Here is a 67,088-nt window from a genome sequence, read left to right as displayed (position 1 = left end):
ACAGTTGTATTCCCTATATATGTTTCTAACGCCTACCTGGGTATGGGGAGTAAATTGTAGCGGTAAACAAGGAGGGTGCAGTTCAGCGTTGCAAGCCCCCTTTCGTCCTTCGAATTGTTCTTTTTCGGGTCTCTTTTTCCTCTGCAAAATACAGAAATACATCTAAGCAGTTATCATTTACAAACAAGGAGATGAGTAACCTTCATAAAGAAAAAAAAGAAGATACCGAACCTTTGAGACTATTCCAAATTTTGACCCAATTCTTTAACGCTCAAAACGACAGCTATAGAAACTCTTTACGGTTATCAATTTACATTATTGTCAATGATATATGCAAACAATCTTGTAATACCCCTCCCCCTTTTTCTCCCCTCTACCGACGCAACACCTCCCTTTTTTTAGAAATTCAATACTCTTAGCATATGAATACTTATATCCTTGGGTTTCACCCACGTGACCAATACCTTAGCAACGGTTACTATCCGCCATCTTGGTGTCCCTCGAGCGTAAACAAACCGTATCGAACGAAGAGTTTATGTGAGAAAGAAGGGATGGTTTTATGCATTATTGTTGGCTGTTCGAGCAAACGTGGAAAGCATAAAGACTAAGGATTTTTTCGTATAATAATTTGATAATTTTATTATTTCTATAGCGCAAAATTCATTATATATATGATCAAATGCGCTATACCTAAGATCATCACAAATCAAGGGGAAAAACAGGAGGAACTAGAAGTTGTTGTATTGTTCGAGGCTTGCGGCTGTTGTAGATCCTCGATATTTTGGTCGAGCTTTTCTTTGAGCTTCTTAGCCGATGAGAAATCGATGTCTTTAGCCCTCGCATACGGCACTTCATTGACCTATGTCGGCAAAATCCATGAGCATTTTACCTGAGTGCAAGTAAGCTTGGGGTGTCACGAAAACTCACACCCCGAAAACTCAGACCTCAGACCCCGAATCCCGAAAACTCAGACTCCTCGAAAATTCAAGAGATAAACTCGACTCATGATCACTCCTGGTAATCCCTCGTGTATTTTGACCTTTTGGGTCTTGATCCAACTGAAGCAGCAAAAGCAAGGCCGCAAGTTGCACGTTTCGCAAAATCGTCCGATGGTTGAGTATTAAAACATTTTAGAGTGACACAAGACTTCATTTAGCTTAGATTTCCTCCATTTTTCCCGTTAATTTTGAACTTTTCATTCACAGTTAACAGGATCAAATGCGCCCGCTCCAACACCAAAGTATTAAAATGTGGCGTGATTTTGACGAGCCGAAAGGGACGTTTGTTTACCTTTTTGTACTTCGTCGCACAGATCCTTGTTGTCGCTCTGTTAAAATTCTTAAATATTTCGCGATAATAATGGATACAAACAGAGACTCGGCCCACCAGTCCCAAAACGAAGACAATTTTGCGACCCTTGGGCTAGAGTTCTTAAATGAGGCAGAAAGAGAAAACCAACGCGAAAGAAGACTCGGCATCAGCGCCGTCACGATTCGCTTCACTGAAGAATCACTCTTGATATTGCTGTCCGTCTTTCGCGTCGGATTTGTTGCATTATTCCATCGGTTATATTATAAAAAAAATTGGTTCATGCTTTATGCTATGCACTATCGAATTATGGAGCACTTCGGAAGCTTGGAGAACACTTCGAGGGACCCGAGTTTTCGGTGTCTGAGTTTTCGTGACACCCAGCGAGCTTGCCATGAATTCTAGTTGCCTCTAACATAAATAAAACACTCGCGATATGTGAGCATGACTCAGCCAGTCCAGCTTTGCATCCCAAGCAATGGGCTGACAAAATAGTCCCATCGTTTTCGGAAATGACCCAAATGTTCACTAAAGGATCATTCATATGCTGTGAATGCCAAACTCGTGCTCTCACGGCATACCTGTCGGCGATTACTTTGCCTACAACTGAGGTTACAAATCCCGACACCATTTGATTAAACGCCTCTAGACTCTTGAACGCCTTGAACTGCTTCTTGGTGTAGAAGCTGGTCTCAAGAACGAGGTAACTCAGCAAGTCCGACGCTTCCACAGGAGGCAAGCATTTTGGACTGAACTTCTCGGCTGGTATGCTTGCAGGGTCAACCCCAATGACCGAGATCTTTTGCAAACATCTTTCCTTCCAACTCTCTAAGCTTTCGGCATACTCAGAGAGCACTGGGATACCTTAAGATGAATGCCAGATACTTTTATCGCTTTTTTCTTTCTGGATATTCATGTAGTTGGCGAGATAATACGGCGATAAGAGAGAGGGCTTCACTATAGAAATTGACTAATTATTCATAAATTTGACACCCGAGGGACACCAACATGGCGGACACTTACTTCAGCAAAGCTTGTGACGTCACCTGAAACCCAACCATAGGCAGGTTACCCAACTGCACTAGCATAAAAATAGTTCAAAGAGAGATGAAAAATGAATACGAAAAGAATCCTCGATGCCTTGTGCTTAAGACACAATTCACCCTTAACACCCAACTCGTAAGCAATGGTGATGTATTTTGCCTCTTTTTTTCCCTCTTCTTCGGTCTGATAGATTTTCCTAAGTTCACCCTAGCGTCAGAGAAGTGACGTACAGGGTTAATTCCACGAATAAATTGCAAGTGATGGTTATTTTCTCGCTACCTTGAATTTTTATCCAATATTTTATTTGTCAATATGTAATATTGTTGATGTTTCGATTACCATTAAATTTTTCATTTATTTTAATCATGATCACTATTTTACATTTAATATCTTTTTTCATAATACCACTTTTCCATAATGTGTTAAATCATGAAGGGACGCTTCTGTTTTGTGTGCTCCGTATTTATCCTAGTGAAAAGATAGATAGTTAAATTATTTACTAAGACCTGTAACACAATAGATTAATGATTATTTCAAAGGATATATTGCTTCGTTTGTATTAGTCATAAGTATCAGCGTTCATTACTAGGTATCGCGCGCGTGGGGTAGAGCCCCATACCCATGGGATATGATCAACCTCTTTTCGTTTGGTTGTCACGTGACTGACCGAGCGTAAGTACGAATACCTACATACGTACGTGCCTTCAGATTGCATGGGTAGGGTAGGGGAGACTATCAAAGCGAAGGGAGGGGTTTCTCAGGCGAGTCTTGGCAAAAGTACATCTTTTATGTTATCATTAATATTACGAACTTGGGAGGAGAGTTTGGATAACGGCGAATTTTGCAGCAAACGCAGTCTACAAACATAACAAAAACTTGGCCACAAACCAAGTCAGTATACATTATCAAACAAAGAATAAACTTATGATGCACGATCCTCGCAGTAGATAGCACTATTTAAGCAATAGCGAAAATCAGACCTGAAAAAAATCAGGCCTGTACGGGATTCGAACCACTGACCTCTGCGATACTAGTGCAGCGCTCTACCAATTGAGCTAACAAGCCAACTGGGAGCAAGCCGTTAAGTTGATTCGTAATAAACCCGTGAAAGTGATAAATCAGATACAATGAAATATATGAAGTTCATATATTTTGAACTGCGGTATTAGATACGTATGATGCACGATCCTCGCAGTAGATAGCACTATTTAAGCAATAGCGAAAATCAGACCTGAAAAAAAAAAAAAAAAAATCAGACCTGTACGGGATTCGAACCACTGACCTCTGCGATACTAATGCAGCGCTCTACCAATAGAGCTAACAAGCCAACTGGGAGCAAGCCGTTAAGTTGATTCGTAATAAACCCGTGAAAGTGATAAATCAGATACAATGAAATATATGAAGTTCATATATTTTGAACTGCGGTATTAGATACGTATGGTGCGCCATCCTCGCAGTAGATAGCACTATATTTCATTGTATCTGATTCATCACTTTCACGGGTTTATTAAGAATCAACTTAACGGCTTGCTCCCAGTTGGCTTGTTAGCTCTATTGGTAGAGCGCTGCACTAGTATCGCAGAGGTCAGTGGTTCGAATCCCGTAAAGGCCTGATTTTTTTCAGGTCTGATTTTCGCTATTGCTTAAATAATGCTATCTACTGCGAGGATCGTGCATCATACGTATCTAATACCGCAGTTCAAAATATATGAACTTCATATATTTCATTGTATCTGATTTATCACTTTCACGGGTTTATTAAGAATCAACTTAACGGCTTGCTCCCAGTTGGCTTGTTAGCTCAATTGGTAGAGCGCTGCACTAGTATCGCAGAGGTCAGTGGTTCGAATCCCGTACAGGCCTGATTTTTTTTTTTTTTTTTTTAGATCTGATTTTCGCTATTGCTTAAATAGTGCTATCTACTGCGAGGATCGTGCATCATACGTATCTAATACCGCAGTTCAAAATATATGAACTTCATATATTTCATTGTATCCAAAGAATAAACTTAGCCGTTAATTAACCGCTAAATTATGTCTTTGCAATAATCTCGCGACAAATTTAGCCAAGAATTAACAGCTAATTTTTACGTTTGGAATACATTTGGCACTCGATTTAGCCGTGAATGAACGGCGAATTTTTTGGTTTGAAATATATATGACACTTGATTTAGCCATGAATTAACGGCTAATTTCTGCGTTTGTAATAGGTATGACACTCGATTTAGCCGAAAATTAACGGTTAATTTTTGAGTTTAGAATATATGACACTCGATTAGCCGTGAATTAACGGCATATGGCATTGCGAGGACTGGACTGGACTGGACTGGACTAGTAAAAAACGGACTAGTGAGAGGTGGACTAGTAAAACGCGGACTAGTAAAACGCGGACTAGTAAAACGCGGACTAGTAAAACGCGGACTAGTAAAACGCGGACTAGTAAAACGCTGACTAGTAAAACGCGGACTTAACAACAACAACAACCAAAAAAAACAATTTCAAACGAAGGCGAACACAAGACTTAATGGCGAGCCAATTCAGTGAGTGACAATCCCTGTTTGACCTTTAAGCTGCAAATGGGTTTGACATGATACAAACGATTTTATAAGTTTAGACTAACAAAGAAAGAATTTTTTTCAGCAGCAGTTCAAAATCTTAAAATACACTGTCGTCGTAAATTTCACGGCAGAAACACAGGAATTCGTTGAATAAAAGTCGCATTAAATCTCCTTGTGTCTAGGTAGAAAGAGTCTCATTGACTTCAGCTTTTCGGTGGAAGAAAAACCGATTTACACACGCATTACAGATAACAAACAAGCAGACTGACAACTCCAAAACACATATTTGCATTCACTTACAATTTGACTTTCCGGGACATTTTAAAACGGAACAGAGGTTTAATCTTCGAAGATTAATCGTTGTTGGAAATAAAAAATACTTTCCGTAAGAACTGTTTTTCTCTTTACGAGAAAATCGTCGCATGATCAGTTAACTCGTGTGTGTTTGTTATGCCAGTACTGCTGTTTCTTCAAAAGCGTATGCTTCTTTCCTCTTCAATTGACAGGTGTCACATCGTGACTGTTTCTTTTCAAAAGAATGTTTGAAAATTTGTTAGGGAGCCTTTTAACTACCTTTACAAATAAAAATGTTTCGGCGAAAGCTTTCTCTTTAATTTGAAGAACCCGAATGATTTAGGGCTACGATTACGAGTTTAATTATGGGAAAATTACCTATGCGACATTCAATATATGCGACACTCGATTTAGCCGTGAATTAACGGCTAATTTTTGCGTTTGTAATATATGACACTCAATTTAGCCGAAAATTAACGGCTAATTTTAGTTTGCCGTTAATTAGGAGGGTAACCCTTGTGCTAGGGTTACCCTAGCAGGCGGGTCAAAGATAGCCCGGGTTTACAAGCAAAATTTCACAGGTAGGGTTACCCTACCACCCGGGACAACTTACCTATGCTTGGTAACCGCACGCATTGTTATCAATGTTCAAAGGGTCTGGAAACGAGTAAAAAGTTGTCCCGGGTAGGCGAGTTATCCCCACCAGAGCGTTTACAAGACAGCTAGGGTTACCCTAGTGCTACGGTAACCCTAGCTTCCTTGTAAACACGTCGATGAAAAAAAGAAGAAATGTGGGAGCGTTAGGGTAACCCTCCTGCCAGGGTAACCCAAGCACTAGGGTTACCCTACCTGCTTGTAAACAGGGAATTAACGGCGAACTTTTTGGTTGAAAATACCTATGACACTCTATTTAGGCCCTGTTTACAAGCAAGCAGGGTAACCCTTGTGCTAGGGTTACCCTAGCAGGCGGGTCAAAGATAGCCCGGGTTTTACAAGCAAAATTTCACAGGTAGGGTTACCCTACCACCCGGGACAACTTACCTATGCTTGGTAACCGCACACATTGTTATCAATGTTCAAAGGGTCTGGAAAGAAGTAAAAAGTTGTCCCGGGTAGGCGAGTTATCCCCACCAGAGCGTTTACAAGGAAGCTAGGGTTATCCTAGCACCAGGGTAACCTTAGGGTTACCTAGGGTAACCCTCAGTTTTGGTTGATTTTTCCTACGGTTCTTCGGTTTCTAATAGACTCCAATACCCTCCTCTTGTCTGAATTGCCTCAGGATACAGAAGACAGGAGATGTATTATTAAACGCATGCAGAACTCTAGAATGCATAAGATTTATTACAGCTGTATTCCCTTTATATGTTTCTAGCTCCTACCTGGGTATGGGGAGTAAATTGTAGCGAGTGCGAGAGCTCATTAGTGTTGCAATTCTGGTTTGTTCCTTCGAATTCCTCTCTTTTGAGCCTCTTTTTCTAGAGAAATGCATTTAAGAGGAAGTCATTTTAAAACATGAAACATAGAGAAGAGTATATCCTTCGTAAAAAAACAAATACCGAACGTAAGAGACAGTTTTAAAAATTTATCGCTATACTTAACTTAATTTAAACACTGCCTTATACATCTTAAATTTTTGAATGATATGTACAACAATTTTCAATTCTTTGCCTTGTGTGCTGCAAGGAGCCTTCAAATCAGTGATTCTTAGCTATGCTGAACAGCTGTCCATTCAGCTAATTTATTTGATGAAAATTTGTAAGTTCTCGGTAAAATCTCGGTAAAATCTCGGTAAGTTTTGATCAGCATAGAACACTAAAAATTTCAATTGATGGAATAAACCAAAAGAGGGAGACTGAGCTTACTGATGGTTTCCCGGTTCGCGAAAAACAGCCGATAGACCTTTGCACGTCCATAATAGAATTATCACGAAAACTTCAAGAGAAGTTCAAAAAATCTTTTACATAAGCTGTCAAAACTTGTTTACAAACTAGAGCGTTACTATGACAATTGTAAACCAATGACGTAAAGACCTCATGCAGCCTTCATGCCGGACTGCATCAGCAGTTTACAAACAATCGAAGGAAACTTATTTGAAGATGCCCCCTCCCCCCAATTCCCAGTAAACAGGCCACACCACATCACAGTAATCTCGTGAGTGGGTTCTTTAATGTCCCCTGCCTAACCAAATTCACTAATTACTAGATCCAGGAGACGGAATTACCAGATCCAGGATCCATATACCTATAATAGCAACTTTTTTTCGTTACATCCCCACTGTTTCTGTATCTGCAATACCAAAGTGAATACAAATGAACTCTTCGATAGTTAATGGCCGACCCACTTCACTTGAAAATATTTGAAGACGTCGTCATGCCTCTGTGCTTTGAAGCTTGGCACGCTTTTTAACGGAAATTAAAAAGTCACATACGACTTTCTCAATCGAACCGAATTTATTCTCCTCACAGCACTCCTCTTCCTCCTCTTCATTGTGAGGAGAAAGAGGACGAGAAAATTTTTTTCAAGTCTTTCAAGTGAAGTGAGCCGTCCATCAATTTTCAAAGACTTTATTTGTATTCTTTTTAGAAGAATGGATGGATTTCGTACTCCCCGCGTGTCCGCCACAGTAAAAGTGGCGACGTCTTCAAATTTGTTTAGAACGAGAATAAGCTTTAACTCGCATTTAGCAAGTACGTCGCACTGAATGATCCTTGAAATTCCTGTTCAAAACTCAAAGCGCAAGAAATGGCGACGTCTCGAATAAAGGCGGCACAGTAAAGGGATAAGAGTTGTAAATTGGTTCATTCAGTTTACTACATCTCAATAAAAGCATTCAGAGCAAAAGGACTCTGTGGTTAGCTTCAACCAAGAAAAAGTGTTTGCTTGACTGGTGCCAAAGCTGAAATAGAAAAAACATGGGTTTAGTGGTTCGTTTGTCTAAGTTAGGCAAGAGGCGTACCCAGAGTTAGAAAAAGCATGACAGAAGAGGTACGTCATCGTTACTATTCGCGAAGTCTGAATCTTACCAATCACCGCCAAGGAGCATGGACCGTTCCTGATCCCTAGGTTAATTGGGGTCACTGAGAGTTTCACAGTCAGAGCTTTCCACTGTTGCGAAACGGCATCTAGTGGGGAGATGTTTCTGTTAACTGGTAATGGCTCCTCTTTGTCGTTGGTCGTTCTACATCATCTCTTGTCATTTTGACGAAATAGCTTAATAAAATCATTTATAGAAGAAGACATTATTCGACCATCATGAGAATGAGGCAATTGTATATGGATATCCTGATATAAAGTATTTGATTCGATAACTTATTTAAAATCTTAAATTCTAGTTCAGCGACCTTGCGGAAAAACTAGGTGGTCTTGGTGATCCTGTCACAAGAGGGAGTAGAAGACATGCCGACGCTGTTTTCAAAATGGCAAGTGATTTTTTTAGTGGCCTTTCTAAAAAAAAACATGTTTAGACCAACCTGTTTGGCAAAGATTTCGCATAACGATAGGTCTTTCATTGGTGCGTCAATGGCAGTAGGTCACCTCTTACAGCCTATCTGTTTGTTCAATCGAATCATCAATCTTAAAGAGAGTCTCGGAGCAGCAATAATAAATTATCGTCCCATGAGTATTCCAGATGAATGGGAATTTGAAGCATTCACTAAACCCGATGGTGAAACGTGGTACTCTTCAAATAAGCTGCCTTGTCAAAATTGTAAAATGATGTTTCGTCGTGATCGTACCGGAAGGGGAGCATCCACAATACTTGGTCTATGCGCTGAGTATTGTGCTATTAACCAGCTTCTTCCGGAAGAGCAAACTTTGAAGCAGAGTGATATGCCCGGAGTTTTTAAACTAGTCAGAAATTATAACCAGTGTAGACTTCTTTTTGAAAACTACAGAGTTATAAGTAACGAATGTAGGGCTGTTGACACTAACGACAAAACAGAAACAGTCAGAAAGTACTGGGAAGTAATACACAAACTGCACATTTTTGGTCTAACGCCAGAGTGTAATCGTTATTTTTGAATTCCTATCAGATTTCTTCCCAAGTTGTTCGGCATTTATAGGGCACTAAGCTGATCAACTCTCAGCCATCGTTTGAAATTTAAGCCTCTGCTTTAAGGTTGTTGTTCTGTGGAGGGTAACTAATATCAAGCATTGCTTTTATACACCCTTTTTGCTGGGTAGGATTTTTGCTGAGTAGGATTTTTGCTGAATAGGATATTTGCTGAGTAGGATTTTTGCTGAGTAGGATTTTTGCTGAGTAGGATTTTTGCTGAGTAGGATTTTTGCTGAGTAGGATTTTTGCTGAGTAGGATTTTTGCTGAGTAGGATTTTCTGCTGAAGATAGGCAAATGCTCTAGTTGAGAATAAATTATTCCGCTTGGGGAGGTTTATTGCCTTGAGCATATGATTATTAAGAACTTTTCACTTTGATATTACTGTATAAACCTATAACTATAAGAGACTATCCACGGTGGCTCACCCATCCACTGCTGCTATGCCTGAGGGCTTCTTCTGAAATAAGTCTGTAAGAAACTCATAAAATTCATGTATTTGCCTCCAAATTATAGAAATAAAAAAATAACTAAAAAAGCTGAGTCAGAATGATCAATCTATCCTATTGCACTTGTTAACCTGCCTAAATTGAATCTCGTTATGATTATGTATTCATATCAGTGGCAAATCAATAAAATCACATTACAAAAGATTCCTCAATAACTTTTTATTTGAGTATTGATATCATGGATTGGAATAAGAGATTGAAGGCAAAGCCCGCTGTACGCAGGTACAATAACCCTCACAATAAGCCCATGCAGTTTGATAACCTTCCATTGTTGCTTGGGAAATCCGCAGATGCCGCAAAAATCTTCAGGCCCCAAACATAGGTTCCTATTTTCAGATTCAATTTTAACATTTTCAGCGCTAAACAGCTGGCTTAGCTCTTGTAGATTGTTCCACTTTTCTACATCACGATAATCTAGAATTGAATAAGTTAAAAAGAAGAGCTGAGTACTTAAAATGTAAAGATTCTACGATTAGTACGATTCCGATTTCCAGATTTTCTAACAGGGAAATAGTGGGCTCGTGCGAGCCTGTGCAATTTTAGCGGGAAAAACCCAATAAACATATCAAACTGTTTCCCCACTGCGATGGACATTTGTTTTTGTCGGTTCCAGCCTGGCGCGGCCGCTAACACAGATGCCCTCCTGAGCAAATTTTCAAAATGGCGGACAAGCCAAAGAGAGAGATAAAAGAACCAAAGCGATTCTGCAACGAATAATCAGCATACACCTCTGTTAAAAAGGTCATTTCACAGAGAAAGATACAAAATTGAATGATATTGAAGTCACGGAGGTTGACAAACCCAACAAGAGTCTGAAAATTCACTACATTGGCTACAGTGGTTCTGTCCTCGTGTACCGGTTCACAAGAGCCGATACAAAAGACCGAACAATACACAACAGCTAACCACTGACTCCTAAACAAAGAAAGAACAATGGTAATTCCCTTGTGAACCGGTACACCAGGACAGAACCCCTACAGTACACGCTTCGATGAGTGGAGACCCTTCGGGGTTCTGTCCGCGCGTACCGGTTCACAAGAGCCAATAGAAAAGACCAAACAATACACAATAGCTAACCGATAACTCCTAAACAAAGAAATAACAATGGTAATTCCCTTGTGAACCGGTACACCAGGACAGAACCCCCTTCGGGGACGGTGAAGCATCTGAATATTTTCTTTCGAAATTGTATAGATTAGTAGGCTGCAACAAAAATTTATTGGACGACGTTTAGGGTAAAAACAGCCATCTAACCTGAAAAAAATGTATTTATTCCGACTCTTTCGGAAAATAACTTTACAAATCTTACTTGTTTATCTCGTAAGTAAACGATGGTGAAGCGCTTTCCGAGCTACCCGATTCTTCTCCCATTGCTTTCACGCTTATAAAACAGGAAACGAGCAAAAGGAGGAAGGTGTGGCTGTTTTGAATAGCCATTTGACGACGTTCAATCTGCTCCTTGTTCGACAATTTACATATCAAAACAAAGGAAATTTGTTCCTCTCTTTGATTTTGGCGGTACATTTTCAATTTGCGCTTGCGTAAGAGAGAAATAGCCCAAGAGTCCTTGCTCGGTCTTGTTTTGACCACGAACGCCTTCTTAATTTTGACGGACCCGCTCAGGAAAAGGTGAAAATGACGAGGGAAAAACTTTACTTTGTAGTACGAAAATACACAAAATGGAAAGCCATGATATTATAGTTCGATATTTCGGTGGTACATTGTTAACTTTTTATACAGAGAGTCGGCAAGATGATATAACATCCAAAAATCGCACTCGATTTGAGTGGGCTGATGAAGTGGGCGTGGTCATGAAATTCAGTAAGAGACTATTTGTACCCCGTGAGTTTGATATGGAAAACTTTTGTGACGATTCTTCGCGAGTATAGCCTACAAGAAAAAGACTAACAATAAGTTCTTTAGTGTTCCGGATCAAGAAAGGCTTCCCTCCTTTGTTTCAAACCTATGGCAAAACCGTGCGCGGTCAAATTTAAAAAATTATCAATTTTCCCGGTGAATCGGACGAAACTCTCCTTTTTTGTTCTTAAGAACAGGTCTCTGTAAAAATCAAACATCTTGGGAAATGAAAATTTTCAATCCCCCTACAAATTTTGCATGTAGTTAGGCACTCAGGGGGGATGCACAAACATGCCCTTTTTAAAGGTTGCAACACTCTTGTTGTGATGGTAACAACGGCTACTTGTTGGAGGCCTGAGGCCTCACTTTCATAGAAAAACACGGCAAAAAAAGTGTAAAATGTTTATTTCTCTATCTCAAGCTCAATACAACATTACAGATTGGTATTTCTAGCATATATAGTGACATCATTTGTCTTTACTTTGATGTATTCTATTTTCCCTGGGAGTGAATGTGAACACAGCAATAGATTATTTATCTTGGTACAGTTTCGGTCATTTTTGCTGTAGGGTAAAACAGGGAAAATGTTTGTCTAAATATCTCCAAAAGTACACCGTTCCTGGAACTGAAACTACGCGCTTAGTTGGTCATAGTATTCTAGTTTTTAAATATGTGTAAATCTCTGCGGGCCGGCCTCTACTTTTCATAGTGGCAATTCGCGAACGAAGCTCAAAAATCAGATATTACATAAATCGGCAATGTTTACATTTAATGTTCTCAACAAAAAACGTTTCAGACAAATGAAAAGTGCAAGACTTTGAAAGAATGTTATCTTCTGAGCAATATCCCGAAGAGAAATCTTGCCTCTAGCTTAAATATTTTTAAAAAATGGATCAATTTTTATGGAGGACTACCCCACGTAACTACAAACATGTACCTTAAATCGTGTGCATATCATCCAAATTCCGAATACTGTACCTTCTCTCATGGGAACTTGAGCAATCCTAAATCCTCTGACAATACACTGTTATACTTGTCTCATTTGAAACATGTTAAAGTTGGCTGATCTACACGAAACTATCCAGTAACACCGGCCATTTGTCACAAATATGTACGTTATCACGATGGCGTGACGCTGGATTTCTTAATGAAGTTTCCATCAGGTCGCTACAAAGAAGACGAGTAACGGACATTTTTCGATGTTTCAGCAGATTTCCGCGCATTCTGAAGTAAAAACAACCAAAACAAAAAAGGGTGGTAAACCTTGATTAAATTTTCGTGAACACTGAGAGTAAGAGTATAAATCACAACTTGTCAGCAGTAGTACTACATGTAAAACCAAACCCACCACTCGCGCGAAAACTATCCCCTCATTGCAACAAATTGAACAGGGATTTTATCATAATCATTTTCCATAAATTTAGCTCTTTTCAGGGAATCTTTTACATGCTTCAACAATAGTTCGGCCTTGGGCCTTGAGATTTCTTTTTCTTGATAATAAATGCCATAGTAAGTGCCTACAAAATTACAAATCGGTGTCGCATGGACGAGGAGTACAGATTTGTCATTGATGAACCAACGAGCACAATCCTCTCAGTTATTAGCTTGATAATCTCCACAGACCAACGTTATTGGACCGAACTATCTCTTTCTTCTTTTTCCTGATGAGTCGGCCACCTCAGGCGGAAATTTAAGAGACCTTTGACTTCCTGTAGTGTAAATCACCGGAAGATTGCGTTATATTCATCTTTCTTTAAGCTTATAAACGATATCCAAGAGAAAAATTGTGGAAAATATTCGTGATGAAATCGCTGTTCTTTTTCCTGATGAACCTGAAGTAATCCAGATTACGTACTAACCATGGGGGGTTTCATTCCAGTCATAAGTTGAGCTTTGCATGTGGATAATTAGTAGTTTGAAAGGTGGAATTATGACATAATGATTTTATTGAATCTTTTATTTCGAACTTTGTTTTGATTTTTTCTTGATCAAGACATGGAAGGAAACATTGACTGACTTTACTGCAATGCGGCAGTGATAAGTCTTACATTTCATATCTTATGCAAATTTTCTGACATTTTTCTAACAGTTTTTAGATGATTCGAAATATCTCAATTCCTGTAACTCGGAAATGACAACTACCCGAACCTTCTCTTTGTAGGAATAGGTAATCTATCGTACAAATTGGCGACTGTGTTTTACATGTAGTACCATTGCTGACAAGTAGTGATTTATACTCTCACTCTCAATGTTTCCGAACGTTCAACCAAGGTTTTCCTCTCTCATTTTTGGTTGTTTTTGTCTCAGAATGCGCGGAAATCTGCTGAAATATCGAAAAATGTCCCAACAGAAGACACACGGGGCTTGCACTGTAAGTATCTTGGGGAGCTCCATACAATTCCTTATAGTAAAATTAGAAGGAATTGTATGGATCATTTTTAGCATTAGTCGAGGATCATGTGTTGTCACATATGATCCTCGCAAGGATCATACGTGACAACACCCGCCGCGCCACGACTAACGCTAAAAAAGCTCCATACAATTTCTTATAATAAAATCATCAGGAATTGTATGAAGCTCTCTGGGATACTTACAGTGCAAGCCCTGTGTGTCTTCTCATGAGCTTCTCGTCTTCTTTGGAGCGACCTGATGGAAACTTCATCGAGAAATCCAGCGTTATGCCAACGTGATAACGTACATGTTTATGAAAAATGACCGGTGTTACGATAGTTTAGTGTGGATCAGCCAACTTTAACATGTTTCAAATGACAGACAAGTATAACGGTGTATCGTCCGAGGATTTAGGATTGCTCAAGTTCCCATCCAAGGAGATACAGTATTCGGAATCTGGATGATAAGCATTCGATTTAAGGTACAGGTTTGTACTTACGTCGGGTAGTCCTACATGAAAGTTGATCAATTTTTTAAAAATATGAAAGCTAGAGGCAAGATTTCTCTTCGGGATATTTCTCAGAAGATAACATTCATTCAAAGTCTTGCACTTTTCATTTGTCTGAAACGTTTGTTGTTGAGAACATCAGATGTGAACATTGCCAATTTATGCAATATCTGATTTTTGAGCTTCGTTCGCGAATTGCCACTATGAAAAGTAGAGGCCCGTCCGCAGAGAAGTTAACGTATTTCAAAACTAGAATATTATAATCAGCTAAGTGCGTAGTTTCAGTTCCAGAATCGGTGTACTTTTGGAGAAATTTAGACAAACATTTTCCCTGTTTTACCCTACAGTAAAAATGACCGAGACTGTACCAAGATAAATTTTCTATTGGTGTGTTCACATTGCATCAAAGTAGAGACGAATGATGTCACTATGGATTCTCGAGGTACTAATCTGTAATGTTGTATTTAGCCTGAGATAGAGAAATAGATCTGAGTGCCTAACTGCATGCAAAATTTGAAGAGGGATTGAAAATTTTCATTTCCCAAGATGTTTGATTCTTAGAGACACGTTCTTAATAAGTTGATTTACGTACGAAGGATTGATCTTTTCGACCTGAATTATTATGAGCATAATAAAAAAAATGATGAGTTTCTGAAAAAGTTATGGTTTCAGGCAACTATAAAAAACCATATTTTCTTCGATAATATCTCATAACTTAAGGCAATCAATAAAAAACCATATTTTCTTCGATAATATCTCATAACTTAAGGCAATCAATAAAAAACCATATTTTCTTCGATAATATCTCATAACTTAAGGCAATCAATAAAAATCATGGGTTAGTTTCACTTTCTTTTAACTCTTTAACTATAAAGATGTGAGTAGGATGAAATAGAAGCACGCAAGTTCTCATGCTGTCTCCTAAGGGGTGTCTTGCAGTGCTTCCCTCAAACGGAAAGAGGGATATCTCATAACTTAAGGCAATCAATAAAAAACCATATTTTCTTCGATAATATCTCATAACTTAAGGCAATCAATAAAAATCATGGGTTAGTTTCACTTTCTTTTAACTCTTTAACTATAAAGATGTGAGTAGAATGAAATAGAAGCACGCAAGTTCTCATGCTGTCTCCTAAGGGGTGTCTTGCAGTGCTTCCCTCAAACGGAAAGAGGGAATATTGCGTGGCATCTGAAAGAATGATGGTGAAGGGGACAACATCCTCTAGGCAATGAAATACAAACAGAGAGGAAACGGACGAGCCATTGAGCAGTGTGGCTCACCCATGCAGCTATGCCTAAAGGCTTCTTCTAAAATAAGTCTTGTCAGAAACTCATAAAATTCATGTATTTGCCTCCAAATCATGATAGGCGAGTTTTTGCGAGTATGGCCTACAAGACAAAGACAAATAAGTAGTTATTTAGTGTTGCGAATCAGAAGAGGCTTCCCTCTTTTATTTCAAACCTATAGCAAAACCGTACGCGGTCAAGTTTAAAGAATTCTCAGGGTCAACCAAACATAACAGTAATCAAAACAATCTTAACACCGTAAAATCAACAAAATAACCAGAATAACTCTTCGCGGCAAGGGGTCTAACAAAATCTATATAATTTTTCCTCCGTGTTAAGAAAAAAGTAAGTTAGAGTGGAATAGAGACCAGCCCGCCTCGCGCAACTAATAGATTAAAGCCCATGTTAGAAAAGATAGCTTTTTTAAGGATAAAGTCACGGCTCTGGCAGTAAATTTTAATTTACTTAAAAGTATGCATAGCCCGACCTGTTATCTCAATTTTTAAACTCATAACAAGCTATGTATTTATGGCAAAACATTTCAATTATTGACAATCAAAATCAGAGATTTTTTTCAGAACAGCCTGAATGCGAGGAATCGGTTAATGAAAGAACCGCTCTCTCTGGCGAGCTTTTCACAATTAAAGAACTGGTAATTATTGCAAAACTTTGTCTTCTATCACATAATTTAAAAAAAAAAAAAAAAAAACTTTGCAACGTGCGTTTACATATATATATATAATTATTAACTTTGAGATTCTGAAATTAATTTTGCTAAATTCAGCCTTCCTTCATTTCAGTCGACAGGTGTGCCCTTGGTGAACGTGATGTATTTGAAAAATTGAACTGAAAACTGATAATATGATAGCACAAATGAATTGTTTCTCTTATTTTCATCATAATAAAGAGGAGATCTTGAAGCTTTTGTCTCATCTACCTAGGGAAACAAGGCAACAGGTAAAATATTGATACACACGAAACTCTGATATCAATGTGTTGGCTAGACCTCTATAATTTTTAAAACCTATATTAATTTTCAACTTCTATCTGAGTATAGAATCGAAATTTAAGCAGTGAACGAGAGGGAAGTTTTTAAATGTCACACGCCTCAAGTTATAACTGAGAGACTTCAGACAAGGAGATGAATTGCACTTAGTAAACAAATATACTACACCACTCCTGGAACTATACTTGTAAAGTCGGTCTCTGTTCAGGACCAAAATAATTTAGATGTAGCGCGATTGCATGTTCTTTGTTCAAAACATAACAAAGCGGGAAGCATTTAAGATATTTCCATTTATTTCATTACTATGATCTTCTCTTAAAATTAGAATTGGAAAAAAAAAACCAGCATACCAATGTTTTACCTGTAAAGACATCGTAATCTACATCAGATTTTTTTTGGGCCTATCATTCAGAATGTTTAAAAACGGATGATTGCCTTCCACGTCTATGACAGACGCGCTGTTTTAAAAGTTTCGAAAACAAGTTTTAAAAGAGTTTGCCGAAGTGTTTGTACTCGTCCCCTTGGTACTGATGATAAATTATGAAATATTCATTGCTCGTATCACTGAGTTAAACAATTACTTGGCAGGGCGAAAATATAACATAGCTTTGCTTTGCTTTGATGGTTCAATGAATATTGTTTTCATGATCGCATGAAAAACAATGTACATGATTAGTTTTGAGGCGACTATCATTGCTGAAAGTAAAAACAAAATAAAACAAAGGTATTTTTCTGCGGCCTACGAGTTTCTTATGTTAATCAAATGCCGCAATTTGCTGTGTCCGGCTTCAGATGTATTCCTAAAGCTTTCAGTTTTTTTTTATGAAAGGTGGAATGGTTCGTGGTTTCTTTTGATTCATATTCTGGTCATTATGCAGTTTGAGGTCATAGTTTTGTAGGCATGGTATACCTTACAATGGGATTCCACTCAAAAGCCCATGCAGACACTGCTTGAATGGCGTGACATGTTGTCTGGAAGAATAAATGCCTCATCAGCACAATTATTGTATATAAGACGGACACGCACAGTCGCTAAGACCCTGTTAGGGTCGCGTGTGATTACTAGTGTGCCAGATAAGATTGAGAAGAGAAAGCGAAGGAAGAAGCACTATTGTGACCGGCACACTCAAGAAAAGCTGAAAGTGAACAGCCGCCAGACACTGCCTTAAGCTGAGAGAGTCTGGTGAGATGAATAACCCAAACCTAACTAAGTCTCCACCATTGAAGGCTGCACCAAGACAGACCAGTAGTAACCCCATGCGCGAACGCTGTCCGCTGTCATCTTTTAACGATCGTTTTCTTTTTAGCTTAATGGTTAAGGCCGGGTTAAGGTCAATTTATTTTCAAGTAAAAAGCGGCCTGACAAAATATAGAGACTTTGCATGCTTGGAGTATAATACGTATGGAAATATGGCCTAACAAACATAGATCAAAGAAAATTCAAGCATCTTTAAAAAATATTGTCATAACTAGGTCAGAACATCATCATTTGTGCTCTATGATGGGTACAAGGTTTTCATTTATTACTTTACCTTATTTTGCCAACCGCTAGGTGTTTGTAATGCTAATCAGAGGCCCTCTTAGTGCATTTGTAAGCTATGAGTCGAGGTTTTTCTAGGTAATGACACTGATTTGGCTATGATGTTTCATTTTCACTCACCTAATACAAAATTAAGGCCTTATGTCAAGAATTTGGTCTGTCAATAGCATGAATTACGCTCAAAACTCCATTTACTAGACAACTCCTTTAGACCAAGGAACGAAGTCAGGTGCTTTTGAGCGCCAGTACGGTTTTAACATCTTTGATAGAAATGCGGCTTCTGTGACGCTCAAATGCCGTTTCAGACTCAATTCGGTAAAAGCTTACAACAACTTTTAAAATACCAGCATTCACGGCCTTCGCGTAAGTTGACGATCGAGTTAGGTATCAAAGATCATATAACTGATATGTAACACTTGACCTTGATGTGGATGGCACATGCGGTAATTATTAACGAAATGGGACATTTATTAACGAAATGCAACAACTTCCCCCATCTTGGAAGCTGGCGGATGTGGTACCCATTCCTGAACAGAAACCTGTCGAAGTCATCAACAAGCACTTACGACCCATTTCCCTCACACCAATAATTTCCAAATTAGCCGAGGACTCCGTGGTATATGCGTTCATCGGTCCGGCTGTGTTGAAAATTATCGATCCAGACCAGTTTGGAGCCTTACCGAAATCCTCCACGGCCCTAGCTCTGACGTCCATGCTCCAACACTGGACGCGCGCAACTGATGGCACGGGATCTGCACTCAGGGTGGTCCTGTTTGCCTACCGCAAAGCTTTTGACTACAATGACCATCAACTACTCACTCACAAAATTTACAGTCTTGATATCCCTCGGAGTGTAGCACGTTGGGTAGTCGACTTCTTAGTGCATCGCTACCAACGCGTAAAGTTATCTGCTGATTGTTTCTCTGAGTGGGGTCCCATACCAGCTGGTGTACCATAGGGGACAAAATTGGGGCCATTGCTCTTCTTGCTAATGATAAACGATCTAAGAATTCCCCAGGTTCAAACTTGGAAGTACGTTGATGACACGACGGTGGCAGAGATCGTCCCGCCTAACGCATTAGGTGACGCCCAAACCGCTGTTAAAGTGGTGAAGGTTTGGTCCAAAGCACAGAAGATGCAGCTTAACGCTGACAAATGCAAAGTTATGGTCATCGACTACAAAAGGCAGAAACAACATTTCACTCCCCTCTTGGTGGATGGCAAAGAATTAGAGACGGTAGAGTCGGCTAGGATCCTAGGCGTCATTATTTCGTGTAATCTTAAGTGGAACAACCACGTCAATGATGTTATAAAAAGAGCAAACAAACGATTATACTTTTTAGTCCTCCTGAAGAGAGCCCGCGTTCCAGCGGATGACATAATTAATTTTCATTGTACAACTATACGTCCTGTTCTGGAATACTGCGCACAAATATTCCATCATGCGTTACCTGCGTATCTTAGTGATGACATTGAAAGGGTCCAAAGACGTACATTATCTATCATTTCACCAGAGCTGTCATACCATGACTCTTTAGAAAGGCACGGTTTAGCTTCACTCTACGACAGACGCATGAAATTATGTACGGATCTGTTTTTGTCTGTCTCAAATCCATCTCACAAATTATATGATTTGCTGCCAGATAGGAATCTTTCAGCTTACAATACTAGACACCGGCGCGTTTTTAACATGCCGCGCTTTCGCACTGATCGTTTTAAATCTTCATTTATCCCGGCTATGTGCGCGTGTGCTAACCTAGATTTTTAGCTATTCCACTGCTGTATACTAGTTATATTTGTTATCTTAGTAATTTTATTCAGGTCTTAGCATCTTTTGTAATTGGTAGTCTTATATAATCTTATATACTCAAAGATTGTGAAAAGCACGCAATTCAGCCTATGGCTGCAATGTATTTTATTTGGTAATAAACTATGTATCTATCTATCTATCTCACTCTGCCCTACTCCTACTGATATGCAATGGAAAGTGAACTTTCATTGAACAAAATAAATCAAATGTTCTTGATTTACATCCAGTTCTTAGGATATTTAGGGCGATCCGGGCTATTGTTTGTTGTCAGTAAAAATTTCGGCCATTTCTCAGTTGTTAGTTTACCCCATCCAGACCCGGTCAAAAGGGTATCATTTTGAAACAGCACTGATTTTTGAACGCTCCGTTCTCTACGAGGACAAGTGAAAAAGGAGGCTTTTAAAAACGTCGACTGAAAAAATTCGTCTCATATCTACTGTCGCTCCCCTTTGCGTTTTCATGTGTTTAATTATTTAGGATAGTCGCAAATGCATTGATGTGGACAATCGACAGCAAAACGAAAACATTGAGTTTGGTTGAATATATTAACCTTCCTTCACTGACACTTTTGAAAACGCCTTAGTGTGGTTGTGGCCACGAGCAGCAGGCAGGTATTTTTTTGGTTCTTTTTAACATCCATAAGATGGCTGAAAAGTGGAGAGCTGTCGAGAGTTTTGTAACTAGTAGCTTCATCGTTAGTTCGGATCGAAATCCCCCAATCACAAAATTCATGTTGACCTCGTAACCTTTGGATTCAACTTCCAGCGGTAACTGATCAAGGATTTTGATCTCTTAGTGAAATCTAATTCATCGTCAGTATAAGTGCTATAAAATTGTCAACAGAGCAACTTTGTATTGCGAATTTGCGATTTAAAATGTAACACTAAAATTGGTGGCGTATCGAAGAGTGTGGTTTAGTAGAGGGTGAGCCTTTGTCTGGCCATGGTCGGGGCGAAATTACGTAAACCTTTCCATGGTATTTCAGCCGAGAAGAAAGCTGGTACAATGAAATCCGGTGTTGCAGTCGACAAGAAGAAAAAGATGGTGAAGAGAAAGGAACGTTATTGGCTGTACATCTACAAAGTGTTGACGCAAGCTCATCCTGATTCTGGAATCACAACCATAGCCATGGGCATCATGAAATCCTTCGTTAGCGACATCTTCGAGCTCACAGCTAAGGAGGCATCTCGCTTGACAAAGAACGCAAAGAAGTCGGCAATGAGTTCCCGCGAAATCCAAACTACTGTTGGGGGGTTTTACCAACTCGCTTGGACGAATTAACGAAAGGTACCAAGACTCTGTAATTTTCTTCTTTATTCTCCTCTACTGTTGCCTCTGCTACTGCTTACAAATTCATGAGCGTCTTCCGATTCGTCACCTCTAAAAATTGGAAATGTAACTGACGATTCCACACTGCCGCTTCCATTTTGTGAATTAACCGAAGTTTGCATTCGTTCGACTACTTGGCATAACTGACTAACTTGGTCTTCCATTTCTGCATAGGCTGATGCAAGAGACAACTGATTTGAGCACAGGCGGCCCAAGCTCTCTTTGAGAACCACACAAGGAACACAATTTGCATATCGATTTATAAGGATCTGTATGGGATTTTCTACAAGATAGCCATAGAGATAGTTAAAAGTGAAAATATTAAATAAAAATGGCTTACCTTATTCCATACGTGTGTTGCTTGCTCCTGGTGTCGTTATTTTACCGTTTTCACTTGATTTAATCGTTTTTTTTAAATCCTGGTTTTCTCTTCTTAAAGAGAAGACAAGGCCGAACACTTCTGTCCAGACAGCCTCCCGAACGAAGTAAAAAATCCCGAGCTAAAATGTACCCACGGCCACAAATCCACCGCAGAATTCAAGGGAAAAGGTTGAACTTTTATTTCGATTCTCTAGCCGCATAATCTCAGCCCTGTGATCGATGCCAGGCGGCTGTTCGTGTCCTCAGTGAAACGTTAAAACGTTTGTAGACATCCGAGTCCTTTTTAAACACGACACAACGACCGTTGCAATCGGCTTGGTAACCTCGTCATGTTGGCAAACCAAGACTCGCGGGGGTACTAGACCTCAACTTGTCAACAAAACTTCTTGTAAAACCCGGGGGTCCCCTCAGGTTTAGTACCCCCGCGAATCAAGTCAAATCGGTAAAATAAAGACACCAGGAGCAAGCAACACACGTATGGAATAAGGTAATTCATTTTTATTTTCTCTGGTCTCTCCGCTGTCTCAAATAAGATCTTTCTCTGAGTCAGAACTTTGGCTACCGATACAAGAGGAAACTAGAGACCACTCACTAGGAGTAGGAATTGCTTTGATTGTGTGTCAGCCCTCGGAGATCTATTGGCTGATTTAAAAAAGTGAACGAAAGAATGGTACTCTAGATTGTTGAACGGGTGGAGGGGCTGGCCACTCATTCGAACCCGAACTTACAGCTAAATTTTCCTGGCGAACGGCCTCTTCCGCCAGGGCTCGCGCTCGCTGCCTAGTAATCAGGATGATTATTGAAGAGATACCACATGAGCCAAGTTTCCCAAAATTAAAGCAACGTAATCGAAAACGGTACTAATAAAGAGAAAATGTTACAGACACGGAATCGAAAATCCAAACCTTGAAATTGATCATTAACAGCGATAACTGACCCTATACACTAAATAAACTGTTACATTCTACGCTGACTAGATCATTATAAAAGAACTCGGCTATCACTCAGACTTAGAAAGTCAAATTAGCTTGCAACGGAAAAGCATGCTGATAAAAGCGAAGTTCCACTCACAATTGTACGAATTCCAAAAGCGTCCTTTACCAACATGTAGACAATGGGTGCTTCACCGGTTTTGTTGGAGACGGGTCCTCCACCAATTTTTTTGGGGGGTTTTACCAACTCGCTTAGACGAATTAACGAAAGGTAACAAGACTCTGTAATTTTCTTCTTTATTCTCCTCTACTGTTGCTTCTGCTTCTGCTATTTTTCTTCCTCTTTTAGCCATCGTATTTAAAAGCAAAAATCACAGACATGTTTGGGTTAGCTGACCGTGGGAGTTTCCGCAGTGTATTCGTTGTTTTGTAAAAGGGTGGGGGGGGGGGGCGAAATTGCGTGGCTCGCTCTGAAGCACTTGGCGAGCACCAAAGAACCAATTAAACGCCAATGATCGAGCTGCGCACGAGAATCACGCGCACAAAAAAGATCTTCAGTGTGGGTAAAACTCAAGGTCAGTTCTACCAACCCAAACATGACCACCTATGAAACTAATTAATCTCAACCATAACAAGCGATTAAAATCATGTCTAGCACGGTAAGAAGGAAATCCCCGAACTTAGCCAAGTTCAAGCACACACTAAAAAGTAAAAGATCAAAACTATAGATCTACCAAAATAACACGTAGACGTAAAAATGCGAGACTCGATAAAACAAAAGGTAAACCTAAAAATACTTGAAGTAGCAATCCTTTAAAACACTCTACAACACTATTGTACGCCTACTTTCGCTAGACGAACTTGCAAAGCACACTGTCAGCGAAAGTAGGAAGGCTGTCACCAAATACACAAGCAGTAAATGAATGATAAGTACTATAAAGCAATCGGATTTTTGTGGGCGCGATGAGGTCTCTATAATTCTCTGATCAACCAGTCTTCAGATGTTGTTGTTTATTTTGCTGTTACCTAACCCGAGGTTGAGATTTAACCAAATTATCCAACATGTTGAGACGACAGGAATGCCGAGACAACTTGCGTTCATCGACAAGTTTTAAAACTATTCTGAAATAACTTTGTATGAATATGGCACTTTCCATTGTAGTTTTGTGAATTGTTGAAATAACTAGCCGTTCATAGACAGAAGATACCAACTTTAGATTTACTTTTGTCGTGTTATCATTGCTTTCGCTTATATTAAAGGAGAAATGTGTTTCAGTCGGAAAATTTCTAGTAAATTGTCTCTAACTTTTGACATCTTGCAACGCTCACTATGTTGCAGTGTTTGGAATAGTGTCACGAAAGATGCACAATTTGCTTGTAGCGACGCGCTGCAAATGAATGTTTGTTTACAGTGATTATTATTTATTACGAAGCAGAGACGGTTAGTTATGATTTCCTGCCTTTTCCAAAATAATCTACTTTAGAATCTAAAAGTAAAACCTGATTTTCTTCTTTACAGTTTTTCAGACCCAGCTTTTTTTTTTAGATTATTGTCCATCGGAGAGCCTTCCGGATGATATCGAACGCAAACGCAACGGGCTCGTGATCTTCTCGTGAGTTTGCTCAGTGTTTAATTTCCTCTCTTAGGAATAAAACTGAGAAATAAGACCCCTTCAAGAACCGTTTGTGGTATTTTAATAAATCTTGCGAATTCCGAGACTGAAACAGAATGGAATTTGGGGACATTTTAGATAACAGCTGAAACATAGTGCTGTTTTCACAGCCGCTTTACTAGAGACCTTTAGATTCGACGACGACTTCGAGGACGAGTACGAGATTTTCCGCGCGCGCATACGGAGCATGCGCACTAGCCATCACGCCGTCACGCAAGTCGGTCAACTCGTCGCCGGCTTGTTGTCGACTACGAGATTTCTCGCAGAAGTCGTCCTCTCTACGACGAGTTTGCAAAGGTGAGTTTTGCATAATTCTTTAACCTTAGTTTTTATGAACAGCTTAGAGATAACCGGGTCTGTGATGTCCTTGGCAAAAAAGGTATTTTTTAAAAGGTAAAAATAGGCATAGGAGACCTAACATTGCGAACGAGACTAAGTAAACAAAAATCTCGCACTCGTTGCGAAATCTAAATGTTGCAATTTGACGAGAGCGACTACGAGTGCCAGTCAATAGTGCGAGCCTCCGCGCGGCCAAAACTTGCACTCGTCCTCGAAGTCGTCGTCGAATCTAAAGGTCTCTACTTTCGTGCTGCAGTAGAACGTTGCAGCTTCTTGGGCTTCTGGTCCCTGGACTGATCATGAAAGGAAAGTGGTTCGTAAACGTTTGCTTTCTATTTCCTCTTTGAACCCTTTAAATCGTAAGGATGACTGGCTTCTAATTTCTCCTGACAATGTCACCCTTAAATCAAATGTAAAGGTTATGAGAATAAAGGGAATGATCACCAATCTACTGTAAGAAGCTCCTGATTATCATACAAATTTTCCTTGCCGTTACCACGGGAAATGCACAGAGATCAGTGTGGAGAATTTGGATATCAATGTAGAGGTGTAAAGGGCAGGAACGGGAGGATCGAGGAGGAGTGGGCTGAAGGTACACTTTCACCAAAAGGGCGAGAGCCATACAAAATTCCGAGCAATCCCAGCATCCGTAGGCCGCATAGGAATAACATAAAAGTAAAACTTATTTTCCAGATCCAGAATCCGGATACATTGAAAGAAATATAATTTTAATTTACGTTTAAGTTTTCTAAAATCTTGACGAAATGTCTGATCACAGAAGCTCATACTGATTATGAAAATGATACAAAAAAAATTGAGAAACCTCTAGATTAGTAGCAGTCCTTTCTTTTCAGTGAAGTCTGTCGCGCGAGTAAAAAAAACCTCAGTGAAAAAAAATTGGTGTTAGTACATTGCGGGGAGATGTGATTTTTTTTTTTTACTTGTGCAACAGACTTCGCCAAAAAGGGGAGTTACTCTCAGTCTAAAAATAAGAAACCAATATCCTTATCTCTGATCAAAAGATTCGCCTTTTTTACAGTTCGTCTTTACGGTACAAACACCGGGCAATGTTTTGTACAGGAAAACCCTCCCGAATATCTCACGTGATCTATTTGTATGGTACGTGTAATAATATTCCTGACAAATTCTAATCACACGGGTCAGCTGTTAAGAAGAACTCTTACTCCACAATTGTTATTCTTCAGACTTTCTTTGCTTAGGGACTGATTTTCCGCCCCCCCCCCCTTGTTCCCCGTGCAGACCATAGAGCCGTGGACACCCCCCCCCACAATTCCCTGCCCCCTCCCTGGGTGGAAAATTTATGGCTCATTTCTTACGAACCAAACACTTCCTTACTTACAACATAATGATTGATGCTGCTTCCAACTCGAGAGAAAAATAAATGTCTCATTTACAAAAAACTTTGATTTCTGGGGTCGCGTGAGGTCGAAAATGATCCTTGTGTTGCAGAACTGACAATTTTACATGTACTTCATACTCTAAGGCGCAATATTCCGTATCAGCTAACCTCTATGCATCAACCATCTCGCTTGAGAGAAAATTTAAACACTGTTAGAAATCTGTAAAAAGGAAATCTAAAGTAGGGAAAAGGAAAACTCGAGACTCTTCGAACGAAAAACGTATGAATTATGAGTATCCTGTTGAATTATTTTCTGTTTGGAGTTTCACCAAAAAGGTTCTCGACTTTTAAAACGCATTCACTGGCTTGCGTGGTTCTTTGTAACTCGAAAGATGTAAAAGAGCTGTTTGCATGTGGTGGAGTCGGACAGCCTTCCACGTCAGCTGTCGTTATGGCTTCCTTTAGGATTGTCTGAGTGAGTGGGGGGGGGGGGGGGTATATGTAGAATAACTGCTTTACCAGTTTGAAAAATGTTTTGACTTATCATAGTTGAAATGAGGGAGACTGACTGAGTCAGATTAATTATTAGTAACTGTGCAATTGATGAATTTGAATTTTGGGAAACTACCTAATTTCTATTCATCTGCAAAAAGAAGTAAATGAAATTGAATATCTAATTTGTATCTTTTTATATATACTGAATCAGTGCTTGACTTTAAAAAGTGCAATTACGGGCTATTTGTTCACTAACTGAGGCTTATTTCATTGCACTTAAAAAAAAATACTGTCAATTTCAAACAGCCTACGACTCAAAAAGGAGGATAGCACTGTTACTCAATGAAATCATTATGTCAGTGTTACTTTTAATAAACTAATCATCGAAACAGAAAATGTCTCAATAATACAAAAAATTGTTAGCTCGGTTAGCTCAATGGATAGAGCGCTGGACTATTGTGCGAGAGGTCGAGGGCTCGAAACCCGGCCGGACCAACACTCAGGATCTTAAAATAATTGAGCAGAATATCCAACCTTTCTATAACATCAAGAAATTGTTAGATGTTCTAGTCTTCTAGGATAGGAACGAATAAACGGAGGTCCCGTCTCCTGCACGGTTAGGGGTAGAAGACGTTAATTTCCCCCGCACGAGATTACTATGTGATGGATGTCCTCCCCTGGGGTGGGATGGGTGGGTATGGGATGGGTGGGTAACAGGACCCCCGTTCATACCAGTGAAGGGGCTATCCTGTATAGATTTCTGTTCTACTCTATATCCTTTTCCAGATACTTTGGTTTTATCAACTGAGTTCATAATGTAAATTAGCCACCATAAACAATTTTTTTACCCCCTTTGTTTAGTCTTAAAATCTATTTCAAGATGATCCTATAACTCTCAAACTTATTTCCAGCAGATTTCAGATTAAAGTTTCACACAACTTTCGCGCCTACTTCCACCTTGGCTCGTTGTCCACCACCAGCGTGTCCATCTCTGTCATAACCTGCTAGTAAATCTTCCAACGACCACCGTTGAGGGTGGAAAGAAGTAAGTGGAGAATGGCAAAACTCCACTACTGATGCGTCGTTCATTAGTAGTCTTGAACTTCAAAAGGTAGCTCAAGATTGTGAGAGTGATCCAGAGGAAAAACCAGATGATTCCCCCTCGGCAAGCATGGTTCTCAATCATATTCTAAGAATAACTTCCGATAAGAAATTCGCAGAGCCTCCCCAAACTCTGAAGCCCGCTGCAGCAGCAGAGTCCTTGACTGGAAATGGGCGTGTCCTCGACACAGGGAGCATTTGTGAACAAGTTAAACTTGAACTCGTTAAGTATAATGTTCCCGAAGAGGTGTTTGCCAAAGCAGTCTTGGGCAAATCGCAAGGATATCTCTCTGAACTACTCAAACATGGTGAGAACTTTTTGCGCCCGCAAGACAATACACACTACAAGGGTTGGATGAATTTTGAGATCATGCGGCAGTTCCTTCAGAGACCAGAGGCTGAACGCCTAAGGATTTATCACCAGAAGCGGCTATAAATTTGACCAAGAAACTAATGAAGGCTTGTTTGCCAAAGTCACATTTGCTCTGCAGACTAGTCGCTGTGCAATACATGTTGATCTGGGAGAGGATGCTTTCTGGTTTTTCTTTCTTCTTAATAAAAGGAGATGTATCAGAATTCATGTACTCCAGGTTTAAGTAAAAAAGAGAACCTGGCATAGTTCTACCAAAGCTAATTTAGTTTTTGTAATTGAAGACTGCATTTCTACATGCATTTCTGCTGCATTTCTTGTCCCCGTTCCAAAAATGAAACAGAAGGTAGGCGAATATTTACTGTACGATCAATCAAAGAATGGAATAGCCTAGATAAAGACCTTAAAGAACTAAAGAATGCCAAAGCCTTGAAAAAGAAAGTTATAAACAATTTACTTAGTAAACAAAATAGTGATATGAACTTTTTATAAAATGAATGATGATACTTTAGTAAGTTTTTATTATCATGGATTTTTAGGATATATACATATGTATTTTTCTTTTCAATAGGTTTTTAAGCTATATACATCAAATTATTATTACTTTCACTTGTATTAATTTTATGTATCGATTAGATTACTTTATAGAGGGCCACAGGGTTATCAGGTGTACCTAAACTGTTACGTGCTACCCTCTTACAATAAAGTCATTATCTTATCTTTTCTCACCTTTGTGTCCCTGAGGTTTAAGTTAATTGGGTTTTAAATTATCATTAATTTTGGTATTTTTAGAGTATGAGAAGCTCCTTGAAGATTAATTGTAAACTTTTGAGAGTTGACATAAATTTTGATGCTGATGTGTTTTTTTGGGGGGGTATTAGGGTCTGTCTGATGATGCACTTAGGAAAAGAAGACGCTACATACCCACAGAAGCCAAGGCTGTCATGGAGGATTATTATCACCGCAGCAAGTACCTTTCGTTGGAGAAGCGCCAAACCTTAGCCAACCAGCTGGCCATACCTGAACAGTGTGTCAGTGATTACTTTAAGAATCTGCGATCCAAGAAGAAACATGAGGAGCGAATGAAGTGTTTACTGAAAGGGCTGGAACATGGTGAAAAACGACCTGACCAGGGGGATTCTGGAGATGAAGATGAAGACAGTGTGGAAATTGGTTCCAGTGAAAATCCTGGATTGTGTTTGCCTGATAATTCAGCTGTGCCAACATCTAGTGCAGCAGGAGAAGCTTCCCCTCAATCACATGGTCATGCGCAATCTCCAAGTTTAATACATTCATATGGTAGAAGGTTTAATGTGTCTCCCCCAGTATCTGCTTCATCTCCAAGTTTTCCAACATCCTCAGAAAGGAAAGTGTCTGAAACTGATTTAGTTGCATCAAAAATTGCTGCTCTGACGCAAAGTCAAAAGTCATCGAACAAACAGTCTGGTGTCCGAAATTGCCTGTCACCTGCTGTGAGAAGTAAAGACAGTGAACTGCAGGTTTCAAGGACATCCACCAGTAGTTCTATTCATCGTGCAGTCAGGGAGAGTTCTGCACTCTCTTCCAGCTACCTGTCATCATCGCAGACACCTGTCTCCAGCTCTGAAGAAGTGGAGACCTTCTCACTTGAGAGCTTGATTGATGGTACCTGTAGTTCTGTCGTGCTCCAGGGGGGGACACCTGAAACTGAAGGACTGGAGGTTGGGCAACAGATTTATGTTGTACGTGTTAACAACCCTGTTGTGACAAGTGTTCAGAACTGAAGGCATCGGAGTTCAAGAAGCTGGCATCAAGAAATTTCAAGACAATTTTGTACAACTAGCAACTCCATGCAATGTGAAGAAGACTATAATTAATCATTTATTAATTATTGATTATAACTATTAATAATAATTATAGTTACACAAAAATTACAAAAGTGGCAATGATTAACCAGGAAAGAGAAAGGATAAATAAGAATGCAGAAGACACAAAAGAATCAAGAATACAAACTTGCAAAATGAAAGTCAACTTTTCACAATGTGGAAACTGTGACATACCTTGTTTTAGTTGTGCTATAGAAAAGGAAACATTAAACCTATAACTCCCAAAATCTGATTCTTAACTCCCCCCTCCCATCCCCCCTTCCTCCAGCTGCCACACATTTCCTTGCAAATTAATTACAAGAATTTGGTGCTAGATCAAGATAACTTCTACCTGTTAAGTCTGAGTATTCTCATTCCTTTTTTGCTGGATAACGCATGGATACAATAGCGAGAAGTTATCAATGAATCACTTCAGGGAGTTAGGGTTAATTTTTTTTAACTGGCCACAATATTTTTCTGTTATATTGAAGATTTTTTCCCCTTATTGAGTCAGTTTCCCTTCACCCTCTGTTACATTCAAAATGGAGAAATCAACTATAACATAAGTATTTGGCTTTACACTACCTGAATGCCCAGGTAATTTCTGTCAAGATTTGGATTTAACTTATCAAAAATTATCATTTGAAGTTAGAAACAGTGAGGATAATTTCTTTCTGTAAATATAACAGAAATAAAGAGATGAAAGCATCAAGGAACTTTCTAAAGATGATTTAAAACTAAATCATTTTTTAACGGTTGGTTTGTCACTTTCACTGTAACAGCTTTTGGAATGTGATCTGTAAAATATCTTAAATGAGGAATATAGCACATAGTCATGATTAGCAAGGTCATGTAAAGTATTTATTAGGCTTTCATCCACCAAAATAGTTTATCAGATTTTGAGATTAATGTTACATGATTCATTATTATCAGAAAATAAATCACACTAGTGTTATAATTGTCTCACATTAAGGGGTTAAGGTCACCAAACTAGCAGTTATCCTTTGTGGGAAGTTGCATAGCTGTATACCCTCGCATGTTGAAGGAGCTTGTTAGCGTGAGTTTTAAGACGGAAAGTAGAGCAGTCATCATTTGAGAACTAATGTAGAGGGGTGCCTGATCTTGTTCCCAGATCCTACCGTGCAAATGTAGCTTACAACTATGAAAGGTACGAGACAAGGAGGTGCCGTCATTGTAGGTCACGCATATAATGATTATACAATGGAACCTCCAATATGGGGAACTGATTGGGACTGGAAAAAGCGCTCCTGAAGGTGTTTCAATGTTATGAAGAGGAACCTCCCATTCAATGAGAGAATTCTGGAAGACTTACCACATGACATTCTTTTCCAGATCATGGTACCAGTCCTCCAGCGGCCATGTACGAAACATATTACGTAACAGCACATAAGGCTCCCTGCCGAACAGCGAGTTTTAGTCAAAATGGTAAAATTCTGTTTATTTTTCGGTGCGTATGCTCGTTTTCGGTTTTTTTGTTTTATTTTACCGTTCGGAAGCCGGCTATCGAGAGTAGTTAGTACTTTGATTATTTCAAATAGATGTCGCCTGAGTTTAGTGTCTTGACTTAGATGGAAACTCCAATATCAGGTTTTCGAGAACGGAGTGAAGCCTATTATTATTTTTCACTGACTTTACCGGAAAAATGATGATAGGTTCCAGTCCTTACTCGGAAACATGATTTTGAAGTATCCCTATAAGTCAGGACGCTGAATTTAGGCCCCCTTCAGTGAAAAATGACCATGATTAAGTTACATGTTTCATTATTCTGTTTTAGGTCGATTGATAGCCACAGGCTCAGTGGATGCGTCCATCAAGGTATGTTGTTATAAAATTAACATGAAACACATCGGTCAAACATCTGGCGTGTGCAAGGTCGGAGATCAATTTTGGCCAACGGCGCCAATTTCAAACAATAACTGCTGTGACGTAAAATATGCGACCAAAATTGAAACGTTCTTAGAAATATAAACAAAAGGAAAGAAAAATTGGGAAAAGGAAAACTCAAGACTTTCCTACAAAGCTTATGTAAACACTGATATCCACAGTTGGTTTACCATTTTGTTTTGAGCTTCATCATGATGACAAAAAAAAAAAAAAGATTTTAGATAGGTTTGTTCTTGGCCCTCAGTAAATCGAGACTCGAGAAAGAGCCGAAAAAAAACGGACAGTAGTTGCAGTTGTCACGGTGATGGCCTTTTTTCCTAGTCCCCCACGGCTTTTCGTGTGCCCGCGTTTTCGCTCATTTCCTTTAAACAGAGTGCCTAGAGTGCCTAGCACTGGGCTAGAACCAGGACCTCTCAACGCGGAGTTCAGCGCACCTAGCACCATTCGTCCTCAATTCCCACTTAAATGAATCTTAATTTGACAATCTTCTATAAAGACCTTAAGATAATTTATTTCTTCCAACGTGAAAATGTAAAGCAGCTATTGAAATGAATGACTGATAAGTGTGCAAATACATTGTAGCACAGTTTGAATGTTGGTCGCGTTTTATCTCTGTACTTTCTCCGGGTTATTTCCTGCAGGTGTTAGATGTCGAGAGAATGATTGCAAAAAACACGATGCCACAAACACAGGATCAAGGAGCTGGCACCAATTTAGAAAATCATCCAGTTATCAGGACTCTTTACGACCATATGGATGTACGTCACTAACGCGCTGAGAATAAGCTTATTATTTCTATCGTAATTGTGCTCGTAAGCATATTAAGCTCCGCGTTTACGTGAAACGTGAACAGCAAGAGTGTCCACGTGACCTTGTTTTTCCCGCCATTTTTTCAGGTTCGCCGGTTGCGCTTCGTCGTTTCAACGGGAAAGTAACCTGTTTCGCGTTTCTCGTGTGCGGGAGATTTTTTTCACTTTTTCTCTTACCGAGTAGAAGTTAATTGGCGGAAAAACGGAACGGGAATTGTTTCTTGTAAGTCATACAAGGGCGCCTTCAAATCTACTATGACGTGAGCTCACGCGAAGCTAAAGCCACAAGGTTCACGCCATTTTACATGAAACGTGAAAGGGCCAGCTGACGTTTGCCGTTTCACATAATGGAGTTGCTTAATCTCTCTTTTATCAATATCGTTAACGCGAACCTTATCTTGATTGTTATTGTTGTCATTAGAGTGCCGGATGTATTACACTACTGTTTTCATTTTGTTTCAAGAAGTTACAGCTGTTGAATTTCATCCCAGCGCTTTGGTCTTGGCATCTGGCGGTAAAGACTGCACAGTTAAACTGTTCAATATCTCCAAACCCTCCGTGAAAAAGGCATATCGTTCCCTTCAGGTAAGCTACATGTATATGGCAAACATTCTGAACATTTCATAAACTATTCAGTAACTGATATCTGAATTGGATGTAGGAGTTTTTGATGGAGGTGGAGGGAGGGGGGTCGTAAATTTTGATTGAATGAACACTATAAGTATAGGTCTGACGGGAAGGGGGGCATAGACTCACTCCTCTCCCTTCCCCCTTTCACTCCCCTCCCCCTTTCACTCCCCTCCCCCTTTCACTCCCCTCCCCCTTTCACTCCCCTGCCCCTTTCACTCCCCTCCCCCTTTCACTCCCCTCCCCCTTTCACTCCCCTCCCCCTTTCACTCCCCTCCCCCTTTCACTCCCCTCCCCCTTTCACTCCCCTCCCCCTTTCACTCCCCTCCCCCTTTCACTCCCCTCCCCTTGAGTCCCCCTCCGCTGAGTCTACTACTGAAGCAACCTATTAACTTATACGCATTGTGCAAAAGATAGTTTTAAATTATTTGAGGTTGCTAAAAACTGCAAGTTACGATCTGTTTTTCTTTCAGGAAGCCGAGGTTGTAACATCTATGTCGTTTCATCCCACAGGAGATTTCATTCTTGTTGGCACAGAGCACCCAACCAGTGAGTTCTTTTTTCCTATTTAAACCCAGACTACAAGCAGCCCGTCCTTTTCCGTCACACGAAATCACGGAGAAGAAAATTGCTGTAAATTAGTGTACTGAATTTTTGTTAATTATGTTATGGCCGATAAGCAGTAGTCGCGCAGTCTTTTCTCATACCCAGACCCTTTGCGTTTATTACATGGTAGGATCTGGGTACCAGATTACTCATAGTCAAATTCAAAGAGCAGTGAAAGTCTTTCTGAGTGCGATTTGACCATCAAGAGAAAAAAAAAAATAAGTCCTTTGGCCTTCGTTTGTTAGCATGTCTTGAAACATTTTATTCTGACTGAATGTAGTCAAACTAATTTACAAGATGAGCCATTCCAAAAAAGAACTCTTTTCGGACACATTCGATGGCATTCTTCATAAGGATTTTTTTTTATATTATAGCTGATAATGGACTCTTCTTATATCCTGTTCTTGCAGGAGCATGCTGTCATTCATCCACTCTAAACATATTAATCGTTTTGTATTTCGTTTTTTTTTTCTACAGTTCGTCTTTATGATACAAACACAGGGCAGTGTTTTGTACCGGCAAATCCTCGCGAATATCACACAGGATCTATTAATATGGTAAGATTAATTTTATTTTTGACAAATTTTAATCACACGGGTGAGCTGTTAACAAGAACTCTTACTCTACATTTTTTACCCATCAGACAGTCTTAGCCCAGGGACTGGTCATTAGTTATCGCCCAGGGGGAAAGAGGGGGGAGTTGTAAGATTTTCGTTGTGTCATTTTAAGATTTACTCGATCAACCTGTAAGGTTATGTAACGTTACTATCTCTCCCCCCCCCCCCCCCAAAGTCATATGCAGTCAATTGACTGTAAATTTTATGTAGCCCCACCCGCTTATATTCTGTTGATGACGACTGATTCCCCCTTCGCTCCCCGCGAAAACCAAGGACCACAAAATTCCCCCCCTCCCCAGGGTATTAAAAAAAAACTGGTCCCGTACATCCAATTTCTTACAGCACAATTCTTAATGCTGCTTCCAACTAGAGAGAAAAAGAAATTTATTCAATTTACAGTGAATTCTGATTTCTGGGGCAGCATGAGGTTGAGAATCATCTAAATACTAGTAAACTGTAAAACAGACGATATACGTGTAATTCTAGAGTGTCCATGTCCTTGTTATTCGGAATGTAAGATTGACCCTTGAACCCCTAGAGTGACTAGCATTTCATTACTCCTGACAATTTCACAGCTGAATCACACATTACGGTCACGAGAGTAAAGGAAATGATCACCATCTAAAAAGCTCTTGATTGTTGACTAAATTCTCCTTGTCAGCTCGTTAGGAAATGTATGGATAAAAGTGTAGAGAATATGCACACTGATCATGATGTGAGGGTGTTAAGGGTTAACAGGGCTTCGTTCATCAATTGTAGGTGCAATATTCCGCATCAGCTAATCTTTATGCATCTTGTAGCAAGGATGGATCAATAAAGGTAGGTGGGACCAACACAGTGGTGAAAGCTTTGCGCTTGTGCAATTATTGAAAATGTTTAAGGTGTTTTATAGAGAACATGTCAGTCAAACACAGGGCTTGCGCGAGGGGAGTAAGTTTGACGTCTGCGCGCCAATTTACCCGCGCGAAGGAAAACATAAGAAACTCCACAACCATCTCGGGGAAAAAAAGAGAGAGAAAATTAAAACACTCATAGCAATTTGTAAAAGGAAATCTAAATTAGGGAAAAGAAAACCACGCGACTCTTCCAACACAAAGCTTATTAAGTACGAGTATCCTGTTGAATTACCGTTCTGTTTTGAGTTTTACCAAAACAGTTCATGACTTTTAAGACATACTCACTTAATGGCTTGTGTGATTCTTTGTAACTCGGAAGATGCAAAAGAGCCACGCAAGTGTGGGGCCGGTCCACCTTTTCCAGACTGGCTCGCACCCCGTCGCACACACGTCAGCTTTCATAATTGCTTTCTTTACGATTGTCTGCGGGAGGACCATGTGGGTCATATTATTATGAATATTACGTTAAAAAATATTTCCTTATTTTTGTTGTCAATAACTTGACACACGATAACACATGTCTTCATTTGCTGTAGATCTGGGATGGAGTCAGCAATCGATGTATTGCAACATTTGAACAGGCACACCAGGGTGGAGAGGTTAGTTATGTACAGGCACACAAAAGTGGTGAGGTTAGTCATGTACGGGCACACCAAAGTGGAGATTTTAGTTTTGTAGAGGCACACCAGATTTGAGAGGTTAGTTATGTACAAACACACCAGGGTGGAGAGGTCAGTTTTGTCCAAACACATCGCGATGGAGAGGTAAGTTATATACAAACACACTAAGGTGGAGAGGTTAATTTTGTATAAACACACCAGGGTGGAGGGGGTTGGTTTTGTACAAACACCAGGGTGGAGAGGTTAGTTTTAGACAGGCACACAAGGGTGAAGAAGTTATTTATGCCAGGCGTACTAGGGTGGAGAGGGTAGTTATGTATAGGTACATCAAGGTGCACGGGGTAGTTATGTAGAGGCACACCAGGGTGGAGAGGGTAGTTATGTATAGGTACATCAACGTGCACGGGGTAGTTATGTACAGGCACACCAGGGTGGAGATGGTAGTTATGTATAGGTACATCAAGGTGCACGGAGTAGTTATGTACAGGCACACCAGGGTGGAGAGGGTAGTTATGTATAGGTATGTCAAGGTGCAAGTGTAGTTATGTGCAGGTACACTGGGGTCGAGGGGGTAGTTATGTGCAGGCACACCAGAGTGAAGTTGTTAGTTACTTACAGGCAAACCAGGATGGAGAGGTTAGTAGTGTAGAGGACTTTGTACGAATTACTAAGGTGGTGTTTTCTGCTGCAGGTGTATTCAGTTTGTTTTTCTCAAAACGGAAAGGTAAGAAGAAAAAAATTATGGTTTCTTACTTTGTTCAATTGCACTTAAGATATTTTTTCTAACAACAAATGCTTACTTGAAAGCTAGTGGTATAATTTCAGCTTGTGTTAGTGTAGACCGTTCCATGCATTCAGGAATTTAAACAAAGGGCAATAAAAAATGGCGCGTTGGTAGCAGAGGAGTGGAAAAACGATGGAGGCTTGGGTCTGGTCATGTAACGAACGACTTGACCCGAGCCTCTCTCGGTTTTCACTCTGCTGCCTTTGTCACGCTGTTCACAACTTTGCATAGATTTCGTATCGTTCCACTTGCTGAAAGCCGTGAACAGGCTAACTGGTTGAAAATAACAAAGATTTGAAAACTCAGTACTCTTTACTCTCTTGCAGTATATTGTTTCAAGTGGAAAAGATTCTCGTGTGTATCTATGGGAACTCTACTGGTAATTAATAAACTCAAAACGATTAACTTTTACTTGTTTTTAGTTTGTTTTTTATTGTGCTTCTACCTTTATAATCCTTCAACCCCTGAGAGGGACTGGCTTCTAATTTCTCCTTACAGTATCGTCCTTGAATCAAATGTAAAGGTTATGAGAATAATGGAAATGATCACCAATTTACTCTAAGAAGCTCCTGATTGGTAAACAAATTCTCCTTGGCATTACCACAGCAAATATAGAGAGAACAGTGTGGAGAATATAAATACTAGTGTTAGTGTGTCAATGGTGAACTTTTACAGGGAGTACAGAATGTGCCTTTACTTCAGCATCAACAGTCAGTTATACACCGACAAAGACTGTTTTAATTCGTTCAATTTTATTTTAGAAAAGGCTCTAAGCATGTACATGGGCCCCACAATGTCGAACTACAGGACACAGATTGTTTTCAACCACACCGAGGATTTTTGTGAGTCCAGTTTGATAATGTCTGTTGTTTTTTTAGGATCTATATAATAAGTACTGGAAACATTCTGTAACTGACTCCAGGCGCGATAACCGCAAGTTCAGAATTAGAAATAAGGACGTCAAAGCACTGATTAAGAGCCTTGAACTTCGTGTTGATTTCCAATCTTTATTACCATGTACCAATGCTCAAAACCGTCAAACTAAAATACAAACGAGAATATCTAATCTAAGCGACATGAAAGGACAAAGCCGAGCAATGATTGGATGTGATAAAAACACGAACGCAGGAAATGGCAAAACAACTAAACTAGAAATAACCGACGAAATGAAGCTAAGAAAGGTAGAAATACGTGCTTACCGATTGCCGATTGTCCTCTCTGTACGCCTGAGTAGTTATATACGCAAGATCCAAAGACTTCGTAACGAACGCAATAAACTTCAAGAACGCAAACTTAGACGGTACACACAGACTACTAGTAAAGACGCACGAGGTTCTGAAATACGATCTGACAGAAACGTCACTAATATCTAACCTAGACAGTTACACATTCAAACAAGACAAAGAGAGAGGAGCTTATTAGATAAGAGGGGATACGAGAGAAAAGGGCTTATTAGAGAGAGGGCACTTACTATAAAGGGGAGATAACTAGAGAGGGGGAATCTATAGGAGAGAGGGGAGCTTATTAAATAAGAGGGGATGCGAGAGAAAAGGGCTTATTAGAGAGGGCACTTACTATAAAGGGGAGATAACTAGAGAGGGGGAGCCTATAGGAGAGAGGGGAGCTTATTAGATAAGAGGAGGTGCGAGAGAAAAGGGCTTATTAGAGAGAGGGCACTTACTATAAAGGGGAGATAATTAGAGAGGAAAGTCTATAGAAGAGAGGGGAGCTTCTAAGACAGAGGGTCTTATCGCCAGAGAGGGGTACCTACAAAAGAGGGGAGATAATTACAGAGGGGGAGCTTGTTAGAGAGAGAAACCTTTTAAGAGAAGGGAAACTTATTATTAAGGGGGAGCTTCTTAGTGAGGGGATGCTTTTTCGAGAGAGGCAAGGGAGAGGACTTGTTGGAGTGGGGGGGGGGAATGATAGGAAGGGGAATATCAGAGTGGGGGCTCATTAGATAGGGGTCTTATCAGAAAGGGAACGTTATGAGAAAAGGGGCCATTAGGAGAGGAGTTCCCCAGACAGGAGGCTTTTAAGCGAGGGGGGCTCGTAGAGAGGGGGCTTATGAGAGGTGGGGAATATTTAGGGTGGCTGAGAGAGGGCTCACTTGAGAGGGAGCTCACTCAAGAAGGGCTCATTGGAGAGGTAGGTCTTCATAGAACGTTGCGATTCTGTTTGCTAAATTTTCAACCTATTCAATCTTAATAGTGATTGCTGCAGACGAATCGAATAACAGTATAGCATGCTGGGACACGAGGTCGACAGAGCTGCAGAAAACTCTCAGTTCAGGTACAAATAAAATGGTTTCTTTGTTCATGTAAAAAGTATGGTAGTAGAGGCCTCGTTTTGCGTGTCTTTGTTCATGTGTCACGCATTCAATGATAAACATCCACAACCCGGAAAACCATTTCGTTTTTTAGTAAGACCACGTTATGAAACGAGTGCACGTGAAAAGCTCGCTCATTTCACGTATGCCCCACATGACGTTAAAAAGACCAGCGAAGTGGAATCATGATTACGAGGGCGAAACTTAACTCTGGGACTGAGACTGAATGCGCTAATATTCCTGTGGTATACATGTGCTTTCTTTAGGTCACAACAACCATAGTCGCTGCATCACCCATTCCCCCACAGGAGCAGCGTTTGTCTCGTGCAGCGATGACTTCAGAGCAAGGTTTTGGTACTGTGAGGGAGTATAAGGATTTCCTCCGCCGATCGCATTGAAAGAAATAGTTTAGAATTCGTGTTCCTTAAACCGATCTTCAATGCAAATGTAAATCTACAGTCAACCTCAATTTCTGCTTAAATCTCTCAGAGATTCACCCTTCTCGTTCGGCTCTGTTTAATCTGTAAGACTTTGAAATAAAATCTAGCGCCATTTAACGTGTTTGTTTTATTTATGATAACTATCAGAGCGTAGAAAGTAAATCTGCGATTGCTTTGTTGTTCCCTTTCTCTGCTCTGTGATTGACCCAGAAAACTCTCGCAAATCTCTTCACCAATCAGATACAAAAGTAAAAATATCGTCGATCTGGTCACCCGCGCTTTTAGCGGTTTAGTCGGTTTTGCTTTGAAGTTTCCTAAAGTTATTTTCTTGTGACTACTTTGGTTTTGGTTTTACGACACTCTCTCCTTTGCTTTTAACATTGCTCTCATTATTATTAGTATTACTATTATTACAACTATTTAAGTTGAGGTTCAGTATATGAACTTATGTCTTCAAAGTGTAGGTAACATTTTGGCAAAACTGAGAAAACTGATTCATAATTCAGGTCGCACAATTGAAAGCCAAAATAATCATCTTTACGAAGTGTGTTTTTAACTAAGATATCCGGTTTCTATCACAGCTCTTGTTAAGATATTATTAAAAACTTTAGTTATAATGAATTCCAAGAACAAAAAATATCAATAATATTTTGGTTGTAAGACCTTATATCAGAAGTAAAGACATTGACCACAACAACATCAGCTTGGGACTCTTTTCTAGCCAATCACAGAGCTGAGAATGAACTTGTAAGGAAAATGATAATGTGATAGGGCAAAGTTCAATTGAGTGTCGAAAGTAATCCTGGCTGGCTCTGTTTTTGCCTTACCTCGCTTTGTGATTGGTCCAGAAAACACGCGCCAATCTCTCAACCAATCAGACGTTAAACTAAAAACAATTACGACTTGGTCTCACGCGTTTTCCCGCGCTTTTGGATGATTGGTCGGTTTTTAGCTTCAGTTCTCCCATAGGTATTTTCCTTTCTTCTGATTGGCCGTTGTGATTCCTTTGTTTCAGTTTTACGACACTCAATCCAAAAGCACTCTATCGCTAACACCATTATTATTGTTCTGACCATATTACAGTTTAGGTTCCAAATATGAACAGGGTCCAGTTGATCAAAGGCAGATTACTACTAACCTAGGGTTCAATTTTTATCCAGGTTTCCTTATTTCTCTCGTCAAGAAACTTTTTGGGACAATTTTCCCTGTTTTTTTACGAGCTTCCGATGATCAAATTGTAGACAAAAATAGTTAAACTGAACTTTCTTTGAAAGCTTTCAGATCTGAAATCAAATTTCAGGCTAACCCTGGGTTATTTTAACCCAGCTTTGGACAAACCGGCCAAGATGTCTTCGCTTGCGCCCTTTGCCCGCTAACTTCTTCAAGTGATTTACATGTGAATTCTCACTACAAAACTATCAACACATGTATCTTATGGCAATTCAGAATACACACCTATCAATCTTAGGGCGATTTCTTTTTTTCCTTTTTTCATAAATCGAACTGATTCACCTTATCAATTTAGAGAGAAAATTATGTCAGCTGGTAAGTAGAGATGAGAATCATATCTCAGAAAAATAACAAAGTTAAAGATGTTTTGTAATCTCAAGTTTAAAGAAAACAGTGCCGTAATTTTCGCATCATGAAAAATTCACCAAAGATTCTCCTCAGAACCCTATTAATCCCCCCTCTCATAGACAACTAATTGTCTGATCCTCCAGCGTTCCCCCCCCCTCTAAAAATGATGTGATCTCCAAAATCCTCCACCTTCCTTTAGATGGCAAAACGATAAATAAACAATTTCAAACTGGTTCATATGAACATTGATTGCCCCTCCCCTCCCCGACTCCTTTGCTGATGTTTCATCTGCGCGTAATTCAGATAAAATGTATCAATAGCATCTCAGATTTAAAACTTCGCTTTTGGATTCATTGAGTTGATATCCGTCACAGAAAATTTTTGTATTATTTTTCGACCACCACATGGCCAGACAGTGAAACCTGTTAAATTTTTCCTATATTTTCTGACAGAATAAAAACGTGAATTCTTTTAAGAAAAGTGAAAATAATGGGCGGAAGCCATAGAACTATAAGAGAGAGACGGCTCACCTTTATAAACAAACGCGTGCCTCGTTCAGTTTCCTGGTCGTTTGATTAGTAAAACCAGAAGTTGGAAACTGAAAGAAAAACTTATCCTGTCAATATTGAATGCAAATAAATATGCGTTCTTGTCCAAGGGTGAGGTGAAGAAGGCTGGATATTCGGCGAGTTGTTTTTCTTTGCGTTTGTAAGGATCGAGACTATGTGGTGGTCCACAAAGAACCCCAGAGAGGCTAATATCCAGCCCTTCTTGGCCTAACAGGCTTGGTCGATAAATGATTTGTTATACAACAAAAAAATTCCACTTTACTTTCAAATAAAGAATGATTTCTTTATCATAGAGAGCCAACTGTGTTTGCAGCACATTAAACCTACGAGAGTTGTTTATTTTTTTTGTTTTTCTGCCTGTTCTCTACCGCTTTTGCGACTCCATCGCCGACATTGTCAAAAAATAATAAACTTTGTAAGGGTGTTCCACACAGTTTTGTTTCTTGCTCAGGAACAAAGAGGGCGATCCCGAGCGGGAAAAAAGGTTCCACCTTGCCAATCAGAACTAACATTTCGCTTCATCTTGCTTACGTGTCAGCTATATATCAAATAGTTTTACTACAAAGTAAGGATTTGCATCGATTGATTGGTAAATAAATATCACCGCCTCACTCTTTTCATACAAAATACAAAGAAAAGTATTGGAGCGCGTGCTGTTTACATCATAATTTTTTTGCTCTTAAAAATTGATTTGCCTTGCGTCTTAATTAACCCTGTCAGAGTTAAGTTACAAATAGCTTCTCCTCTTTAATATCGAAACATTATCATGCAAATAGGTGATGAGAATACAGAAACTGCTCAGCGGTAAGAAAGCCATCTTGACCCAACATCAAATTCTCTACACTTTTTTAAAGGAAATATATGTGACTAAGAAGGGAGAAATGCTTATGAGATCTTGGAGGTGAAGGTTTAAGGATGGCAAAAACCAATTTATTTTGCTTACAAATCTTTGTTCGCGTCAAACTTTACGACGGAAAATTTTCCCCACTTTTTCTGAGACTTTGGATCTCTTGCATTCCACTCACTAATTAAAACAAGTTTCCATATTTTAAAATTACTCTGGATTGTTTAAAAAAGGAAAAAATGTTTTTTTTAATTTTAGCGTTTATTGGCTGCTTACCTTACAATCAAACCGTTGTACTCGACACGTGGCACGTGCCGAGTTTGATGCGTTATTCGCGTGACCTCAGAATTCAAAAGCAAGAAATTGAAATAAAAACCTGTAAAAGAACTATGAATGCAAATAGCAAGAGTCACGCGAGTTAAGAACAAAATGTTAATTTGATCGATTAAATAAAAATTATAGTGAGTCTCAGTTAAATCATTTAGATCGCTGAAAGAACAAATCGTCAGCAGATTGAAAAAGTTCCAATTAGTGGGCTGGAGGCTTTTACGGCTAAAGGTTGGAACTTGAGGCATATTATGGCTAAAAGTTAATTTCTTTCCGTTGTGATAAATGAAAAATTTTTTATGGCTACACTTTCTACGCTCAACGGCAAATTGTTTTGTCGATTTACGGCTAACGGTTTACCACATTGAGAACCTCATTTCAAAGATTGCTTTCACGTTTGAATTCTCTGTCACCAAATATAAGCAAGTTTCTGTCAGAATATAAAAATAAGTGTCTGTGAATTATTTTATTCAAGCTGCTTACCAAATGGAAAACGTAGAAAATTCCGAGTTTAGTATCCTGATCGTCTGATGGATGAAACCAAAATCAAGAAACCGCGTGCCTGCAAAACAAAAATTTATGAAAATAGCCAGTGTCACAACAATGTTTGAACTTGATCTTAAAACACATATTAACCCTTCAACTCCCATGAGTGATCAGGACAGAATTTCTCCTAACAATATCAACACGAAATCAAGCACACAAGTTATGAGAATAAAGAAAAGTATCAAATAGGGGAGTATCAGTTGACCTAGTACCAAATTCTCCTAACTGACTTCATACCAATTATATGGCAGACAGTATGGAGAATTATGACTGAAATATTTGGACTAAAAGGGTTAATAGTTAACAATTATTCCACTCGCGCTTGTTGGATATGAGATATCATGAGATATCATGATATATGAGATATCATCTCATATCCAACAAGGGCGAGTGGAATAATTGTTTTATTAAAAACGCCCCCAAGATATTACACAAATCTCACCAAATCTTAAGTTTTTTAGCTCCTTTTAATTTTAAGCTGACGCGTACGCTTACAATATCTGTAGATTATGGTATATTGGCTCATATACCATAATGGCTAGGCCAATAAAAAGTCTTGAATTGCATTATCCAATGATCCAGTGTTTAATAATTACCAATATACCGGGATGAAAAAGTCAAACCTTTCTCGACTTAGGAGATTGTTTGAAATTCGGAATCCTCTGTAATAAATTTTTTCACGGAGTTGCGATCCGAAAATTTCAGTTTTCAGAGACCAGAGAAGTTTATTACTCAAGTTTGTTTATGCTCTTACACTACAAAAATATATAAATCGTGTCTTTTTCGGAGTTAATTCTTAACTTATAACAAACGAAATAAAAAAGACTTGATCTCAAAAGACAGACTAATAGTTATCAATATATTATCAATATATTAGGATAAAATAAAATCGAATCCTTCTCGATTTATCAATTTGTTTGAAATTCGGAATCCTCTCCCAAAATTTTTTTCACAAAGTTTCGATCCAAAATATTTCCATTTTCAGAAACGAGTGAAAAAAAATTCAATTAAAAAACGAATAAATTGTGTCTTATTCGGTGTTAATTCTGAATGTATGACACACGAAATTAGAATCAAGAAACTGAAAAAAAATTTCCTGGAAAACAGATTGCAGAAAAAATTACGACCCTGATCAGTAAAATAATAACAACAGTAATAACAATAATCAAATCCCTAAAATATATTATAACATATTCTGCGTTCTGTTTCCTCATTTCTGTTTCTTAAAGGAGAAACTTCCGACAGAAGAGAGAAGTTAATCACCAACGTTGAAACGCACGTAGTTCTTTTACAAGATATATTAATACAAAGCTACGCCATCTCCTTTATCATTCTTCCCTTGTTTCCCGAAACCATGGTACCCCCCCCCCCACAATTCCCCGCCCCCTTAATTCCCTGGATGGTAAATTATGCCTCATTTCTTACAAACAAACCACTGCCTTACTCACAACAAAATCATTGATGCTGCTTCCAACTTCCAACTTAAGAAGAAAATAAATTTGTTTTATTTACAATAAATTTTGATTTCTGGGGTCGCGTGAGGTTGACAACGATCCTTGTGTTATAGAACTGACAATATACATATACTCCTATTGTCTCCTTGCTATTCGGAATTACAAAATTGACTCTTTAACCACTAAGAGAGACTAGCATTTAATTTCTCCTCACAATTTCACAGCTGAATCACACATTAAGGTCAGAGAATAAAGGAAATGGTAACAAAGCTCTTGATTGTTGATCAAATTCTCCTCGCCAGCTCGTTATGAAATGTATCGAGAACAGTTTAGAGAATATGCATACTATCATGATGTGAGGGTGTAAAGGGTTAACAGGGCTTCGTTCATCAGTTGTAGGTGCAATATTCCGCATGAGCAATTTTTATGCATTAATCATCTCGCGTGAAAGAAAATTTCAAAAAACAGGTAGAAATCTATGAAAAGAAATTCATAGTAAGGAAAAGGAAAACTCGAGACTCTTCGAACATAGAGGTAATGAATTACGAGTATCCCGTTGAATTTTTTTCTATTTGGAGTTTCACCAAAAAGGTTTTGACCTTTAAAACGCTTTCACTTTCTGGCTTGCGTTGTTCTCTGTAACTCGGAAGATGTAAAGGAGCCGTGCGAGTGTGAAGTCGGACAACCTTTTTTCGGACGGGCTCACGACAGCTTTCGTTATGGTTTTCTTAAGGATTATCTGGGGAGGGGGGGGGGGCATATGGTTCATATAATTATGAATGTTATGTCGGAAATTTGTCTTCTGTTTTGCTGTTACAACACATAATAACACGTGTCCCGATTCGTTGTAACTTTGGTGGAGTCAATAACCCATGCGGTGCATCGCAAAATTTGAACAGGCACACCATAGTGGAGAGATGTTATTTCATCTTGTGTTAGTGTAGACTGCTCCAGGCATTCATGAAGTTAAACAAAGCTCAATTAAAACGGCGGGTAAGTAGCAGAGGAGTGAAAAATCCTATTTTAACCCTTTAGATCGTAAAGTTGACAAGCTTCTTTCTCCTTACAATGTCACCCTTGAAGGGCGTAGTCAGGGGGGCCCCGGGTGCCCGTGAGCCTCCCCTTGGTAGGCCTTCTTTTAAGCAAACAACCTACAACATTCAGGTGGTGAAAATGCCATGACAATATCTTGGCCTGCCCAGTATACTCTCACTGCTCATCCCAAAACTGTAACATTAAGTAAAACATGCACGGTGTGGAGGTTGACATGACAATCTGGTAAGTAGCCCCTGTGACCCCCCCCCCCTTTGAAAAATTCTGGCTACGCCCCTGCCCTTGAATCAAATGTAAAGGTTAGGAGAATAATGGAAATGATCACCAATCTACTGTAACAAACTCCTGATTGTCAAACAAATTCTCCTTGTGGTTACCATAGGAAATGTACTGAGATCAGTGTGGAGAATATAGATGGTGTAAAGGGTAAGAACAGGAGGGAGAGCGGTTTGAAATTTATTTATTTATTTATTTAGAAGATTTGCCGACAGGTAGGGAAACCGCAACAGCTTCCCGCCAATCACTGCGGGCTCAGTAACTCATCCAACCCACCCCAGGGGAGGACAACCATTACACAGTAATCTCGTGCGTGGGAAATTAACGTCTCCTACCCCTAAGCCTCTAGGAGACGGGACCTCCATTTATTCGTCCCTATCCGAGAAGACTAGAATATCTAACCGTTTCTTGATATTATAGAAAGGCAGCATATTCTTCTCAATTATTTTAAGATATTGAGTGCTGGTCCGGCCGGGACTCGAACTCGCGACCTCCCGCACAACAGTTCAGCGCTCTATCCATTGAGCTAACCGAGAGGCGGTTGAAATTTCACTTTCATAAGCCGGGGCAAGAACAATGGAAATTCCTGAACGATCTCAGTTTATGCAGGCCGCACACGAATAACAAAGTAGTTAGGGCAAAATATTTATTTCAAAGTTATTTTTCTGATCCAGAAACCGGAGACATTGAAAAAAATATACTTTAAACACGAAGGCGCGCTATATAAGGAAGTCTTCCCTGGGAAGACCTAGGCTCATTTGTCACTCACCGTTGACGTGTGCGGGTCAAATTTAAATGCTGGTAGACGAACAAAAGGAGCTAATGAGATATCTATTGTTTACTTCCACCAGCATGGTGGGGTTCTCTCCTGGTGTACCGATTCACACGGGAATTACCATTGTTCTTTCTTTGTTTAGGAGTCGTTGGTTAGCTGTTGTGTATTGTTTGGTCTTTTGTATCGGTTCTTGTGAACCTGTACATGAGGACAGAACCGCATGGTGGCATGAGGTAACGTGCGAACCACCTACTTCAGTCTCAAATTTACCGCCACAAATAAAGACAGTTTCCATTGGAGAAAGGAAATACAAATCTCAAGAATTCTTGTATTGTGATGAAGACATAAAACAATTTTGAGGAATGCGCCCGCTGTTCACTGGTTTGGAGTAGCTGTAGCTCAAGCTGACTTGACTCTAAGAGTTCTACATCACGACGGTTGATAAACAAATGGTCCAGTGGGTCCTAAGGCTCCTTTTGTAGCGTGCCTTCGTGTTTAAGCTTATCTTTAAATTTTCTAAAATCTTGACGAAATATCTGATCACAGGAGCTCCTACTGATTAGGAAAATGATATAAAAAAGCTTGGGAAACCTCTATTTCTCAAAGTGAGTAGACTACCAGTGGTCCCTCCTTTTCAGTAAAGTCCGTCGTGCGAGTAAAAAAAAACTCAGCGAAAAAAAGTTAATGTTAGAACGCAGCGAGAGATCTAAAGCTTTTTTCACTCGCGCAACAGACTTCGCCTAAAGTGGGGGCTGCTCGTAGCCTAAACGTAAGAAACCAATATCTTTAGCTGTGATCCGTGGCCAAGATTCGTCTTTTTACAGTTCGAACACTTCGGTTTTGGTTTTATGACACTCTTGACACTGCTTTTGCAATTATTATTAATATCATTATTATTATTAATATTATCATTACTCATATTACAACTATTTAAGTAGAGGTTCAAGAAATAAACCTATGTTTTCAAACTGTAGGTAACATTTTGACAAAATTGATAAAAACTGATTGATAGTTCAAGATTCATAGTAAAAGTCAAAATCATCTCTACGAAGTGTGTTTATAACTTAGAAATCCGGTTTCCATCACAGTATTGTTTAGACATCATTAATAATTGCCGTAAAATGAATTCCAAGAGACAAAAATACTACCAAATTTTTGGTTGTAAGACCTTATATCAGATGAAAAGACATAGGTCACAACAACCACATTCTCTGTAGCACCCACTCCCCAACAGGAGCAGCGTTTGTCTCGTGCAGTGATGACTTCAGAGCGAGGTTTTGGTACTGTGAGAGAGTTAAGAGAATTCCTCCACCGATTGCGTTGAAAGTAATGGCTTAGAATTCGTGTACCTTACAACGATCTTCAGTGGAAACGTCAAGCTACACTTGATACCTCAATTTCTCCTAAAATCTTCCAGAGATTCGCCCTTCTGAGTTCTTTACTTTTCATCATGATCATTATTTGGATAAACTAGTTCGGCTCTGTTTAATCTGTGAGGGTTAAAATTAAATCTTTTGCCTTTTTCCGTTTTTATTTGTTTCATTTATGATCACTATCGGAGCAATTTTCATTGTAGTATCGAAAGTAAATCCGGATTTGCTTTGTTTTGCTTTACTTCCGCTCTCTGATTGGCTCAGAAAACTCGCACCAATCTCTTAACCAATCAGTTACAAAAGTAAAACACATTCATGATTTGGTCACCCGCGTTTTCCAGCGGTTTAAGCAGTTTGGTCGGTTTTGCTTTGAAGTCTCTCAAAGGTATTTTCTTGTGACTACTTCGGTTTTGGTTTTCCGACACCCCATCGCTTTTAAGAATGTTATCATTATTATCATAACTATTATTACAACTTGTTAAGTTGAGGTTCAATCTATGAGCTTATGCCTTCAAAGTGTGGCTAACATTTTTGCAAATTCGAGAAAATTGATTCCAAATCTAGGTCGCAGGATCGGAAACCAAAATAATCACCTCGACGGAGTGTTTTTAACCTAGAAATCCGGTTTCCATCACAGCCATCGTCTAGATATCATTACCAACTGTAGTAGAATAAACTCCAAGAACAAAAAAAGGAATAACGTTTTGGTTGTAAGACCTTATATCAGAAGAAAAGACATAGACAACAACAACATCAGCTTGGGACTCTCTTCCAGCGAGTCTGAAAGCTGAGAAATAGATTTTAAGGATAATGATAATGTGATAGAGCAATGTTCAGTCGAGTGTCGAAAGTAATCCTAGCTGGCTCTAGAACTGCTTTTGCCTTACTTGGCTTTGTGATTGGTCGATAAAACCCTGGCCAATCTCTCAACCAATCAGGCGCTAAACTAAAAACAATTACGACTTGGTCGCCCGCTTTTTCCCGCGTTTTGGGATGATTGGTCGGTTTTTAATCTGAGTTCTCTCAAAGGTATTTTCCATTCTTCTGATTGGCCGTTGTGATTCCTTTCTTTCAGTTTTACAACACTCAATTCAAAAGCACTCTATCGCCAAAACCATTATTATTGTTATTATTATTTTACAGTTTAGGTTCCAGAAATTAACAGGGTCCAGTTGTTCGAAGGCCGATTAGCACTAACCCAGCGTTAAATTTTAATGCAGGTTTCGCTATTTCATCATTCACCGTATTCTTTTTAGAGCATCCGATCATCAAATTGTAGACAAAAACAGTGAAACAGAACTTTCTTTTAAAGCTTTCAGGCCTGAAATCAAATATCACGCTAACCCAGGGTTATCTTAAACCAGCTTTGAACATTCCGGCCCAGATATCTACGCCTGCGCCCTTCGCCCGTTCACTCCTTGAAGTAATTTATAGATGAACTCTTCATGAATAAGTATTAACACATTATGTATCTAATGGCAGTTCAGAATACACACCTATCAATCTAAGAGTGACTTCTTTTTTTTTTTTTCTTACGTACTACCGAGCTGGTTCTCCTTATCAATTTAAAGAGAAAATTATGGCAGCTAGAGGGTAAAATTTAGAATCATATCCTAAAAAAATAAAAAGGTTAATGATTTTTTGTAATCTCAAATTTAAAGAACACTGCCATAATTTTCCCATAGTGGAAAATTTACTCAACATTTTCTATTTTTTGATTTTTCAATAATCTGTTCATTTTCGTTCCTCCTCGGCAAACATAATACAACTTTTGGGCGAATGACATCGCTTGCTGGACAGCTGGGCCGTGTAAAAAAAAAGCACCCACAAGAGCAGTGCAAAGTAAAAAGTTTTTGTGTAAAAAAATACCAGTTTTCCATCCAGTAAACTGGAGGGGAGGGAGAGTCAAGGATCAGTCGCTACTCTGTTTCTTGTCCCCGTCACTTTCGTCCTTCGTCAGTTCTTTTTGCCTAAAACAAAACTTTTGAGTTAAGAATAATGTGTAATACTTTTTTTTTTGTACGTTTACATAATCTCCCAGTCGTTGTCATTAGACTTGTTATAGACATAAAAGTTAGCTTCCTCACCATATTCACTGATTTATCGATTAATTTATTCATAATTTATTTATTATATTTTCGCTCAGATTGTGGTCATTGTCCTGTCAATCTTTACACCAATGCATAATTGTAAACATCTTGCACACTTAAGAAACTACACTGAATCATAACCTGTTTTTGCTAAACCTTTCACTCCCAAGATCTGATTTTTAATTCTCCCTTCTAGTTGCTACACCTTTTCTTGTAAATTTGTGATGGGAATTTGGTGTTAGATAATGAACAGCTTGTACCTGATAAGTGGTTGCTGGATAATGTACGGATATTATAGGGAGAAGTTACATGTTAATCACTTCTAGGATTTAAAGGGCTAAAAAAACCGTCTAACATGTGCCGTCATAAAATAAAACCTCATAGTTGCAGACGTTTTTCTAATTAAAGAAAAAGGAAGGCTCCTGTTTATTTTCACAAGCTCAAATGGGTTATGTCGATTACACAAAATTACTCAAAAACAAGCTTACCTTATTTTTTTCAAGTCGAATGTCACGTTGTCTCCCATCAGTTCAAACGGAGCCCATTGGGCAGGTTCGGTGAAGCCGTTGCCTTTCAACCATTTGATGGCCTGGTGAAGAGATTCACTGGCACTTTCTCCAGCAGCCAGGTGTTTGTAGAAAACTTTCATGAGTAGCTCTGTTGCTTTGTCTTCTATGGCCCACGATGCCACCAACACTGAACGTGCACCAGATCCTAGGAAAGCCCGAGCGATTCCAATGACTCCCTCTTGTTTAAACGTTCCACGCCCACTGTGACAACAGCTAAGTACGACCAGTTTAGCTCGCAGCTTCACCTTTGAAATGTCGGACATTGTCAAAAGGTAGTCTTCTTCTTGTGGAATAATTTTAGTGGTGCAGTTGGGGGACAGGGCAATCTCCCCTCTCTCGGCATTACCATGGGCGGCAAGATGTATCAGGCTCACTGAATGAAGTGCGTGAAGTACCGCCTGCTTTGTTGCGTGCTCTCCTAACAAAGGCTGAACACCCAGGAGTCGGCCAACCATCTCCGCTTCCTTTCGTGCACCCAACAATGGTGTCAATTTCAGGGTACCTCCTTTATACTGCACTTCACCAGCCAAAGGATCACCCACTACCAGTGCACCAGACTGACTGTGATAGTCCCTCGGACATTCCTGAATGATGCCGAGAGTCGTCAGAGAAGGGACGATGCGGATTCTGTGGGTTTCTGAAAAATACTTTCCCACTGTCTCATCCCGCAAGGCAGCAAAAGGGACTCGGTACGAACACTTCTCAGGCACAATGATGACTTCAGGCTCTGTTAGGAAATCTTTGACAGGAGCGATAAGCTGGTCATAACACAGTTGAAGAATCATTTCGTTGCGTTTGAGTTCGTCTCCTTGCGAGGTTGCTCGGCTCTCTTCTTGAGGAGATATGACGATATCGTCACCCAAAGATCGATCCTCGCAGTTCTGGTCACGTGAAATTCCGAAACTGGAGGCACTTTCTTTAAAAATTTCCTCCACATCGCAAACGCATGCAGCCATAAGTGTGTCAATTTTTATTACGGGGCTCACTCGATAGTCAATGTCTCCATTTGCTTTTAAAACCCACAGATGAACATGCCGCTCACAATATGAAATGTACAAAACAGCGCAATTGCTCTCTTGACTCACAATGCTTTCGATCCTTGGCCGAGATGTTGAATCAGCTGAGATGTGGCTTTCAATTGGGAGTTTATCAGCCAATAATTCTGCGAGGCCTCTAGCGCGTCTTAGCTCCTCCACATTAAGAGAGTCTCGCACACTTCCGGTGGCACACAGCATGCGACTGAGCAACTCGTAGGGGGAATTACCGTGCTCTTCTAAGAGACATGTTTTAAATTCGTCGTTTTCTTTGAGAAAATTTCGCAACTTTTCATAAATTTCAATACTTTGACGTAGATACACCATTGCCTCCTCAAGCTTTGATTCCGATTTCTTTAACTGAGCGATTCCGAGAAGGCTGTGAAAGTCAGTCATATTGTCTCCAATTCCGCTGCTCATCAAGTGCGCTTTCTCAAAGTATTTTTCCGATTCGTAGTAATTGCCAAGCGATAGGGACACGTACCCAAGGTCTAAATAGATTAGACCTTGTGGTTGTCTATCGCCAGTATTGATGGTGATAGCAAGCCCTTTCTCGAGTAACTCTCTAGCTTTCTGGTAGTCATGAAACGATCCTAACAGAATTGCCAGGTTCCTGTAGCAGTACGCTTCCCTCTCTCTTACGCCAATTTCTATACTGATGGCGAGTGCTTTGTCAAAATGTTCCTTAGCCTCCTTATGTTTACGAAGTGATTGAAACACAGCTCCAAGCTCCGCATACTCTCTCCCTTCTCCTTTCCTGTCGCCAATTTCTGTTGCGATAGCAAGAGCTTTCTCGTGATATTCTTTAGCCTTCTGATATTCACCGAGTGATCCAAACACAGCTCCAAGGCTCCCATACCTTGTCCCTTCTCCTTTCCTGTCGCCAATTTCTGTTGCGATAGCAAGAGCTTTCTCGTAATATTCTTTAGCCTTCTGATATTCACCGAGTGATACAAACACAGTTCCAAGGTTCCCATAACTTGTCCCTTCTCCTTTCCTGTCGCCAATTTCTGTTGCGATAGCAAGAGCTTTCTCGTGATATTCTTTAGCCTTCTGATATTCACCGAGTGATCGAAACACAGTTCCAAGGTTCCCATAACTTGTCCCTTCTCCTTTCCTGTCGCCAATTTCTGTTGCGATAGCAAGAGCTTTCTCGTGATATTCTTTAGCCTTCTGATATTCACCGAGTGATTGAAACACAGTTCCAAGGTTCCCATACCGTGTCCCTTCTCCTTCTCTATCGCCAATTTCTGTTTCGATAGCAAGAGCTTTCTCGTGATATTCTTTAGCCTTCTGATATTCATCGAGTAATATAAACACATTTCCAAGGTTCCCATACACTGTCTCTTGTCCTCGCCTGTCGCCAATTTCTGTTGCGATAGCAAGAGCTTTCTCGTAATATTCTTTAGCCTTCTGATATTCACCGAGTGATCGAAACACAGTTCCAAGGTTCCCATTACATGCCCCTTCCCCTTTCCTATGGCCAATTTCTGTTGCGATAGCAAGAGCTTTCTCGTGATATTCTTTAGCCTTCTGATATTCACCGAGTGATTGAAACAGGACTCCTAGCCTTCCATAAGTCACTGCTTCTCCAATTCCGTCGCCAATTGATTTTGCGATGGCAAGTGCGCCTTGAAAAAGTTCCTTGGCTTCTGCAAGCCTACTTTGTCTTTTGTATTTGTCTCCCAGTTCAATAATTGAGTTTGTAGTATTGTGGAACATGGCGATAAGTTTGTTGGTGTATCGTACTGCGTTTGTGTAACCGGAGATTGCGTAGTACGCATTGAATATTACCTCAGAGACATCCAGTCCGTTCATATGAAGGCCTAGATTGTTGAGTAAGACTAAACATTCATAACACAAATGAGCGGCTTGTATACCACGATCAGTGTTTAGAAGATATGTGGCAACATCTAAACCTATCCTGATCTTCTGTAGGATTTCACGCGTGTTAGTCATCACGTACTCCTATTTGTTTGACCAAATACCTTCCTGAAATGGAAAAAAAATCAACAGGTTAAAATACAGAAAACTTAAAAAACTAAATTAGATGATGACTCTTGGTAGCTATCTCTCTGCAAAAGTTTAGACAGTGCTTACTTTCCACGAGTGCTTGTAAGTGCGAGTGCAACATTACTTTTCTCTCTTCGTTTTTCCATAGCTAATAAATTGTGCATAAACAACACTGATTCTTGACAAATCGCGATGCAAAATTTACGAAAACATGTAACTTTTAGACCCAACCTATGTAGGGAGGGGTGCTTAGATCAATTTTTTTCGGGTATGTGCTGTTCTTCCTCAGAACCGTTCTTAATCCCCCCCCCCCTCTCTCATAGACAATTAATTGTCTGATCCTCCCCCGAAAAATGATATGATCTCCAAAATCCTCCATCTTCCTTTTGATGGCAAAACGATAAACAAACAATTTCAAACTGGTTCATATTAACACTGATTGCCCACCCCCCCAGCTTCCCCCCCCCCCCCCCCATGCCTCTTGCTGATGTTTCATTTGCGCGCAATTCCGATAAACTGTATCAAAAACATCTCGGATTTAAAACTTCGCTTTTGGATTCATTGAGTTGAGTATTTGATATCCGTCACAGAAAATTTTTGTATTATTTTTCGATCACCACATGGGCTTATTTTGGGCAGACAGTGAAACCTGTTAAATTTTCCTTTTATTTTCTGACAGAATAAAAACGTGAGTTCTTTCAAGAAAAGTGAAAATAATGGGCGGAAGCCATAGAACTATAAGAGAAAGACGGCTCACCTTTATAAACAGACTCGTGCCTCGTTCAGTTTCCTGGTCGTTTAATTAGAGAAACCAGAACTTGGAAACTGAAAGAAAAACGTATCCTGTCAATAGTGAATGCAAATAAATTTGTGTTCTTTTCCAAGAGTGAGGGGAAGAAGGCTAGATATTCCACGAGTTCTTTTTCCCCTATGGTTGGTCATCGGTTCAATAAGAACGCCAAAAAGCTATTATCCAGCGGCTTCTTGACCCAACAGGCTTGGCTGATAAACGATTCGTTGCATAACCAAAACATTCCACTTTAATAAGATCCAGGAATGATTTGTTTATTTCAAGAACTGGGAAAGAGAGCCAACTGTGTTTGTAGCACATGATAAACCTACGAAGGCCGTTTATTTATTTCTCTTTTTACTATGACTGTCTTCTACCGCTTTTGCGATTCCTTTGCCGATAAAGATTATGGACTTATCGTATATGTGCACGATCCTTTGCAGTAAAGCACTATTTGAGCAATAGTGAAAATCAGACCGGAAAAAAATTTCAGGCCTGTACGGGATTCGAACCACTGACCTGTGCGATACTAGTGAAGCGCTCTACCAGTTGAGCTAACAAGCCAACTGGGAGCAGGCCATCAAATTAATTCGACATAAACCCGTAGATGATAAATCAAACAACAACAAACATATGAAACATATGTATGAACTGCGGTTATGAAACGTATATGTGCACGATCCTTCGCAGTAAAGCACTATTTGAGCAATAGTGAAAATCAGACCTGAAAAAAAAGTTGGCTTGTTAGCTCAATTGGTAGAGCGCTGCACTAGTATCGCAGAGGTCAGTGGTTCGAATCCCGTACAGGCCTGAAATTTTTTTTTTAGGTCTGATTTTCACTATTGCTCAAATAGTGCTTTACTGCGAAGGATCGTGCACATATACGTTTCATAACCGCAGTTCATACATATGTTTCATATGTTTGTTGTTGTTTGATTATGGACTTAGTAAGGCTGCTCAATGAAAATTTTTTCTTGCTCAAGAACAAGCAAGTTAATTGCGAGCGGGAAAAATGGTTCCATCTCGCCCGTTCAGTCAGCCATCAGAGCTAACATTTCGCTTCATATTACCCACGTGTTAGCTATATATCAACTAGTGTTATCACAAAATAAGGATATGACTGATCGGTAAATAAAGAATTGTTTAAATATCACCGCTTCACTTTATTCTTGTAAAATCCCAAAAAAATATTGGAACACGTGCTGGATACATAATAACATTTTACTCTTAAAATTTGATTTACCTTGTGTCTCATTCGACCCTCCAACTGTTAGAGTTGATTTACAAATAGCTTATCCTTTTCAATATCAAAACATTATCTTGCCAACAAAATACGCAAACCGATCAGCGGTAAGAATGCCATCTTGATCCGAAATCAAATTCTCTACACTTTTTTAAAGGAAAGGTATATGATCGAGAAGAGAGGATTGCTGGTCAGATTTTGGAAGTGAAGGTTTAAGGGCTGCAAAAACTATCTTATTTTGCCTATAAATCTATGTTCGCGTCAGACTTTACAACCGAAAATCTTCCTCAATTTCTGGGTTGTTTAGATTTCTTGCATTCCTATCGAACTTTTACTCATTTAAAAAAAGTATCCATACACATTATTTTTGATTGTATAGAAAAAGAAAATAGTTTTTTGTTTTATACAGTTTAGTTATTTGTTTGTTTGTTTTATATATATATATATATATATATATATATATATTTAGCTATTTTAAATCTTAAAAAAAACACACCGTTGAACTCAGCACGTGGCACCTGCTGAGTTTGATGCGTTGTTCGTGTGACTTCAGAAATCAAAAGCAAGAAATTGAAATCAAAGCCTTTAAAAGAAAGATGACGGCAAATAGCAAGAGTCACAAGGGTGAAGAACAAAATGTTAAGGTGGCTGAACACAGTTTTCGCGCGCGCTTTTCCTGATGCAATTCAGCGCGCGCGCAAGGATTGCAAAAAACTAACATGCCGTCAATAGAGCGGTCGTCTTATTTACTCAACACGCATCCGCACTATCTGTGCTATTTTTCTCTATAGTTGGCGCAGTGTATTGAGAGCTTTAATCTTTTATTACAAAGACATGTTAGAAAAGTTAACAGTGCAAAGAACCCAGCAATTCTCAACTTTTTCGTCGTTACCGACAGAAGCCGGTTAAATGCAGCGCATGCGTGGTAAGTCAAAAAATTGCGATTGAATGAAAAATTGCTTTCTCGGAAATATGCCTATTTCTTGAGAACCACTCATTAGAATTTCACGAAATTTGGCACGAAAATACTTTAGGAAATAAGAAACTGCAGTATCGAAAGAAATTGATTTTTAACAAAGGAAATTTTAGATAATCGAGTAAACCTTCAACAAGGGATAATTAAAGATTTCTATAAAATTGTTAGCAAAATGGTGTTAACTTGTGAGTATCGTTACAAGCTCGTTGCATGCAAATTATAAAGAAAAGCGAATGACTAGATTTTCTACAAATGAACAAAGCCGATTTTAAAGGCTTGTTTATATTTATTCATGTTGCCATGACAATGGTGTCGCGAAAAGTTCGCACGTGCTCATAATAAATTTTTCCTGTTTCAGTATATTTAGTAGTTGATTAAGTAAGTTATTATTTCTTGTCGCCAACATTCATTTGTGGAATGTCAAAGGAAGTATTGACCGGCGTCGTGTAATCGAGCCTTCAAAAATAAAGATGTATTCAATCAAATAGTCGCTAGTAAAACCGCATGCATAGATTAACATTATGATTGTCAAGCAAGCCGATGTAACAGGAAATTAGTGGCCACGAATGAATGTGTAAAACAAAACTGGAACTTTGTCAAGTTAGCTTAAATTATCATACCACTCCGGACTTAGCGTATCTGGGTGTGTATATCCGTAGCTTATAAAACAGCATTTTTCTAACTCAAAAAAGATGGGATTGAGATAGGTCGTAGAACAGAACGTGTAATGTTGGATTGTGAAGAATAAAGTCAAGTTAACCGAAAGTATACAGTACAAGTCTGCAGAACCAGCGTGTGCAGAGTTTCCTTCTAAAGTAAGTGAGAAATTCTGCTAAAAATGGCACATACGTCAGCGTAACTATCAAAAAAAACAAAGTTTGGCATAAACTAATTTATGTAGCCTGCGCCGCGTTTAACATTATCCCGGATGACTTATAATGGTAGATACTTAAACATTCGAACATGTGATCTCGGGCCTCCTTTAGTTAAGCTTCGGTGCAGGGCAAACATTTTCCCACCCTATTAACCCACCCATTGTTTTTGAACATTCCCTTAGGTATGTCGAGTTCTCATTCGATGGGTGTTTGCCCTAACCTTTTCTGGGATTAGGTTTCTATTTCCGGTTTTACTGTAACTTGATTTGATATTAAAAATAAACGGCCACTCAACTGAGTGGCCAAATTACGGCAAAGTAAAGGTTGTCCGTTTAATTCTCCCAGCAAACCGAGCTCACCCCTAGCTATGCAAAGTGTAAAAACAGTTGGTTATAGGCAAGTGAGCAAGAGGCATAAAAACAAAGTTTGTGTTGTTAACTTGCTTGCTGCCAGTTTTGGTGATCGAGAGATCAAGGGTTTTAGAGAAAATGGTGAAAGAAACTCAGGTATCAAAAACTGTGTTCAGCCACCTTAACTTGATCCGTCGATAGAAAAAAAATGACAGAGAATCTCAGTTTAATTATTTAGACCACTGAAAGAACAACTCGTCAGCAGATTTAAGAGAGTCTCAGTGGGGTGATGGTTTTTATGGCCAGCAGTTAGAAATTCGGGCATAGCACGGCTAAGGGATAATGATTTTCAGTTGCGATAAACAAACACATGTTTATGGCTAATTTTTTCTATGCTTAGCGGCTAATGCAAAAGTTTCCAAGTTTAGTATCCTGATCGTTTATTGAATGAATCCAAAATCAAGAAATCGTGTCTGCAAAACAAAGATTTATGAAAATAGCCCTTGTCATAACAATGTTTGAACCTGATCCCAAAACTACGGTGGCCCATAGAGGACATACCACAATTTTTTTGTCGTGCGATAAAATCAAAATATCGCGCGATATTTCACGCTCAGCGTGTGCGTGATATCAGTCACGCAGTCGACACAGTAAGATGGCGTTGTTAAAGTACTCTTTAAAAGGATTTTTACTTTTTGGAATAATACATTTATCCAGCGCTGTATTACCGCCTAACGTTGGCAATGGCTTGCCTAATACTCTCCAGAGGATCGATATCATTCATCACTACTTTTCTCTTGATCTGGGTTACTCAGAGATCCACGGTTTTCTTCTGTGTTTTCATGGAATTGAAATAGGCTTGCGCCAGCTGTAACGAGTGCTTATGCGTCAGGGTCTATTTTTTTTTAATATAGATTAGTGAGTAGCCTTTCTGCAAATATTAGTTTGAGCTAAAACCGTGTCCCCAAAAATATTTTTCTTACCTTGCCTTACACGTTTTAAATTTTTTACAACTTCACGAAACGCGTCGGAGAATAAAGAAGTTTTACAACTAATATAAAGGACTGCGATAATTTCCATTTATCGCGCGATAAGAAAAGATATCATTGTTTTTAAGGCGAGTAACGCATTTTGTAATGATGGCTGTAGCATTTTGTAATAATCTTCAGTTTACGCAATTTGTAACAACATCCTATAGCAAATTGTAATATGTTGCTATTGCAAAAAAAAATATTATTACACAGATTGGGTATTTTCGGTTTCCCTCCTCTGAATAGTGACTTGTCAAGCATAAAGGAATAAGGCAAAACACGTTTGCAATAATGGTAACAAAAATGTATACAGCAGTAAATGGTACTTAGAAAAGCGTACTGGCTGTGTACACATTTTAAATAATCACATTTTTGCGCGCCGTATCTTCCACAAAACATAAATGTAAATGAACTTCCATGAAAATACTTGTTTTCCTTTGGAATCTAATGGAGTCAATGTCATTAAGAATATAACACTGCCGCGTGTTTTTCGCAAACAATCGTAATGAAGAATATTAGATCTCACCTCAAAAAAGGCTCAGAATCAGATTTCTTGCATTGGTGAAGGGTGATTCTCGCTGAATTCACTTGAAGGGTCAATGGCAGCTTTGACAAACGTTTAAAAGTCTCGCTTTTGTTGGATGTTACAAAAACCAGGAACGGGGAATGGAGAATGAAGAACGAGGAATGGGGAGCGGGAATGGGGAATGAAGAACGGGGAACGAGGAACAAGGAACGAGGAACGATGAACGAAAAACTACGAACGGGGAACGACAAATGGGGAACAAGAAACGAGGAACAAGGATCGAGGAACAAGGAACGAGGAACGAGGAACGGGGAAAGACAAACGGGGAACAAAGAAAGAGGAACGAGGAACGGGGAGCGAGTGACAGGGAATCGGGGAGTCTGGTGCTCAGACTCTTTTTCTTGTCATTTGCAATTTTTAAGTCTTATACGGATTACCGCTATGCTTTCGAACCTCAGATTCTCGTTCCAGATTTCCTTTTCCCCGTTCCTGATTTTCATAAAATGTACGAATGTAAAATCTCTTTCATAACGGTTGGGTTATTAACGCATCTTTGGTCTGCACAGTCAGCTACTGCTGCTGTTCGGGATGAGTGAACTTGATCTGCTCTAGCCTGTGAATGGACCGATCAATTCGAAACTTCAACAACCATCATCGGCTCCCTCTAGCAACCCATGGGCATTTAACTGTCGTCTGTATCTAGAAAGAAGAGAATTTGAACCTCGCTTGGGTATGATGGGGAATTTGAACCGATGTGTAGAGCGGAATCTGTGTTTTCAAAATTTTTGAAGTGGAAGTTTCAAGTTAAAAAGTCTGCTTTCGTGAGCGAATGGCTAGGAAGAATTTTTTCACATCTTAGGATGATGCCTTTAAGCGAAAAAACCCAACAGTGGCACTAAAAACTAATTCCTGACTTTGTTAATTCTATAACATACGTTGATCATTCAAAGAATCCTTGAACAGCAAGTTATGCTTAAGTGGGGCATTTGAACACAATTTTAGCACGTGGGGGGGGGGGGACGAGAATTTGAACGAATCAATCTTTAAAAGCTCCAATATCGGGGGGTTTACCCCAGGGTGGATGTGGAAGTTTCAATTTGATCGACGCTAAATGAGTTCTTTTATTACTGCGTTAAGCGTACATAAAAGAAACACTTACGCTAAAACCAGCTAATGAAAAGTTGCACATCCACACTTATAAGGGGTTGTAGTTCGAAAATTGCATAGTTTTTTGTTACCCATAACCTACAGTACGACGCCCGAGAATGGCCGATGAACACAAAGAATTTCCAAACCAGTTTTCAAAGAGTATCACTTGGAAAAAGCACCGACTTTTAGACGCTCCGTTTTCTGCAAGGACAAGTGAAAAAGGAGGCTCTTAAAAACGTCTACCGAAAAATGCGTCCCATATACTGTCGCTCCTCACTGTGTTTTCTGGTGTTTTATTGCTGAGGATAATCACAAATGCATCGCTGGGGATAATCGACAGCAAAACGAAAACACTGAGTTTGGATGAATATATCCACCTTCCTTCCCTGGCATTTTTGAAAACGCCCTATTGTGAAACGCCCTCAGTGAAATCTAATACATCGTCAGTGCATGCGAAAGAAGTGAAAATTCAAAACAAATATGGCGGCGCAAATCTTTTTTCGGTCTACGTTACTTTTGTCTTATTTTGTTTGAAGTTTGCCTGCCAGCTTGTATTTGATGTATTCAACGGCTACTGCGTATGCAGGAGACAGTAACGAAGATAAAGAAGACTATTCTCGGCAACACAAAGGCTGCTACGCATCTAAACGAAAAATCCAATTTGAACAAATCTCACGATAGCGAAAAAAGTGAGAACCCAAGTGAAAGAATATCTGCCTGACGAAAGGAAAGACTATAAACCTCCAAGGAAAATGATATTATTTAGCCAGAAGTTATGGGTAAGTACTTCAAGGTGAGCTCAAGAGGCTGTCTTGACGCCCATTAAATGATTTTCTGACCAGTAAACGTCTATAAACATCATTTTTTTGTTAATGTTGGAAAATCCCTTTCGAAATCAACACAAGATTCTTTAGCAAACTCTCCTTGTCAGTTTGCAAGAAATATCAGTGTCTCTCTTTATGACATAACACTTAATAAGGATCTTCTGAAATCTTCTCTGAAACGTTTGAAACCTGGCAAGGCAAGTGGACCTGATGATATATCTAGCAGAGAGTTGAGCCTCATTGGAGATGCATTTTTAGATTGCTTTATGCCACTGGCTCAAAGAAGGAAAGGGGAAAGACAAACGGGGAACAAAGAAAGAGGAACGAGGAACGGGCAGCGAAAGACAGGGAATCGGGGAGTCTGGTGCTCAGACTCTTTTTCTTGTCATTTGCAATTTTTAAGTGTTATACGGATTACCGCTATGCTTTCGAACCTCAGATTCTGTTCAGATTTTGAACCTCAGATTTTGTTTGTCGTGACCCCTTCCTTTTATTGATCCAATATAACATTATCAATGAATAGAATCATCAGAAAAAATCCTGGTAATTTCTACTATAGGAAAGTTTGCACCGTGAGAAAATTGGCTTTTTCTATGTTTTATGAAACTCCGCCCCGTAGAATCTTTCTTAAATCTTTGTGCATTATCACTATTATTTGAGCAACAAGCTAAAAAATGAGTCTGAATACTCCTTTGGAAATGTTGCCATGGAAACCAATGGTGACGAAATGACATTTTGGATAATCAATGATTGTATAATTCAACCTCGTAAAAGTGTTCAGTCTTTTTGTTGTATTCTTTTATATTTAGAAACCATCAAAAAGATGGAACTGGTACTAGCCACCTTAAGTTATTAGCATCTGATTGGTTGAGAGATTGGCGTGTGTTTTCATGACCAATCACAAAGCGAAGTAAGGAAGATACAGAGCCAGCTAGGATTACATTCGACACTCAATTGAACATAACTCTATCAGTAACACTAGCAAAACAGAGTAATGAGCTTCAAGATAGATTCGGATAGCAATTTTCATGAGTTATAGTCGTTATTTTTCGCCAGGGGGGGAGAGGGGGGGGTTGGAGGATTTTCATGGTTTTTCCATAAACTTCAGTTGATTCTCCACTAAGGCGTTGAATAATTTTTATGACTCTTCTCTCATAGACAGTTAATTTTCAGTCAATTTTCTATAGTCCCCCCCCCCGACAATGATTTTTAACGCAGACAGAATTACCCACACTCTTAAATGTGTTCGAGACTGACTACGAACTTCAATACAGTGAATGCTACACTGGTACTATTCGTAAGTAAGTTACAATAGAAGGAGATCAGTACTGTATCTCCTTAGATAGAGCCTTTCAATCACTTATATCCGAAAATTTCAACGATTTTGTCATGACAATAGGATGTACTGCAGTTGCTCTCTATTGTAAAAATAATGTGGGCTTGAAAATATTCGATTCTCATGCAAGGGATATTTATGGTAGAAGCTCTCCTCAAGGTACATGTGTGCTGCTTGAAGTATCATCACAGAAGAGCTTAGTACAATATTTTCAGAGTATACATAACAGTGATATATTTGAGTTGAAAAGAGTTAAAATTAATCAAGTTCAAAATATCACCTTTTTTTAATGTCATGGCTGTGAAATAGACTTATTCAAGACCGGAAATGACGAAATTACGTGATGACAGTAACAATGGGAATATGGCAGTCCCCTAAAGATAACTCCAGATGTGCGATGTTGAAAGCCCGAGTTCACGCAGCTATGCGTCTAGTTCTTTCTATATGCGATGTAAGGGAGCCATTTATTTTTCCAAATTATTTTAGTTGCGCCAAGAGCTTTTAAACTCTTCTAATATTTGTCAGACAGAATAAATATGTAAATTCATTCAGGAAAAGTGAAAATAACAGGCGAAAGCCACAGATCCGTAAGAGAACAACACCGCAGCTTTTAAAACAAACACGTGCCGCGTTCAGTTTCCTGGTCGTTTGATAAGTGAAACCAGAATTTGGAAACTGAAAGAAAGACTTAACCTGTCAATTTTAACTACAAATAGATAAGCATTCTCGTCTAAGCGTGAGGTGAAGAAGGCTGGATATTCACTGAGTTCCTTTTCTTAGCGTTTCTAAAATTTGACTTGCCTTATGACTTATTTAACCCTCCACCCGTCAAAGTTGATTCACAAATGGCTTCTCGTTTTCAGCATCAAAACATTATCATGCGAACAGGTGCTGAGAATACACAAACTGATCAGGCTAAGGATGCCATCTTGACCCAACATCAAATTCTCTACGCTGAAGAAAAATTTGGTACCAAGGGGGAAAAATTGGGAGTCAGATCTTGCAGATGAAGGTTTAAGGGTTCATGGGTTTAAAGTTTAAAGTTTAAGATCTATGTCAAACTTTGCAACAGAAAGTCTTCCTCAGTATCTGAGATTGTTTGGATCTCTTGTATTCCTAGTCTATCACTGATTAAAACAAGTTTCCGTAAAAAATTTTTTGATTGTTTAAAAATAGAAAATAATTTTTTTTTAATTTTAGTTTGTTTTTCTTTTTCAGCTGCTTTCCATATAAACAGTCCGATAAAGTTCGATGCGTTCAGTTCGCGTGACTTCAGAAATCAAAAGCAAGAAATTGAAATAAAAATCTGCAAAAGAAAGATGAAGGCAAATAACAAGAGTCACGCGGGTGAAAAACAAAATGTTAACTTGATCGATTAAAAAAAAAAGAAAGAGAATCTCAGTTAAATTATTCAGACCACTGAAAGAACAAATCGTCAGCAGGTCTTAGAGCGTCTCAGTGGGGTGATGATGTTTATGGCCAGCGGTTGGAATTTCGGGCATATTACCGCTAACGGTTAATTACTTTCGGTTGTGATAGACAAAATAATTTTTATGGCTAGTTTTTTTTCTACGTTCAACGGTTAATCTTTTTTGTCGTTTTACGGCTAAACCCATCGAGAACCTCGTTTCAAAGATTGCTTTCCCGTTTAAATCCTCTACCCCCGAATATAACCAAGTTTTTGTCAGAATAAAGAAAAAAAAAAGAATTATCTATTAACACAAAATCAAGAACACAGATTACGAGAATAACGAAAAGTATAAAATAGGGGAGTAACTGATGATACTTGAGGCAGCACACATGTACCTTGAGGAGGGCTTCTACCATAATCGTCAGCCCACGCACTTTGTAACAACACCCTAAGCAAATTGTACGATGTTGCTCCTGCAAAAAAGATCATTATTACACAGTGTAGGTATTTTCGGTTTTTCTCTTCCAAAAAAAAGGTTTATCAAATATTTTTATGGTCCTTGTCTCGTTGGCAGTTATTGGTCAGTCAATTTTTTATAGTCTTCTCCTTATTCATACTCTGATGGCGACAGCTGAGCCCCACTGTTTCCCCCGCTAAAACTCATGTGACCCTCCAAAATCCTCCACCCTCCTGCCCCCCCTTGTTAAAAAAAAAATGACGTGTCTTTTAGATGGCAGAAGGATAAATACACAATTTTAAATTGGTTCATATTAACACTGACTGACCTCCCCTGATTCCTTTTACTGATGTTTCATCTGCAAGCGATTGAGATAAAATGTATCAAAAGTATCTCGGATCTAGAACTTCGCTTTTCGATTCATTGAGTTGACCGTTAGATTTCTTTCACAGGACACTTATTTTTTCAACCACCACATGGGCTTATTTTGGGCAGACAGTGAAACCTACAGATAGAATGATTTTGTTAAACATCCTTTAAAGAAGGATGAAAAAATTTATATTTTCTTATATGGGATGCAACAGAGTCATTATTTTTCCGAATTACTTTAGTTACGCCGGGAGCTGTTATTTTCTCCATATATTTTCTGACACAATGAAAACGTTAATTCATTCGGGAAAAGTGAAAATAATGAGCGGAAGCCATTGAACTATAAAAGAAAGAAAGCTCACCTTTTAAAACAAACACGTGCGCGTTTTGTATCCTGGTCGTTTGGTTAGTGCCAGAAGTTGGAAACTGAAAGAAAAACTTATCCCGTCAGTCTTGAATGTAAACATGCGTTCTCGTCCAAGCGCGAGGTGGATATTCGGTGAGTTTCTTTTTCTAAGCGTTTGTAATGATCGAGACTAAGAGGTAATCCATAAAGAACACCAAAGAGGTTACCACTTAGCCCTTCGTGGCTCAATTCAGTGCAGAAGAGAGTTAGTTCAGTGCAGAAGAGGGCTAATTCAGTGTAAAGATAGAAACAAACCAGACATTCTGGTTGGTCAGAATTATTGGGCAATGTCAAGGTCAATGTCAAAGTCAATGTCAAGGTCAATGTCACTTGCAGGGTTTGAATAAATTATTTTTGCACCTGAAGCGCGCGCTTTTCTTCTGCGTAGTTATAAGAAGCTACCTCGTACTTTTCATGTATATTATTAATACATAATCACATGATTTTCTCGTGCAATTTGGAATAAATAAGCACTTGTAAAGTTTTTCAAAGACCACAAATTGCACTCGCCCTACGAGCTCATGCAATTTTGTTAGTCTCTGAAAAAATTTTCTCGTGCTTAATTATTCCAAATTGCACTCGAAATCATGTGATTACCTGTACAAATTGCACTCCACTCAGTTCAATTACCATTGTTGATTAACAAATGGTAAACAACACAGCGCATGCTATTGAGTTATGATGAGCGCGGGAGGTTGCTAAGCACAAAAGAAGCGTCAGAGTCGCGCGAGGCGATATGCGAGAGCGACTCAGCAAACCTCCCAAGTGCATCCAAAACTCAATAGTGTACGCTGTGGTGTTTACCATTTGTTTTATAACATAACATTGATACATTGCAACAGAAGAGTTCCCTTTTACTTAACAAATCTTACATGATCAGAAAAAACAAGCGCGCGGAAAAATAGTCTTAGCATTTGCTTACGTCAGCAGCATACACCCATGGGCCAATAGGGACCTTAAGCATCCATGACTTTGGGTGTCACGGACGTTCGCCGGAAGTGATTTTTCAGCTGTCGTTAGCCGTTGCTATGGATACACCGTCCGTCCATGATGAAAGGTCACGTCGACAACGCAGGATCACTTAGTTTGATGTCCAGGAGAAAACGCAGAAATACAGGTGGATTTGAGATTAAAATTGCCATACTTCGAAGATGATTTGATGTCATTCACTCCGATAACCACATTAAATTTTCTCGGCTGTTGTACTTGTAGTCATGTCAAGCT

At 39.3% G+C, this 67,088-nt stretch overlaps 8 protein-coding genes across 8 annotated transcripts in view; 6 read left to right on the top strand and 2 right to left on the bottom strand.

Annotated features, from left to right (window-relative positions):
- The window catches only part of LOC148724682 (uncharacterized), a 24,984-nt gene extending 24,822 nt beyond the window's left edge, over window positions 1-162 (bottom strand). The window contains exon 1 of the mRNA XM_088731361.1: window positions 37-162. Within this exon, the coding sequence (XP_088587487.1) occupies window positions 37-162 (126 nt within the window). The remainder of the gene's footprint in view (window positions 1-36) is intronic.
- An 18,669-nt stretch (window positions 163-18,831) lies between these two features.
- LOC148724681 (uncharacterized) lies at window positions 18,832-19,311 on the top strand. Its single transcript, XM_088731360.1, has one exon. The coding sequence runs from the start codon at window positions 18,832-18,834 to the stop codon at window positions 19,309-19,311; it is 480 nt and encodes a 159-aa protein (XP_088587486.1).
- Window positions 19,312-25,321: 6,010 nt separating this feature from the next.
- On the top strand, window positions 25,322-28,227 carry LOC148724680 (DNA-binding protein SATB2-like). The gene is given in 2 exon segments (XM_088731359.1): window positions 25,322-25,409; window positions 27,707-28,227. Coding segments are annotated over 2 exon segments (609 nt in total).
- Window positions 28,198-30,699, top strand: LOC148724679 (uncharacterized). Its single transcript, XM_088729793.1, has one exon. The coding sequence runs from the start codon at window positions 29,088-29,090 to the stop codon at window positions 29,904-29,906; it is 819 nt and encodes a 272-aa protein (XP_088585919.1). The 5' UTR covers window positions 28,198-29,087; the 3' UTR covers window positions 29,907-30,699.
- A 393-nt stretch (window positions 30,700-31,092) lies between these two features.
- On the top strand, window positions 31,093-32,682 carry LOC148724678 (cleavage stimulation factor subunit 1-like). Its single transcript, XM_088729804.1, has 3 exons — window positions 31,093-31,433; window positions 31,783-31,823; window positions 32,534-32,682. Exons 1-3 carry the CDS (start codon window positions 31,367-31,369, stop codon window positions 32,660-32,662), a joined length of 237 nt encoding a protein of 78 aa, XP_088585930.1. The 5' UTR covers window positions 31,093-31,366; the 3' UTR covers window positions 32,663-32,682.
- A 448-nt stretch (window positions 32,683-33,130) lies between these two features.
- Window positions 33,131-38,674, top strand: LOC148724677 (cleavage stimulation factor subunit 1-like). Its single transcript, XM_088731358.1, has 8 exons — window positions 33,131-33,286; window positions 33,802-33,877; window positions 34,412-34,491; window positions 35,311-35,370; window positions 35,984-36,046; window positions 36,759-36,791; window positions 37,178-37,230; window positions 37,613-38,674. Coding segments are annotated over exons 1-8 (522 nt in total). The 3' UTR covers window positions 37,614-38,674.
- A 10,988-nt stretch (window positions 38,675-49,662) lies between these two features.
- LOC148724676 (uncharacterized) lies at window positions 49,663-54,084 on the bottom strand. Its single transcript, XM_088729750.1, has 2 exons — window positions 50,994-54,084; window positions 49,663-50,385 (listed from the first exon to the last, which is right to left on the bottom strand). Exons 1-2 carry the CDS (start codon window positions 54,065-54,067, stop codon window positions 50,328-50,330), a joined length of 3,132 nt encoding a protein of 1,043 aa, XP_088585876.1. The 5' UTR covers window positions 54,068-54,084; the 3' UTR covers window positions 49,663-50,327.
- A 12,736-nt stretch (window positions 54,085-66,820) lies between these two features.
- LOC148724675 (uncharacterized) overlaps window positions 66,821-67,088 on the top strand; it is a 1,964-nt gene continuing 1,696 nt past the window's right edge. Inside the window, exons 1-2 of the mRNA XM_088729801.1 lie at window positions 66,821-66,981; window positions 67,077-67,088. The exon at window positions 67,077-67,088 is cut by the window's right edge and continues 52 nt beyond it. Of these exons, the coding sequence (XP_088585927.1) occupies window positions 66,912-66,981; window positions 67,077-67,088 (82 nt within the window). The 5' untranslated portion in view covers window positions 66,821-66,911. The remainder of the gene's footprint in view (window positions 66,982-67,076) is intronic.

The sequence above is a fragment of the Stylophora pistillata genome, chromosome 8, assembly GCF_964205215.1.
Source record: "Stylophora pistillata chromosome 8, jaStyPist1.2, whole genome shotgun sequence".
Lineage (NCBI taxonomy): Eukaryota > Metazoa > Cnidaria > Anthozoa > Scleractinia > Pocilloporidae > Stylophora > Stylophora pistillata.
Note: the sequence above shows the minus strand (reverse complement) of the source record. Positions and strands in the feature narration are given on the sequence as shown.

Coding starts and splice junctions, on each gene's coding strand:
- LOC148724681 (XM_088731360.1), top strand. CDS start 18,832: ATGCAACAACTTCCCCCATCTTGGAAGCTGGCGGATGTGGTACCCATT.
- LOC148724679 (XM_088729793.1), top strand. CDS start 29,088: ATGGAGGATTATTATCACCGCAGCAAGTACCTTTCGTTGGAGAAGCGC.
- LOC148724678 (XM_088729804.1), top strand. CDS start 31,367: ATGTACGAAACATATTACGTAACAGCACATAAGGCTCCCTGCCGAACA. Junction 31,434..31,782: donor AGCGAGTTTTAGTCAAAATG/GTAAAATTCTGT, acceptor ATTCTGTTTTAG/GTCGATTGATAGCCACAGGC. Junction 31,824..32,533: donor CAGTGGATGCGTCCATCAAG/GTATGTTGTTAT, acceptor TATTTCCTGCAG/GTGTTAGATGTCGAGAGAAT.
- LOC148724677 (XM_088731358.1), top strand. CDS start 33,131: ATGTATTACACTACTGTTTTCATTTTGTTTCAAGAAGTTACAGCTGTT. Junction 33,287..33,801: donor AGGCATATCGTTCCCTTCAG/GTAAGCTACATG, acceptor TTTTTCTTTCAG/GAAGCCGAGGTTGTAACATC. Junction 34,492..35,310: donor ACACAGGATCTATTAATATG/GTAAGATTAATT, acceptor CATCAATTGTAG/GTGCAATATTCCGCATCAGC.
- LOC148724676 (XM_088729750.1), bottom strand. CDS start 54,067: ATGACTAACACGCGTGAAATCCTACAGAAGATCAGGATAGGTTTAGAT. Junction 50,386..50,993: donor TTCGACTTGAAAAAAATAAG/GTAAGCTTGTTT, acceptor GTTTTGTTTTAG/GCAAAAAGAACTGACGAAGG.